At 45.7% G+C, this 71,059-nt stretch overlaps 1 protein-coding gene, 2 long non-coding RNA genes and 1 other non-coding gene across 4 annotated transcripts; 2 read left to right on the top strand and 2 right to left on the bottom strand.

Annotated features, from left to right (window-relative positions):
- Positions 1-212: 212 nt before the first annotated feature.
- On the bottom strand, positions 213-315 carry LOC135373965 (U6 spliceosomal RNA). Its single transcript, XR_010416690.1, has one exon. It is a non-coding gene; the product is annotated as a U6 spliceosomal RNA (small nuclear RNA).
- A 15,393-nt stretch (positions 316-15,708) lies between these two features.
- LOC135373955 (uncharacterized) lies at positions 15,709-29,117 on the bottom strand. The gene is made up of 4 exons (XR_010416685.1): positions 29,002-29,117; positions 21,406-21,791; positions 19,892-19,992; positions 15,709-17,410 (listed from the first exon to the last, which is right to left on the bottom strand). It is a non-coding gene; the product is annotated as an uncharacterized LOC135373955 (long non-coding RNA).
- Positions 29,118-34,167: 5,050 nt separating this feature from the next.
- On the top strand, positions 34,168-34,927 carry LOC135373942 (uncharacterized). Its single transcript, XR_010416677.1, has 2 exons — positions 34,168-34,407; positions 34,752-34,927. It is a non-coding gene; the product is annotated as an uncharacterized LOC135373942 (long non-coding RNA).
- Positions 34,928-52,731: 17,804 nt separating this feature from the next.
- LOC135373935 (uncharacterized) lies at positions 52,732-56,841 on the top strand. The gene has a single exon (XM_064606977.1). The coding sequence runs from the start codon at positions 52,732-52,734 to the stop codon at positions 56,839-56,841; it is 4,110 nt and encodes a 1,369-aa protein (XP_064463047.1).
- The last annotated feature ends 14,218 nt before the right edge of the window (positions 56,842-71,059 follow it).

The following is a 71,059-nucleotide window of genomic DNA, read 5'->3' as shown; positions in this document are numbered from 1 at the left end:
TAAACCCCGGAGAAGGAGTACAAACAAATTCTCCTTACACAGCGACAAATTTAGCTAACGGCAACCATATTACCCAAAAACCTCCGGAAGCAAATACACGCTTACATATATACACAAGAAAATAATTAAAAACTACAGCAAAAAAACGGGATTTTTCCTTCCGGGGTCCGGGAAAGACGTCTGGCAATTGGCTTCGGCAGACGATTTAGAAAGAAAATGTGGAACGCTTCACGATTTTGCGTGTCATCTTTGCGCAGGGGCCATGCTAATCTTCTCTGTATCGTTCCAATTTTAGCATACTTACATGCTACATAGTACATGCAGTGTACTTTGGAACTAAGTCTTACATGCACCCCGTGCTATTATTTATCAGGGCTCGGAACCGTTATTTTTTGGGGTTCGGTTCAAGTTTCGGTTCAAGTTTATCGGTTCGGTTCGGGTTCGGGTTCGGGTTCAGCGCAGCCAAAATAAAGGTTTGAACCGATATTTACCGGTTCGAACCGGTTTACGCCTGTTGTACTAATCAGCAGAGTTCGAGGTAAATCGCTACTGTAACTAAGTTCCTTTTGTTAGTAACTTGTACTAGAGTTCCGGGTTGTTGAACTTATCCGAAAAAATCCGAAAAATATATAGCCCGGTGAAATTTTAAGCAATTCGGATTCATCCGAAAAACTCCTATGGACATATGTTCTTTTTTCGGATAACTGGGTTATCGTTCTTGGCCACATTTTGTGTCCTGGGTTTCTTCTGAGATCGGATACCGGCCCCGCCGGAGCATGATAATAATCTCCGCGACCTAACTTTGACCGCGACCGACCACTTTGAGGATTCACAGCCCGTGTTTTTCCCCAGTCTGTTTCCCTATTTTCTTGTCCTACATTGACATCAGCATTAAAATGAGCATCGAACCGAGGTCATACGAAGTGATCTTTTTGGAAGGGCAACTAGTTGCAGGGCTGACGAGAGTAGTATGGGATCAGCTCAACTTGCCCACAACTCACACAGTGGCCTGGACGCCATTAATGAGCAATTAGAGCAATTTGGGACCCCCACAGTAATTAGGATAATTCAGGGAGTCATTACACTAATTGGGGAGCATCTAGGACGTGTCCAGACCACTCTGTGAGTTGTGGGCAAGTTGATCTGATAAAAAATAAAAAAATAGGTAGAAAATAAAATAAAAAGATAGAGATAGAGTGGAGAGAAGGAGTTTAGTTGTAGACAGATGACGCCATCTTGAAGAAAGCGGTCCGGAACGGCCGCTGACCGTCGCTGGGCGACGAAGCACAGAGGCAGGTTGAAAAGCATCGCAGCCATGACCACCAGTTCCGGACATCCTGTGACGTCCGCTGTGACGTCATCGTGGCATGTCTGGGCAAGTTAGGAGAGCTCTGGACATGCAAGGAGAAAAACACTTGTAATACAGAGGCTGGGAAAGCAAGAGTAAATATGCAAACCATCAATAGCTAACAAGAAAATAGAACTAGTTACACAACAAATGATCCCACCACAACAGGAGCGCAGAACGATGCGACTGCTCTATACGAGAGAGCACGCAGAGAACTGACTCGTAATGGTTTTTTCTCCTGTATAAAGCCCCACAGCTGCACCCCCTAGCGGTTACTTTCTCAACTAATCCCACAACAAAATTATTAAGAATCACGCCAGCGCTACTCCCGTTCCCAAGGCAGAAAAAGATAGAAAATGGCGGGGATGCCCGGACAACAGCAACCAGCACCTGACGTGCACTGGCACGAAAATCGCAAGCAAAGCGGGAAGAAAGTTGGCGAAAGCATTAGTTACACAACAAATCAGCTCACCACAGCAGGAGCGCAGACCGATGCGACTGCTCTCTGCGACAGCCTGCGAGAAACTGACTGGGACGCCGCTCCGCTGCCGCTCCGCATGCGCGCTCCTAGCGCCCTCTGTTGCGACCACCTCCGACAGGCTAAGAGACAAGAGCATTCCTGCGCCCCCTGCTGGCCGTTCTCATTGGTCGTGACGTCATCCTATTGTCTCAGGGCTACACTGTTTTTTTTTTCACTAATGCTCCTTTGGACAAGGTCAATCTACAATGAAGCCATGGCATGACGTCATCATGCACCTGCGTGGCTCAAGGACGCGTGCGCTCTAGACAGGGGACCTATTATTTATTGAATCACTATCCCAAGATTATTTCCTTTATTCTTCTATAACGATTGAATAGGAAACTATTGCAGAAGAGCACCATGCATGAAAGCTGATCGTAGGAATTCCAAAGTCTTACTAAATGAGACTTGCAAAAGAACAAAATATCCTAACACGTAACTCCATCAACGGCTAATAAGAGGACTAGGCACTCAACAAATCAACACAGAGTACAGGTAACAAGGAGCGCAGAACGATGCGTCTACTCCGTCCGACAGCCAGGCACGGAACTGAATCGTAATGCTTTTTCTCCTCTATAAAGTCATGCATCTATCCCTCTTCTGGTTGATTTCTGAACTAATTTAATCGCGAAATTATTAAGAATAGCACTATTCCCATTCAGGGCAGCACTATCGTCAAGACAACAATGTTCCTTGTCAAAAAAGAAAAAATGCAAAGGGTCAACAAAGGAAAGCATGCATATGGGGGCATGTCAGAACACGTCAGGACAAATCGCACGACTGCTGGGCAACAGAGGAAAACAAAGAGACACTTGAACAGAGTGAAAAAGACACTCACCATCATTTTTCACGTTCACAGCATTCCCTCATTGTAAATCCGCTCATCACAAAATCCACCTGCATGGTCGAACACCATTCACCAGTGACGAACCACACATCCGCACCCTATCAGAGGCAGAGAGAACCCCAGCGAAACTAAGCTCTTCCACTGACGGCCAACGCAATTGCCAGGGGCAGAATTAGCGTGCCCACTCCCGTCAGTGTCCAAGAGAGAAGTGAATCCTTGCGCCCCCTGCAGGCCGTTGTCATTGGTCATGACGTCACCCTATTATCTCACGGCTACACTGTTTTTTTCCACTAATCCTCCTCCAGACAAGGTCAACCTGAAACAATAGTGTTGCGGTATGACGTCATCATGCAGGTCCGTGGCTCAAGGACGCTTACGCTCTAGACAGGGGACCTGTTATTTATTGAATCACTATCCCTAGATTATTTCCTTTATTCTACTATAATGATTGCATAGGGAACTATTACAGAAAAACACCATAGATAAGAGGAGATTGTAGCATTTCATTCCCAAAGTCTTACTGTACAGGGAAAAAGTAATGGTTCAGCAAGACATGTCCATCCCAGCCGAGAGCCATGCAGCTAAGTGAATAATGACGCTTTGTTCCTCCTGAATAAAGTCACACACCTGTCCCCCTCGCGGTTACTCTCTGAACTAAATGAATCACAAAATTATTAAGGATAGCTCTACTCCCATTCAAGGCAGCACTATCCTCACCGTCAAGAATATTCCTTGTACAAAAAGAAAAAACTACATGTAGAGGGAAAGCATGTTCGAACAGGCCCAGGCGTGTCAGTGCATGTTTGTCAGACAACAAGGGGGAAAAGCGAAAAGAAACAAAGAAGAAAACCAGCATCAAACTATTTCTAAGAACACGCACTCCTCTTAATCAAAAACAGTGCTCATCATAAATCCGTCCAGGACAATACACACCATTTTTCTATTGCTACACTTTTTTCCAGTAACGGTCAATGCATTGCTACAGACTGTGTCACGTCATCACATCCTGTCTGAAGAAGAAGACAGCGGCAAAGACTCCTATTATTCATTGAATCGCAAGATTATTTCCTTTGTCCTACTCTAAATGACATTTATTCTCTCTCTAACATTCAACAAAAAAGCACCCTGCATATTAACGATTTGCACCCCAAAGGCTCATCATGGTCATTAGAATTACAGTAAACTACCACTGCTCTTAAAAAAAATAAGTGAGTCCACTCCACATCACCTCCAGGCTTATGTAATACATCACCCTTTCTATGCTCATACGTTCGTTGTCTGAGGCTACACCTGCGAGCAAAAAGGCGCGGAAGCCGGGGGGCAAAGTTCCATTCGCGCATTGCGAGCAAAAAGGCGGGTAAGCCGGGGAGCAAAGTTCCATTCACGCACGCCAAAGCACAAGACAGAACGCCTTTACTTGAACATGATGGCATTCCTACCATATTAATGATTTTCTACCTTGCATTGTAGTTTAGAAAAACTACTACAAAACTATAATTTCGGAGCTCATTAAAATTCTACTTTCTATGGAAACTATAATTGCCCTATTACTTGGATCGCTATTAATGAAGCGCTCCAATTTTTCTCTCTTCCCATTTCAGCCTTGTCATGCAGTGAAGCAGACTCACATCCACAATAATTAATTTACACTGAGGGTGCCGTGCTTCAGGAATTCCTACCTGCGCTCAGATGCAAGCATTTCTTCACGGGTACCTTTAACAGCTGACTTCCTCAACATACCGAGCTCCTAACAACATCTAACAAACAATCAGAGAAACCCTCTTCTCAGCTGCACCATGCGTCTTTCTTCTGCGTAAAATCGGTGATTTGAGGAAGAGAGCAGCGAAAAATTGTGCACACTTGTGCTTGACTTAAAAAACCTGAAGCATATGCTAATAAACTAAGAGAAAGACACTCATGTCTGGTATCTGATAGTGCCACATACTCAGACGCATTGCCCTTGTGCAAAGAAAGCACAGGACAGGGATACACAACTTTCCTTAGGTGAGCAGGGAAAAGGCTTAAGACCTCAGGTCACCGCACATCGCCACGCGGCTAGCACAACATGACACCAACAAGATACTAGCAGCGGGAAGAACTGCAACCCTGCTAAACAAGACCAGACATGCCATGATGACGGCACAAATCAGGAAAAAAGCACACGCACGGACGCACAGAGGACAACGCATTAAACACACGGAGCGCTCAGGAATAATCGTTTTGCAACACTTTGCAACACTTTGCAAATTGCAACACTACCGAACAAGTCCAGTCATGCGACATCCCATACAAAACACTGCTCATCGAGGAAAAGGCATAAGCCTGCGGCGGATCATCATAGAGCATACACAACTTCATTTTTTCTATTTTGCGTAAACTAAACGTGGTCTGCTTGGAAAACGACGTAAAAATTTTTTTAGGGAGCACAGAAATATAGAACTTTCTATTCCGTGCTCAGATACCAGCATTTCTGCTCAAAAACTTGCAAAATTAAGCACTGCTTACTTCGTCAAGATATCGAACACCCAACAAAATGAAACAAACAACCCCACTTCCACCGTTAGAACAAATTTGTACGTCGTTTTCCAAGCATACCGCGTTTAGTTTACGCAAAATAAAAAAAATGAAGTTGTGTATGCTCTATGATGATCCGCCGCAGAATTAGGCTTTTTCCCCGATGAGCAGTGTTTTGTATGCGATCGCATGACTGGACTTGTTCGGTAGTGTTGCAATTTTTACCCTTCGCTAATATCTTGTTGCTGTCGTCTTGTGTTAGACGTTGAGCTTCGTAGCGATGTGCAGTAACGCCACGATTATTCCCGAGCGCTCCGTGTGTTTAATGCGTTGTCCTCTGTGCGTGCGTGCGTGTGCTTTTTTCCTGATTTGTGACGTCATCATGGCATATATGGTCTTGTTTAGCAGTGTTGCAGTTCTTCCCGCTGCTAGTATCTTGTTGGTGTCATGTTGTGCTAGCCGCGTGGCGATGTGTGGTGACCTGAGGTCTTAAGCCTTTTCCCTGCTCACCTAAGGAAATTTGTGTATCCCTGTCCTGTGCTTTCTTTGCGCAAGGGCAATGCATCTGTGTATGTGGCACTATCAGATACCAGACATGAGTGTCTTTCTCTTAGTTTATTAGCATATGCTTCAGGTTTTTTAAGTCAAGCACAAGTGCACGCAATTTTTCGCTGCTCTCTTCCTCAAATCACCGATTTTACGCAGAAGAAAGTCGCATGGTGCAGCTGAGAAGAGGGTTTCTCTGATTGTTTGTTAGATGTTGTTAGGAGCTCGGTATGTTGAGGAAGTCAGCTGTTAAAGGTATCCGTGAAGAAATGGTTGCATCTGAGCGCAGGTAGGAATTCCTGAAGTACGGCACCCTCAATGTAAATTAATTATTGTGGATGTGAGTCTGCTTCACTGCATGACGAGGCTGAAATGGTTAGAGAGAAAAAATTGGAGCGCTTCATTAATAGCGATCCAAGTAATAGGGCAATTATAGTTTCCATAGAAAGTAGAATTTTAATGAGCTCCTAAAATTATAGTTTTGTAGTAGTTTTTCTAAACTACAATGCAAGGTAGTAAATCATTAATATGGTAGGAATGCCATCATATTCAAGTAAAGGCGTTCTGTCTTGTGCTTTGGCGTGGGTGAATGGAACTTTGCTCCCCGGCTTCCGCGCCTTTTTGCTCGCAGGTGTAGCCTCAGACAACGAATGTATGAGCATAGAAAGGGTCATGTATTACATAAGCCTGGAGGTGATGTGGAGTGGACTCACTTATTATTTTAAAGAGCAGTGGTAGTTTACTGTAATTCTAATGGCCATGATGAGCCTTTGGGGTGAAAATCGTTAATATGCAGGGTGCTTTTTTGTTGAATTTTGATGAGAGAATGAATGTCATTAAGACTAGGACAAAGGAAATAATCTTGCGATTCAATGAATAATAGGAGTCTTTGCCGCTGTGTTCTTCTTCAGACAGGATGTGATCACGTCACGTAGTCTGTAGCAATGCATTGACCGTTACTGGAAAAAAGTCTAGCAATAGAAAAATGGTGTGTATTGTCCTGAACGGATTTATGATGAGCACTGTTTTTGTATGAGAGGAGTGCGTGTGCTTAGAAATAGTTTGATGCTGGTTTTCTTCTTTGTTTCTTTTCGCTTTTTCCCCCCTTGTTGTCTGACAAACATGCGCTGACATGCTTGGGCCAGTTATGACATGCTTTCCCTCTACATGTAGTTTTTTTCTTTTTGTACAAGGAATATTCTTGACAATGAGGATAGTGCTGCCTTGAATGGGAGTAGAGCTATTCTTTATAATTTTGCAATTGATTTAGTTCAGAGAGTAACCGTGAGGGGGACAGGTGTGTGGCTTTATTGAGGAGGAACAAAGCGTCATTATTCACTTAGCTGCATGGCTCTCGGCTGGGATGGACATGTCTTGCTGAACCATTATTTTTTCCCTGTACAGTAAGACTTTGGGAATGAAATGCTACAATCTCCTCTTATCTATGGTGTTTTTCTGCAATAGTTTCCTATGCAATCATTATAGTAGAATAAAGTAAATAATCTAGGGATAGTGATTTAATAAATAACAGGTCCCCTGTCTAGAGCGTAAGCGTCCTTGAGCCACGCACCTGCTTGATGACGTCATACCGCAACACTATTGTTTCAGGTTGACCTTGTCTAGAGGAGCATTAGTGGAAAAAAACAGTGTAGCTGTGAGATAATAGAGTGATGTCACGACCAATGACAACGGCCTGCAGGGGGCGCAAGGATTCACTTCTCTCTTGGATGCTGACGGGTGTGGGCACGCTAATTCTGCTCCTGGCAATTGTGTTGGCCGTCAGTGGAAGAGCTTAGTTTCGCTGGGGTTCTGTCTGCCCCTGATGGGGTGCGGATGTGTGGTTTGTGACTGGTGAATGGTGTTCGACCATGCAGGTGGATTTTGTGATGAGCAGATTTACAATGAGGGAATGCTGTGAACGTGAAAAATGATGGTGAGTGTCTTTTTCACTCTGTTCAAGTGTCTCTTTGTTTTCCTCTGTTGCAGCAGTCGTGCGATTTGTCCTGACGTGTTCTGACATGCCCCGATATGCATGCTTTCCTTTGTTGACGCTTTGCATTTTTTCTTTTTTGACAAGGAACATTGTTGTCTTGACGATAGTGCTGCCCTGAATGGGAATAGTGCTATTCTTAATAATTTCACGATTAAATTAGTTCAGAAATCAGCCGCAAGAGGGATAGATGCATGACTTTATAGAGGAGAAAAAGCATTACGACTCAGTTCTGTGCCTGGCTGTCACGGAGTAGACGCATCGTTCTGCGCTCCTTGTTACCCGTACTCTGTGTTGATTTGTGGAGTGTCTAGTCCGCTTATTAGCCGTTGATGGAGTTACGTGTTAGGATATTTTGTTCTTTTGCAACTCTCATTTAGTAAGACTTTGGAATTCCTACGATCAGCTTTCATGCATGGTGCTCTTCTGCAATAGTTTCCTATTCAATCGTTATAGAAGAATAAAGGAAATAATCTTGGGATAGTTATTCAATAAATAATAGGTCCCCTGTCTAGAGCGCACGCGTCCTTGAGCCACGCAGGTGCATGATGACTTAATGCCATGGCTTCATTGTAGATTGACCTTGTCCAAAGGAGCATTAGTGAAAAAAAAAACAGTGTAGCCCTGAGACAATAGGATGACGTCACGACCAATGAGAACGGCCAGCAGGGAGCGCAGGGATGCTCTTGTCTCTTAGCCTGTCGGAGGTTGTCGCAACAGAGGGCGCTAGGAGCGCGCATGCGTAGCGGCCGCGGAGCGGCGTCCCAGTCAGTTTCTCACTGGCTGTCGCGGAGAGCAGTCGCATCGGTCTGCGCTCCTGCTGTGGTGAACTGATTTGTTGTGTAACTAATGCTTTCGCCAACTTTCTTCCCGCTTTGTTTGCGATTTTCGTGCCAGTGCACGTCGGGTGCTGGTTGCTGTTGTCCGGGCATCGCCGCCATTTTCTATCTTCTGCCTTGGGAATGGGAGTAGCGCTGGCGTGATTCTTAATAATTTTGTTGCGAAATTAGTTGAGAAAGTAACTGCTAGGGGGTGCAGCTGTGGGGCTTTATACAGGAGAAAAAACCATTACGAGTCAGTTCTCTGCCTGCCTCTCGGATAGAGCAGTCGCATCGTTCTGCGCTCCTGTTGTGGTGGGATCATTTGTTGTGTAACTAGTTCTATTTTCTTGTTAGCTATTGATGGTTTGCATATTTACTCTTGCTTTCCCAGCCTCTGTGTTACGAGTGTTTTTCTCCTTGCATGTCCAGAGCTTGTCCTAACTTGCCCATGCCACGATGACATCACAGCTGACGTCACAGGATGTCCGGAACTGGTGGTCATAGCTGCGATGCTTTTCAACCTGCCTCTGTGCTCCGTCGCCCAGCGACGGTCAGCGGCCGTTCCGGACCGCTTTCTTCAAGATGGCGTCATCTGTCTTCAACTAAGCTCCTTCTCTCCACTCTATCTCTACCTTTTTATTTTGTTTTCTACCTATTTTTTAATTTTTTTTCAGCTCAACTTGCCTACAACTCACACAGTGGTCTGGACACGTCCTAGATGCTCCCCAATTAGTGTAATGACTCCCTGAATTATCCTAATTACTGTGGGGGGTCCCAAATTGCTCTAATTGCTCATTAATGGCGTCCAGGCCACTGTGTGAGTTGTGGGCAAGTTGAGCTGCTCCCATACTACTGACGAGAAGATGGGACGTAACAGAAAGCTGCACTGAGACAACGTCAAGGAGCACTGTGATTTCGAGGTGTTCACATTATCCCGGGATATCAATGTAGAGGTTGTCGTATGTAAGCACTGCTATAACAGTGACCACAGTACACGAAAAAGGTGCATTTCGAATTCATTCATTCATTCATCCATTTTGGAGAACACTTCAGTGTGCGTCGCACGAAATGTATTTTTAAGCTTGTGGCCTTTGTGTTGCCTTTTCGTTGCACAACCGTACGTGCGCGGTTAAGTTTTCTCTAAATTCCGGATATTAACTGAGTTGTAAATCATACACTGCGAAAAACTTATGTTCTTCTTCGAAAAACTGTTATTCGAAAAAGCAATGACATCCGAAAAATATACTCCTGTAAATGCCAGAAATAAAACCAGTAACACTAAATGTAACTTAATAACTCGATACTTTTACGCCGTGGTAACTTTCAGGGGGACTCGTTTCTTTTTTAGGTAACTTTGTCAAGGTAACTTAAACTAAGTTACAATTTTAATTCTTTTTTCACTCACGTACACTCATTTTCTTGCTTTCTCTCGAGTTCTTTCAAGGAATTCTATGCCATAAAACGTGATTTTCAATCAAATACGGTATTCTATTTAGGAAGTAAGCACCGCTGCCGTTGAAATGAAGCAAAGCGTTCGAATTGTTAAAAATAAACGAAAATGATCTAAGCGTGTTGCACTCCTCCGCAGGCAGCTGAACGTTGAACTCAACAGCTCACAGGCCCAGCAGCTCTGTACTGCTATTTTGTGTCCGAAGTAACTTGGAAGTAACTCGTTCTTGTTTCTAAGGAACTGCAAGTTACATTTCAGGCTGAAGAACTCGGATATTACCTTAGTTGCGTTTTTCATACGGTAACTTAACTCGCAACCAGTCCTTTTTTACGGGTAACTTCTCTATCTATGCTAATTAGTATATCACATGTGAAAGGTAATATCTGGTTCCGGCGACGTCTTGCTCCTCGTTCCTACATCTTCCCAGACAACCATCAACGTCGACAGGACATCCCAGTTTGGTCATAACGTCCTGGTCCATGATGGATGTCCACTGGATATCCCCTGGATGTCCCAAAATATCCATAAATATCCTGGATTTATCCAGTGCTGACGTTGCGAGCTGGACGTCCCTTGGACGTCCTGTGGGTGTATAATATCAGACGTGTTGTGATACAGCCAATTAGGCTAACAGCTTTCATAACAACGAAGGTGTGGTGCACTCTGGTCGCAACCAATAACTACATGCGTAAAATAACATAGCGCAAGATTTTGATGCGGGATCTTAGCAGCTATATTTTGATTGGCATCCTGCGAGTAATATTACACCAGTTTCATTTACTCAATAGCTGCATAAAATAACGTGGATAGAACTACGACAGTACCAACCGTATGCGAGCTAGATTCCCTGGGATCAAAATCAAAGAAACGTCCCCCGCCGTTCACTGCTGAGCGTCGTCTGCTGCATTAACTTGCACCGCCGCGCAAAAGCAGAAAGCGCCATGAGCATCGACAATAACGCACGTCATCATCATCATCATCCGCTCGCCACTGCAAACGTTCACATTCCGTTGTGCAGTTTTAAGTTTCAAGATGAGCCTATAATATGTGCAGTGACGCCGAAAGTTAAGGGTAAAAATATGTGTGCATGAAGGACCGTCGGGCTGCAGAAAAAACTCTACGATTTCGGCTAACGCTCTGAGTACGCAACGCGATCAACACGAGTGTCGTGCGCTGTCGTGCGTCTTGATCCCGGAATCAAGATGAGGTCTTTATAGTAAACATGCTGAGTGGAAGTGATGATAATTGTGAGTCCTCAGTAGTTCTCCAATCATCCGTCGCAGGGGAGGTTGTGGAAACTTATTGTTCAACGTCAGAGAGTGCTGAACAGTTTGAAACAAAAAGTACTCAACGTGATTTCCAACACAGAAGAGAACCGAGCACGGTTGTACATGGTTCGTTCATGAGCGATGTAATGAAGTAAGTAATGATGTAAGTGATGTAAAGCATACTCCTACCAATGCCGGCATCTCGAATGACATCGTTCACGCCCGTGCGATGTTGAACAAGGGAGGCGTACGCCTTTTTTGTACCACTTATGAATTTCATAATGGGTACAAAAAAGGCAGCGCCTCCGGTTTTCAACAAATCAGGGGCGAGAACTTTGTCATTCGGGATTGTGGTTGTCTAGGAGCGGGCTATCAGGTAAAGACCGTTTTTAAGAAAAAAAAACTTTGTCAAAAGCTGCACAAGTGTGCCTAGGAGGAAATAAGACTACCAAGATGTACCAAACACAAAATGAATAAGAGTGTCAGCCCTGTGCTCCTTTCTACTGTGTTTTTTGTGAAATTTTTGATTTGGTGTATTGTTACGTATGTGACATCTTCTGAACTTGCGAACTTCTGTCACATTTACAGGGTGTAGCTCTTTTAGCTTAACTTATGCATACTATTTGCTGTGTTCTACAGTTCACGACAAAAGTTAACGGAACACGTGAGCTGCATACTTTTTCTCTCGTGCGGCACCCAAGCGGTCTTCGGGAGCGGTAGAGTTCTTTGCTGAGAGAGGCGTGGATGAGTGTGCTGCGAGGAATTCGCTACAGTAATTTCGGTATTGCTTCTCTTGAACGTGCCCACGACGCCCGTTGGATTTCACTGCAGTGCTCTCCATCAACATGTGACTGAAATACTGTGTATGTAAGCTGTCATCTGGTCACGTCAGATATTTAATATGATCACAGCTATGTTCCCTAACGATTAATGTGTTTAGAACATATGTAATGCTTCTTCGCTTTTTAATTTGGGAAACACACTATCGTCTTTTCACTATGACGTATTTTTATGTCCCCAGTAATACCTGGGAGCTCCCAGTCTTCACAAACTTTCAGTGACGTGGTGTTGCAGAACACTGCAGTGGTTTCGAACTCACTTCGCAGGCACTATAGTGAGAAGCAATACCGAAACTACCGCAGTATGTAGCTTGCAGCCCGCTCATCTACGCCTCTCAAACAATGACCGCGCTCAAACTCACCTGCTTCCGTCTGCCTCTCGGGTGTCTTGAAGGAGAAAAAAATGCGCAGCTCGCATATTTCGTACACTTCTGTCAGGACCTGTACGATTTTCGGAAAAATGTAATGCTGTTGGTTAGCACGTACATACTTTGTTTCTAGCATTCGATATGCAACGGCGAAGACAGCTATGCAAGGTGTGCCGGGGACATTCTTTCACATGAAGTGTTGGCAGTGTGTAACTGTGATATACCTGTACCCTATTTCTTTGAGTCTAGGCATACAACTCCCTCCTCAGTTATAAGAAAGTAGCTGCAATTATTGTTTTGCTAAAAGCACCAAGAGTGGCTGTGATAAATTATGTGTCGATATGAATAGTTCAAGTACGGTATGTGTACAGAGGATGTTGCACGAGAGAGTGACCATCAATTGTTGCAAGAAAACAACGAGAGATAAAAATTGAAAACATTCTGCATTACACTTGTGAAGGTTTTTGCTCCCAAACAGTGGTTTTCTATGGGTGTCCCTCGTTAATTAATGTGATTAGCGCAATGGAACTAAAAAAATTTGCCAAGAAAAGGTAACCTTTTTGCATTAGGTAGAAGACCCATAGCCACAACACACCATTTCAGTCACAAATACAGGTAATACAGGTAATACAGGAAATACAAATACAGGAAATGTTTCGCAAACGTTTCTACAAAAATTTGGCACCCAAAAACACCCAACAACCGCCTGAAAAACCTTTCCGTGACAAAATATTGAGTTCAAGAAAATTACTCTAATTATTGAGGTACACTGATGCAAACCTCCTGTTTGGGCGGCAAAAAGCTTCATAAGTGTTGTGCAATAGGTTTTCAATTTTTATCTCACGTAAATTTTTTAAAAATAATGAAGGGTGACTCTCTCGTGCAACATCCTATATATATGACGACAAACGTTTCATAAATGTTGCTCCACTGTGATTTGCTGCGTACCTTGCAAACTCCTCAATAAATTGTTTTTCAATATATATTTAAACTCTCTTTCGATTTCTATTGTTACACATGCAAGCACCAGAAACAGTCAGGGAACAGATTAACGCGTGTCATTATTTCCTTGTACGTTGCAGTAGATTATAGCAGTTTGGGATGCTGCCTCTGCACGCATAGGTGCAGGAGCATTAATGAAATACACGAAATATAGGTCCCATATAGCGTAGGTAGCAACATCCTGGTTCAGTCTTACAAATGTCATATATGACGTCTTGTGGACAAACAGGGGACGTCCATGGATGCACCTTTGACCGTCCAGCAGACGTCTACAGGACGTCCTGAGGAGTTTTGTGGATGTCCTCAGGACATCCATATGTCCAGAGATGGATGTCCAGAGGATGTCCTAAAGACATATATGGTTGTCTGGGTTACTCCCTCGACAGAGAACCATGCAGTTTGCAGCAGATCATCCTTTACTGTACTGAAAAAGTGCTGGGAAATGACGCACGGTGTACCATTGAACTTCATTGCAAAACGCTATCGCCAATTTCTCAGGAAAAAAGGAAGAAAGCGGTCACGTGGTAGATAGGAGTATCTCAGAGTCCCATTCGCAGGCCAGCATGCTCCCCGTTGAAAAGAGGGCTGGAGGCCGCTCCTGTGTTCCCTTCCTCCATGCTCTGGACCACACGCCAGCCTCTTTCCCTTTGTCGCTAGAGGTCTGCGTTGCTTGTGGATGTCACTGTGAACAATTAAAATTTACGCCGCCTTCACACAGCGGTGCTGAATGAAAGGAAGACGCCGAGGCAATAATACAAAATGTAGCTGTCGTGTAGGACATCTTTTTTTACACCTCCAGTTACAAAAATGTACAGGGATGTCGTGAACCTTTTGGAGGTGAAGCTGTAGGAGGTGCATGGACTTAACAGTTCTTAGTTTATTAATTTGTCTGTTCTATAAATTCGGCGATGCCGAGCGATGCAGGGAGCTTATGCGCGGCAGCCGCGAGGGAAGGTATGCGCGTTTTTACAGTCTCGCGAACCGGTTACCGCATCATGTTTTTTCGGTTGACTTCCGGTTCGTTCAAGGAGAAAGAAAAAAATGTTTACGGTTCGGTTCGGGTTCGGTTCGGCAAAAAATAACGTTTTTTTCGCGGTTTTCAGTTACGGTTCGGTTCCGACCCCTGGTAGTCACTGGAGTACTCACAGAAACTGCACCGGTGCCTCTTTGTAGCTTTGCCAAGCACGGGGCTGTGCTCAGAGCGGTTCACACCTGCGACAATAAGAATGAATATAATGTGGCGACCAACACCCACATATTATGCCAACATTGTACATTGCACAGTGACGACGAATACAAGTAAGGGAAACAAGACAGGGGCAACGCCATCTAGGCAGTGCAAGCCTGCCTACTCGTCGACGTGACGTAACGACTAGGAGTCATCCAATAAGGATCGTGTTCTCAACGGCCGCAGCCAACCACGAATATGCTTTCAGCGGTCGTTGCCATGGAGACGAGCCGCCGTCTGCCGCATGGGCAGCCACTGTCGTCTGCGACTAATGAACGTCCCCGCGTACTAAACGGGAAAAGAAAATAAAGCCCAAAACGGTCCGTTATTTTTTTCTCCAGCCTAACTTTCTGGAAAGAGTGTTGCACTTGTCGACAGGTTCAAATTGGCGGAAGTTGGCTGAATGAGTTTCGAAGTTGGCTGCAATCATTTGCAAGTTATTGAATTCGCAGAATGACAAAGTGCAGTAGCAGAAGAATTCTGACAATACGTGTCTACGCAGCGAATGAGAGACAGCAGGCATTAATCAGGCCTGTGTCTGGGTGGCGTTGGCAGGGGCAACAATGACGAACTATGCGGCTACACATTGCGCAATCTCTGCTCCACATTCCCCTTCCTGTTCCAGGGGACAGAAGAAGCAGGTACCGAGCTACAGCAAACATCACTCAAGTAACCGTAACGTCAGACAAAGGGTATTTTCCCAAGAGAAACCACAAACACATAAGTGTGTCCCTTTTCTTCGGAGAGGAGAAAGCAGAAGTGCAGAAATTGTTACGTTCACACTTGCGAATATGTCCATAGGGATCTCGGTTTTCGTGTTTAACCCGATGTTTCACGATGGTTCGCTCCTGAAGCAATTTTCAAGAATTGAAGTAGAACCCAATATCTACCCCGAAATCTTTGCAGTCCTTCAACTCGTCATTCTCGGTAAACTGTCAGAAAAGCGAATCATAATATCAGCCAAGAGAGCTATTTGTGGCAACCTATTTGTCCTCCTTTTATTATTCTCTGCTGCAGGAGAAAAAAGGACAGACTTTTGTGGAGCTCGCACAAGCGTTTCAATACCGCAGTCATTCACTGCCCCAATTTCGAGCAGAAATGTGAAGATTATTGTTTATCCTCCCAGTGTCACAGCAGCGGCTTGCCTTCCTGTGCACTTCGTTTCATTCGAAGATTCCCCGACGACGTATCAAACAGAGATCATAGCGCCGATTTCTTCCCGAATTCTCGTGCGCAAATAGCACCCAAGTCTACCCCTAACGAATTTTTAAAAAAATCATCAAACTCGAGATGAATGCATTGTATCTTGCCTACGTCCGTTTCCCGTGAAACCCATTATTTGAATTCAATTTCAAGCTGAGTGTATGAGCTTTTGCTCATACATAGCTTTAGCAATTGCTGGGCTTTTGGGGCCTTTTTTGGCAGGTGCCTTTCTTGGGGATGGAAGAAAGACTAACTGAGGCACCTTCCTCGCTGAAATGCCACATTAACTTCGACGCATTAAGAGGGCAGGTATACTAAAAAAAATTGTCTTGAATGTGCAGGGATCAGGATTATACGCGGAATTATCAACCCCGAGACCACATACCCTCGCGCACTCAAGCAACATTTCCATATAGTGGATAACAGTTATACCATTCCCCACTTATTTTTGCTACAATGTATGCTATTGCAACTATGCAGTTGCATGCTTTTTTTTTCTTGTTCCTTTTTTGTGTATTTCTTTGTGTATTTTTGTGTTTTAATTTTTCGTATATGTCTAAATTTACTCACACTCGTTAGTTTTTGCTTCATCTCATGCTATGCGCGCAGCTCCAGATATTTTTTTATAATTTAGATGCAAATATATGGCATTGAATTTGAATGCAATATCTTTAATTCAGTATTTTACTGTCCGGTTCACTAGAGGCTTAGTGTACCCGGACGTACCCGGAAGTACCTGGAGGTAAACTTGAGATGCTGACACAATATTGTGCGCACAAAGCAGGGATGAGATCGAGTGAGCGCACGTGACAAGCAGTAATGTAAAAACGGTGACACAAAATATATATGGAATATCGTGCTGACGTGTTCCGTGAACCACTGTTCAATGTTCTAATCAGAAAAGGTGACACGGGTACTCTTCAATAACCATGCAACAGATGCCCATACGAAAGGTGTACTAGGAACAGGAAGCTTAATCAGAAAAGTTCTTCCAATGACGTCAGCAGCAGAAGACATCTCGATGCAGAGGAGAGGCCTCAGTGCCCTCGCACGGACTTAATCCGCTCCACCTCATTTAAGGTGTGCCCTCTGGTGACGTCGTAGTTGGTCCTTCCGGTGGAACGGCCACCCGCAGATGGAGCATGTGAAGTTCCTCTGGTCCTCGTGCACCTCTTTGGAATGTCTGTCCAGGGTGTCCTTGGAGGAAAAGGCGCTCCCACAGACGGAGCATGCGAAGTTCCTCTGGCCCTTGTGGATCGCTACCAGATGTTTGTCCAGGGAGACCTTTTGCGAAAATCTTTTCGAGCACACTGGCCTTCTCCTGGGTTTCTCCCCGGTGTGTGTTCTCTCGTGGACTCTAGTGCGAGCCTTGTAGGGACTGGAGTAATCGCAGAAGCTGCACCTGTGCCTCCCTGGAGGCTCCTGGGCGGCAGGCGCTGGAGGCGTGCGTGCGCGGCGGTTCAAACCTGCAGGAGGAAGGACAGACACGACTAAGTATGCCGACCAATGTCATTTATGCCGAAAAATACAACAGGGGGGCAACGATGCAGCGGCGACAGTGATGTGGTTACATAATTGCGCAATGTTCGCTCTGCATTCCTGTTCCTTACCTGCAACGCACACACAGACACGTAAAAGAAGAAAGAAGTAAATAAACCAGGGTCCGCTAAGTCGCATCACGTGAGCCAGCTGAAAAACATCTGACACCCACATGACACGATTTAGCATATGCACTGCCCCCGCTGGTGATGAAACTCCCCCAGCCCAATCTTCATCATCAAATAAAGTAAACGTAGCTTTAAATAGGTTGGTCCGTTCCGTACGTTGTAGTCCAGCGATTCCACTCACAAAGTTCAGCATTAATGTTTTGAACGCTTATTTTTCTAACCGTTGGGCTTTCAAAACTGATTGTTTTTTTTTTTTTTTTTTTCAAACAGCCGTCAAAGGCGACACCAAAAGGCACGGACGAAGGCAGGCAAAGATCCAAGTCTTGGACCACACGCCGTATACACCATCTAAGGCCATTTGAAGCCCTGCGTGGCCGGGGATTTTGTGCAGAATTCCTTGTCAAAAATGGAGGAAGGGGGTTCAATTGATGGGCTTCAATGCTTTTTTGTGGACTCTCTAGCACATGCTTTTTTTTATGTGTGGTGAGTGTAGGAGACAGTTGGTCGTGCAAAGCGGTTGGAAGCGGTGCTGGAAAAGTTGCGGTACATGATCGGGGCAAAAGAGCTTTTCTACATCCCTACTGTCCAGCCTTCACTATGCAGTAGCCTATCTTGAAGCGATAACAGTGCACTCGTTTTGCAAGTTGACATCTTATGCTGCATTTCCATACTATGTGTGGTTCTTGAAGCAGCCGAGCTGGAGGAACAAGAATTCATTGCACCATGGCTAGAGATGCCCCCCCCCCCCAAAGAAAAAAAAAACAAAGAAAGACGGAACTTTTCGGAAAAAAAGTTTTTTTTCTCGTCTCCGGAAAAACTGCCCAGAATTTCCAGGAGACAAAATTCAAAAATGTAAATTTTAGTGCCTTCGATGCGTTCCAACCCGGCAACAGTGCCTTAGGTGCCTGTAATCCGTCAGCAACCACCAACTTAGAGCTCCGTCTGGCTTCTCCAAGCGATCGCCATCGCGTTCACACAATGTCGGAGTTCTCGTCGGAGAGGACGGGTTGTTCCATTTATCTATCACTGGGTAGACAGTAGTCTCATGGGATGCTCTGCTCTGAATTTATGCCTAGAGGGTGAACACTATTAAAGTTCCTAGCTCATTGTATACTGCGGCTTGGCCGGCAATGCTTCGACTCAGCAGTAAGTGTGTTTGTATCCATTTTTTCCAATTTTTCGGAAAAAAAAGAACTCTTTTTCCGAGTAATTCAAAATTTTCGGAAATTTTGGATCTCTAACCGCGACATCAACACACATCAAACGAACAGTGAAAGCAGCAACCAAAGGCCAACGATAAACTTCACAAACAGAGAACTATCACAACTATGACGCTAAGGGTCACCTAAATAGTAAGTCAGAGATTGGAAATAACTGCCTTACATACTCTTATTCATCCAATGCATGCACACGTTTTTCAGAAAGCAACTTTGAGAAATACATCGGTAACATCATTCACATCTCAACATTGTACAGATTTGCAGGGCTAAAAGGGACTGGTATGATGCATTGGTACCGAATGAGTAAAAAAAAGTTCATGTTCTTGATCAAAACGGTACCAGTACGAGAGCAAAAGGACAAAAAAAAAAGGGTGTCACATAATGTTACACACTGTAAAAATGGAGGCACGTGTATTTCACGCCGAACATTATACAAAGACAAAAAAGGTGCCCTTGAAGATAAGGGCAGCATATCAAATCTTGAGGCAAACAGAAACAAGAAAATATATATATATATATATATATATATATATATATTTCTTGTGATGTATGAAGGTGATGTTAAAATGACGAAAAAGAAAGGTTACAAACTGCATATCAAACACGTGCATGCTGATTTTCTACTTAGTACACTTGCTATGTAAATCAAAGCACGCACATTTAACAATACATCCTTGCCATGAACAGGCATGTGCATAATCACCAGCAACCTTGACCACGTAAGCTTGTTCACATCCAATATGCAGGAATATGGACGTTTGTGTGTCAAAGCGTTTGCGAGAAGCAACCTCTTCAATGTGTGCAATGAATAAAAAAGTAAATCTCAGTAATCAAAAAGTAATCTAAAAGTAATCTTACTAAGCAAATCACGCATTATTAACATAATTAACATTTAAGATACATCCTTGCCACGAAAAAGACATGTGTACACTCATGAGCGAATCTGACCCGGTGACGTCACCAACACTATATATGCAGGAATATGGATGTTTGTGCGTTAAATCATTTGTGAGCAATCCTTTCAATATGAGTGTCCTTTTCAGCGAAGTCTCGCACATACTTGTAGAACGCATTCGTCATTGGGTCTGCATCTGCTTGTAGAGCACTTATCTTCCTTCTCCTCGCTGGTGATGCTTTTAACTCATTATGGACATATGGTTCCTGTATGAAGAGAGCCATCATGTAATTGAACATTCCTTTTGGTTAGCATCGGAACAGTTGCCAAACGAGCACTGCTGCCTTCCTCACTCGTGGATTTTTTTTTTTGATTGCGTGTTAACGCCGCGAAGCAACTGTGGCTATGAGCGGCGTACAGACGTGGACAGACGGAGAGAGGACAGCAGGAACAGGGGGATTAGTATGCGTCCTGGGCCGACTTCAAGGGGAACTGTGCCGACATTCGTCTGGAAAGCCTTCGGGAAGCCCAGGGAAAACCTCAGACAGAACAGCCGGTGGTAGGATTCGAACTCACCACCTCCCAGTCTACAGCACGACCTTGGTTACCACCAACGAGCGGACGCCTTAGCCCACTCGGCCATGCCGCTGGTCCTCATTCGTGGAATAGCTCTGTCTCGTGAACCTTTGCCAGGTACACTTAGGATGCAAACACAATGTTAAATGGAAGATACACGAAGCAGACTTTCTTTTAAAAACCCGAAAGAAAAAGAAAATCACAGCCTTGTCAACTGGAGCAACAACCCAAGAGAACATGTTGATGCTTCATGCCTCAAATATGCAATGAAAAAAGAGTTGCTCCAGGGATACCAGTGCAAGAAGACACGTTAATGTCTCCCAAATTTAAACACAAAAGTTTCTCCAAGGTTAACAATGCAAAGGACATATTCATACAGACAACAGTCTGAACGCCTGAGAAATAGTGAAAAAGCTTTCCCTCAGGACAAGAACAAACTATATTGATGCAGACGACAGCCTCAACAGCTCGCCACACCTTCTACTCATTTATTCACCTCGTGCGACCTACGCATGGGAGTCGTGTCGAACGAAAACTGTAACACGCGATCGATTCCAGTGTCCCGCATCGAGGAGAGGGTAATCGGGAGTCAACTCTTGAGCACGTTCAGCGCTTACTCTTAAGCACCTCGAGTCAAGGAAATAAACCCACCCACCAGGGTGTCTACCAAACTACAGACTTCAAATTCCCTGACTGTTCCAGGTTTTCCTTGACTATTTCGAGCGAATTCCCTGACGAAAAATAAAAGGAAACTTGGTACATGCTCCTATGTTCTGATACAGATCCCTCAGTCCATCTATATTAAGTATTAGCGAGGCCTTCCCACTTTTCTGCCATGGTCGTATACTGGCGAACTGCTACTCGCGGTAACACTGCCGCGGTATCGCCTCTCAAGCACCGGTTGACGCTCATGATCCGCCGCACATCATCTCGGCACTTGCCCGCGATTTTCCCCGATTTTAGCCAGTTTTTGGCCAAATTTCTCTGACAATACCCCCGACTTTTCCGGTCGCGTCAAAATTCCCGGGCAATTCCCTGTTTCCCAGGTCTTCCAGGTTGGTGGTCACCCTGAACCACAGACTTCAACCCCAACGGCGGTATACCTCATCCGAATGGTACTGTGTCTGATCCTCCCGTACGAGTGCTCTCCCGCAGACTGAGTAGGTTGTTCTCTTCGCTCTGTCCCGTTCCCAGTACCAGTTCGCCATGCAAGGTCAACACCAACACGCCCGGCTTTTCACTCCGAGTAGGTGCGACTCCTCTGAGATTGACGAATGCCCGTACAAGTTGCTCTGTTCCGAAAATCCCCTGAAGCACAGTTGACACACGTAGTGCCTCTCCTCGGTGTGAATTTTCTCGTGCTTTTTAACGTTGGGCGTGTGATAGCTCGAGTAACTTCTGAAGCGACAGCGGTGAGTCTCCTTCCTCCGTCGCTTTCCTGGAGGCTCCTCAGGGCCGAATGCGTGTTCGCAATGGGAGCCTGTGACGCCTGTAAGACGGAGAAACGATTTCCAGTTAGTAGTAGGTACGGGCAGGGCAAGGAAAAGAAGAAGGTGCAACAGACATTAGACAAGTTCCTGTAGACAAGGAGCAAGGTAAATATAAATGGTAGCGAAGCTTGCATTGGCCACCACGTCTTCAAGGGCGGTCATGACTGTCAGCGCACACATGAGACCAGGTGGGGGTTGCTTTCTTTTATCACAAGTAAATTCGCCATGCCGTTGTAAACAGTATAAATACCAACATGAGACAATTGATGTTCTGAGGCTTGAACGCAGTGACTTTTCAGTGACTTCCATCTTTCATCATAAATACCCATGACAGAATAATGCGCAAAATAACCAGTATGACAGTCCATGTACTGAATAAGCACGAACGGATAATGTACAAATTCCTGCAAACACAGGTGGGGCCCAGCACCTTAATGTCCAATGCATGCTGCTATAGCTGTCCCCACGCACATCCGAAACTTTCCACATATACCTCGTACAAAGAGGGTGGAAGTGAACATATTTGGCACGTGAAGATCGCATTATGTGATATTTGCATACTGTGTGGTGCTATGTCTGCCCACAGTTTTTGGCATTGTAACCAATGCTATGCATTGGAATATCAGCCTACAGAAATCACAACGTTGTTCAGTGTGTACACACCCTGCTGATGACTACTTCTACTTTGACCACAACAGCATTTTTGTATTAAAGGCATGTCAAAGCATCGACAGTGTTCTGTGCTTCTGCTATTTTGTGCACATTTTGCCATGTGGTGTAGATTTTCAAGCTGCAAAAGGTACATAGCCCTGCACATAAGTGCCCCTACATACTGGCGGTTGTACAGACAACTGCTGAACTCAGCGCAGGATTCAAAATATAAAATTACGTGCTAAGGATCTATGTACACAGGTGTACACACACTAAACATAATAGGCACAGACTACTGAACTCTGCATGGCTGTCAAGTTACACATAACACAAGAGCTATGTGCAAAAGTGAACTTTGGCAAATCGTGTGCTACACAGGAATGAAAGAATTACGAGAGATCATGTGTGATCTAGGTTACAACTGAAAGCATTGGATAGACAACAGAACCATGCATATCCTTTTGCATGAAAAAAACTTCTGGTTACATCACTGCAACGTGCAGAGATTACGAACTTAGTCTCGCTGCCTGCTGCAGTGCCTTCTGACATAACGTATTACTTCGTACTTCCTAATTCCTTTGTCGTGCAAACCACAACAGTCACCTCAGAAAAAAGTGAAATAGGTCATCATACACCGATGGAGAACACAAACTCAATGTGTTTGGCACAAGTGTGTCCAACACTTCACGCAGCTTGGACCTGACCCCTTAGGACGTGAGGAATGTCTTGACGTTGGCTTTGAAGGCTTCCTCACACCCACCCACAAACGTCGCAAAGGCAGGAAGAGGAACCGACAGCTCCAAAGTCAGTACTGTCCACATTCTTGACACTCAAATAAAGCAATAGCTGGCTACTGTCCTGCATTCCTCCGAAGAATGTCCCATGTTGGACTTGGTGGTTTGGAATTCAAAAGACTACGATGGCGAAGAAAACGGCTATGAACAGACACAAAGTGCGTAGTCAACGTACGGCAAACTCATAGCTAACAACATGGAGAGGGACAGGAACCGGAATCGTACTCGGCTTTGTCTATAATCTTACGTATTACTGGCAGACCGCGCGAGTTGCTATATTAAAAACATGCATATTGCAGTAGTACACGTATTATTCGCGCCTACGATTAAATTATTTTTGTTTACCTTCGTAGTTTGCCCCTCAACAACTACGCTCGCATGTGTATCATGAAGGGAGCAGGGTTGCTAACACATATTTCGTATCATTCCAGCCTTCGCTACCATTTATATTTACCTTGCAAGGGGTAGTTAGCCAAGATGAGCCAAACAAGCAGACAATACGAAGGGAAGGGTCTGAAGACCACAGCCACTGATATTTCGAACGGAGACCGTTCACTGTCACAGAGAGTCGAACTGAATCCGAACTTGAACCAAAACCGGAACTGAACCGAACCAAAAGAGCCGACGCCATCTTGGAGCTGAACCGGAACTAAACCGGTAAAAAATACCAGTTATCGGTTCAAATAACGGTTCACAGGAAATTAAGTGCAAAACTTGGCGTGTTGTGCATGAACATAAAAACTATTTTTCGTATTTTTTTCTTTATTTACTATCTTTTTAGACTTCCTCTTGCATGCCGAAAAAGTCGTGCCCTGAAACAATTACTGGATTTTCTCGAGTTACGAAATAGCAACAGAGAGTAAAGTTCTGCAAACTGTTAGGAGTGCTAATGTCTATGACTTATACATGAATACATATAAGAATTAGGCGAATCTGCGACAGTATTGGGCAGTAGTCCATAAGTGACATATACCATAATATATACTAATCAGACTCAGCTATACACAGGGTGTCCACCCTAGCAATAATCGAAATAAAAATAATCGCTGGCACATAGCCACCGTCAAAGCCAAACTGCCACTCTCCCACGACGTTTGTGTCACAAACGGGCGCTGTATTGTAAGACCAGTTCGTTTGCAACACAAACATGTCAGTTTTTGTGTGTATTTTGTTGTTTTTATTGACAGGGCTAGTGTGTTTTATATCATCTCCACAGTTATCGCAGGCACCCTGTACATACATACAAATGCCGTCGGCTGTGCGACCTCAGGTCTTTCAAATGTTCTCTTCTTTGTTTGCCTTTTCTCTTGTTTCGTCTTCTTCTGTGTGCAGTGCTGTGAGAAAGCAAACTACCTGAACCCAGATACAGCATCTGTCCGTGTGTACGACGCTGCCGTGTCACGTCGAGACTGGGAGGTACCCGGGTTCGAATTCCGGTGCCGGTTGTGCTGTCTGGGGTTTTTCCTGGGTTTTCCTCAGACGCTCTCAGACAAATGTCGGCACAGTTCCCTTAGACGTCGGCCCAGGACGCACTTTACCCCCAGGGCGTCAGTCGTGGCTTTGCCCACGTACGTGAGACCGACAACGGGAAGCCCTTTCACCATGACCAGCAGCACCACCGTGAACGACGCTACAGGATAAGTCCGAACATGCGCATGTGAACTTACAGAATCCCCTTACACAGTAAAGAGCCAGGCGTCTTCATGTGGGTCAGCATGAAAAGAACATACCTGTATGGCTTTCTTTGTGCATTTGAAATAAAAGAGGCAAAAACAAGCCTGCTGAAACCGCATTTAGGAAGCGCCAATAGATCGAAAATTGGTCGAACTTTCTATTTGCACTTGCCCTTGCCCAGTCTGTGTTCCACCCACACTTCACTACGGCTGTAGAGGACGATGGTCTTCCTTTACATGAGTCCCGACCGGCGATGATGGTATGCCACGGAGAGGCGATGACGGTGGCCTATTTCCATGGCCGCGCCGGTGGAACGGAGGCAGGTGTTCCAGGCGCGTGGCCATCTTCGTCAGTTTGTAGTTACTGAAGTCCTAAAGAGAAAGAGACTGGTGGAAACACCAGGTACCAGGTTAGGGCGGTTTAATCTGCGCGGCACAGAACTGAACTGCCGATGTGCATGCGAGCTGTGCACGAGAAAACAAACGGGTCGATTCGTCGTCGTCGAAGACTACCGGCATGCAATGAGTGGCGCTACAGTTGCCCCCCTCCCAGAAGACCGGAGGGGTCTAGCCCAGGTCACATGACGTGTCGAGGGGGGTGGCTGAGGCGCTGCGGGGTTGTAGCTGGAAGCGGTAGTAGTTGCGTCTGGCGGTGGATCGTCTTGGAGGTAGGCGGGCTTGAGCCTATCGATGTCGAGTGTTTGGTCTTTACCGTTGACTAGGATACGGAAAGACTTATCACCGCGGACGATGACGCGGCAGGGGCCGGTGTAAGGGGCTTCCAAGGATCGCTGTACGGGGGGGGGGGAGGGCGAACGTAGGAAAACGTGGGTGGCGGAGGCGAGTTCTCGGGGTACATAGAATGGTCGTCCGACGGATTTTGGGGACCGGGAGAGGCCGAAGTTGGGAGAGGGTGGACTGGAGTCGGGCGAGGAAGTCCAGGGGCGAGTCCAAGTGGTCTCGAGGGGCAAGAAGCAGCTGCCCCGGAATTCGGAGGCTCGATACGTAGACCATGTACGCGGGGCAGCAGTGTCAGTCCGCCGTGACGGCACAGCGAATACCGAGGAGTATCAAGGGGAGGTGATTATGCCAGTGGGTGCGATGCTCATATGCCATGATGGCGGATTTCAGATGACGATGTCGACGAGCCCGTTGGCCGCGGGATGATAGGCGGTTGTGCGGTACCTGGTTGTTCCCAACATTTTGAGCATGCAGCGAAATAGGGAGGATTCAAATTGTGCTCCTCGGTCAGTTATGAGTTCGGCTGGGGTCCCGAAACGTGCGACCCAGGTGTGCAGAAAGGTGGAGCATACAGTTTCGGCGGTGGCGTCCACTATAGGAGCGGCCTCAGAGCACCGAGTGTACCTGTCTATGCAGGTGAGTAGGTAGCGGTAACCGTTGGATGAACGAAGCGGGCCGACGATGTCCACGTGAATGTTGTGAAACCTGTGATCCGGGGGCAGGAAGGCGCCAAGGGGGGAGGCCGTGTGACGCTGCACTTTCGCACGCTGGCATGGGACGCAAGACTGGGTCCATTTGCGGATATGATTCCGCATGCCAGGCCAGATGATCATGATGAGATGAGGTGGTGGGTGGCACGGACGCCTCCATGGGCAAGGGAGTGAAGAGTGTCGAAGACCCTGCGCTGAAGTGTGGCCGGTACGAAGGGGCGCGGCGTACCGGTGGAAACGTCACGCTAGACGTGTTTTTAATTCAAAAAATTACGTTCGCTGAGTGACCCCTGGTTTGCCAACGATGCCAATTCCGAACGATGCCCGGCTACCCAGAGCTGACGAGCCGCAAACACGGCGAAAGACGTGTCCTCTGGTGCTGTCGCATCGTTCCATGAGTATCTGTTTCTCTGCGTGCAGCCATAGAAGCCATCTTAATCCGTAATTTTGAATAAAAACACGTCTAGCATCATTTACTTGTTTATTTAATGGCTTTTTGCCCTCATTATAAATCACTGGCTTGCACTGTGGCATTAAGGAGTGCTCGGTCACCCTCCCAGGTGTGTATCGCTCGCTGGGTGACCCCTGGTTTGCCAATTCCGAACAATGCGCAGCCACCCAGAGCTGACGAGCAGCGGACACGGCGAAACACGTGTCCCCTGGTGCTATCGCATCGTTCCATGAGTATATATATATATATATATATATATATATCCGTTGCTCCTAGAGAATAGTAGCAGCTAGCGGATAGTAGCAATAGTAGCTGCTATCCGCTATATACTAGATAAACAATAGCCGGAGCTCTTTGGCTGCTGTTTAAGATAAGTTGGGCCTCATCAGCAGTACGCAGGCAGGCAACGTTTGAGCGGATGGCGTCAGAAGGTCACGTAACCCGTGTTGCCTCCCGTCAGGGTGAGCTAAGTCACCACTGAAAGCCCAGTGCGAAGCCAGTGAAGTATACTAAAGAAGAAAATAGCCGGAGCTCTCTGGCTGCACTGATAGCATATGTTTGTAAGTCAAACGTCGCCATGACAGTACTGGACAGCTCTTTCGGCCTTCTTGGGCCTCATCAGCATACGCGGACAGGCAAAGTTTGAGAGGATGGAGTCAGAAGGTCACGTAATACGTGATTTGTGCAGTCAGGGTGAGCTTACTCACTACTGAAAACCCAGTGGAAAGCCAGTGAAGTCTACTAGGGAAGATTCGCAGCTCTGTATGCAAGCTCAGGCCTTTTTTTTACAGGGACAAAAATAGCAGGAGTTTGACTTACATACATATGCTATACGTGCAGCCAAAGAGCTAGAAGTCTCATTCATTGCTGATCATTACAAACACGAATAATACAGCTTACATCAAGATGTCGCCGCCTCCTGCTGTTCACACTGCTCATAGCCACAGTTGTTAGAGGGAAATAAAAAAAAGAAGAAATAACTGTCCAGGGTAAGGTGCACATATCTCAGAACACGCTCTATCCACCCACACGAGTAAAGATGGTTTTACCTGGTTGCATGCGTGCGTAAGGTGAAGCCCACCCCTGTGATGAAGCTTAGGATCGTGCTTTATAGTGCAGTACGTGCTTTGAGCTTCAACATAAAAATTGACTTCAATGGTTATCAAGCAGAATGACAAATAGAATCCACAAATGATGCTATGGAGTGAAGCGCGTTCGTTCGCAAGAACTAATTTTGCCACAGATAGTACAAGAAAAAGAAAAAAAAACATTCAATGTGCATTAAACAGAGGGCAAGAAACTGATCGTGAACCTATATATTGAAGCTCGCACGCGTTCGAAATAAAAATAAAAAAAGGCTGAGCAGGAAGATCCATGTGATCGAGAAAACATCGATAGTTGATGCTGTGCAGAGAAGCTGGTTTGAGAGAAAAACAATTTGAATGACCAAGAAACCCTATAGAGCTGTGAAGCTTGGGCTCGTTTTTGTTTTAGACAGCGTGCGTTGCACTTGAACCTACGAAATTATCTAAATCAAGCAGAATGACAAAGCATGGTGGTGCTCTGCGCTCTAGCTCAAGATTATTTACCGCACTGGCGCGCAAACGCTTATTAAACAAATTGGTTGATGCCATACAGTGAAGCTTCGCACGTACTCAATCTCAAAAAGGAGACTGAACCTAAGCTAACTATGGAGAAACACAATACACATCGCCTAGAGAGCTCTCCCAGAACATTCTGGGGAAAACATAGCCAGCTTATATTTCACGCAATACACCTCGCGTTCCTTCGACACAGAGCACAACTGGAAGCACCATTACAAATATCACTTCAGGGTGATCACACAACGTCGTATTATGAACAACTTCATCTCGTAAAAATTAGCTTACCTTAAGAGCATCACAGTTACAAACATCATGCACATAGATTCACGAACCCGTCACGCGACGCTGTACAGCAGGGCAGGGAAAGATTGATTTCCGCCGCGTTGACAGGTCTCACGGTTTTAGCCTGCCCGCGCACATCTCATACGCCGTAGCTACGCATACACAACACAAGTTTGAATGCATATTCCGCGGGTGATTGCGACACTCATGCGCCGTTACAGACGTATCAAAATATCGCGCATCTTCCAGGATTACAAACCTAGCCCCAAGTCTACAAAGAATAGAAGAATGTCTACAACTTACCGTTATGCCGTTATACCGTGCCATCCGCACTGAAACTAGATAGCCAGAACACACTCACGTAATATACCCCTCCCGGTGCGTTCCCCCAACATGTTCAGTGAGGCCATCTGTTTTATGTCAATGCTGGCTCGTTCCCGCGTGGTTGTAAATCACGTTTTCCGAGAAAGTGGGTCACCTTGCGAATGAGCCGACTGCCTGCCACAGTGTGTTCCAGCCATCTGTTTTATATCAAAGCTTCCGCAATTTGGGCTCGTGGAGTCATACAACGTGGAGCGGCGTTTGGTGATGTTGCAGGAGGGTGGCTTCATTTATAATTCAATGATGTCCGCCGGTCACATTTTTCATTTCTCTCGAACAGAATATATGTTAGCTCACCCACAAAGAGCTGCATAAGGTGCCTGACCGCGGGTCTCTGCGATATTTTGTTCTCCGTCCACGGCGCTTCCAAGCAACCGGCGCGATTTCGCGGCTTCAATTTTTTCCAACTTTGTGGCCTTGTATCTCTTAAACGAGATGTCCCATTTGAACGAAAGTTTTTTTGTTTTTTTTTTTTGCTGATAGAGTGGATGGTGCGCGTTCCACCATTGGTTATTAAATTTATATGGTCACGAGAAACGTATACGAAAAAAAAAAAAACATCCCAAAACGCAACAGAGAGCCTTTTTACCGCACGTTTGGAAGGTCATGGCCGAGGCCGTGGATCTCCAACTGTGATGCTCTTTGCGTGCGCTGAAAGATCTTTTTTTTTTTGCTATTTCATTTGATGTTAAATACATTGTTTTATCTTCTGCCATTACCCCGTAACAATGCTGTAAACACGGAAGTGTAGGGGGAAATTCTCATTTTCGCTACAGTTGTTACACAAAAAGGACATCTGCAAAATGTTCGATATTTTGTTCTGACATAGCTGAGACATATTTCTTTCAGGATATGGAATAAAATTTTTGCTTATTTTGGTCCCACAGGGCGCGCAATTTTCTTTCCGCACAACAATGGGGCAGCGCTAGCAGGGGTCAGACATGCGTACAAAGTGTGGACTTCTACACCACCCCCTGTCTTTTTCATATTTATTTTTTGCTTTCGGTGAGGGTGCCGTCATGCCGAAGGCCGACTACAGTAATATGCACAGATCACTGTGATGTCCGCAAACAAGCAAAACTTCGTTTTTTAGGCTTTCCCACTCGGTTAATCCCTTCAAGGTTATGTGCTTGAAGGAAATCGGACATGGGAACATGGTATTTGTAAATACTTCGGCTTTGCCGAAACGAAGCGCGAGAGGTCTATTCTCTCGTAATTTTGATTTGTTATTTGCTGGTTTCTTGCAGTTGTGAACAAAGACAGAATTTCGAACACTCAGGTGATCTGCCACGATGACGACAGATTGCCCAAGGACTGGTCGCCTGGTCTTCCTGGGAATGATAGGACATGTCCGGTCCCTTATTTCTTCAAGGTGAACTCCTTTTAAAAATGTTATTTGAAGGAGTTAGCCTTTCAATGGGTGAGAAACTCGGGGCGCTGCGTGGGAAACGACGGTCTTGAGGCGTCTGTGGGGTTCCCGCCGCTGTCCACATTGACAAGGGCCTTGCTTTCCTCGATGCTACGTATCGATTTCGTTTTGTTGTCGGCGTAGCGTGTACTTCTACGCTGCTCATGGCCAGCCGTAGCCACACCAGAAGTCGACTATACTGCCCGGACTACATTCAACGACACAAGAAAAAAATACCCTGGAACAAGAACTTCTGGCCGGTATAGTTGATAGTAACAGGGCTTTTGAACACCATCTTGAGCGTCTTGGAGGCAGTCACAACACCGACGAAATATGTGTGAACTGCTACAACACGTTTCGACTTTAGGTTGCTGAGGCAGGGCCTTCAAGTGAACAAGCTCTCCCGGCTTCAAGCCCTGATGATGCTGACTTCAGTGACCCCACCGAAATTGAGCAGACTGTGAACAGGAGCATATCAGACTGGACGGAGAAGAAAATATCGCAGAAATCTGCGGTCAGGCACTTTTTGCATCTCTCTGTGGGTGGGACAACGTTTTTTTTTTTTTTTCAAAGGAAATAAAAAATGTGACCGGCGGGCATCATTGGATTATAAATGAAGCTACCCAGTAGTTTCATGTTTGTCAAGCTAATCGAGCGTCTTATCTGGTGAACTAGCCCTGTTGATATAATTCACCCGGGATATGCACCGCACATTCGTTGCTTTATATTATGTATAATCGCTGACATCAGTGGCGTATCTAGGGTGTGGCAGGTGTGGACAGGTGCCATGGGCGCCATTATGTGGTCGGGTGTGAATGTGCCAGGTCGGGCACTCAACCCTGGCACATTCGTAAATGGTCTAGAGCAACCGCCATTAGAGAGGTTGTAGTGTGAAACCTAGTGCAGACAACACGAAAACGCATCCCCAAGGACATCATGTTAACCATGTTGCCATGGGCGCAGGTAGCTCTAGATAAGCCACTAGCTGACAGCATTGCAGGCTAGGCTTGGCAGCCTTATCCGATATCTTTTTCTTAAAGATAAATTAATATAAATAAAACAATCCTGTACCGGAAATGATCCAGGGCTTTAATCGTTATTTCTTGGGATGGAACAACCGAAACCACGAATCTTCAAATCCTAGTCAGGAATTCGAGATTGGGGAACCCGCATCAGAGTGCCCAAAATTCCGAATAGAATATTTGGAATCCACCATCCACGTTTGTTGGCTGCTTTCTCTATAAAATTTGCACCTGTGGAGACCGCCGAAAGCCTGACTGGCTGGCGGGTGTTTTCTTGTTTGTTTCTGTATTTACTTTGCTCTCGACTGGAAGAGTTGAGCAGCAACCCTTAACTTACCAGTTTAAAACTACCACCTTTTTTTTTGTTTCTCGTTTTGATTGATTCTTTGTCTTATTTTATGTATGTGTGACTTCATGTATTTCCTGTAGTCAGATGAGGAACGCCTTAAATATATTACATTTTAGAAGTATATGGGTATGTTTTCTCCTGAAAGTGAACTAAATCCCGACGCGTGCCAAATAAGCTTGATCACAAGATATTCCAACGCACTTCCAAACATCGAAGCCATTCTACAGAAGCACGAGTCCCTCCTCCAAAGCAGTGACCGACTTAGCAACATATTCACAAATCCTATACAGGTAACATACGGACGCGCAAGAAACCTGGCAGACTCCTTGGTCAATGCCAAAATCAGCAAAACGAGCACCCCGTACACGGGAACACGACCCTGCAACCTCCCGCGCTGCAAAACATGCAAGCACGTTCAACACGCTAACTCCATCAAAAGCACTGCGAGCAATTACACCCACCCCGTTAACCATGCATTCACATGCACAAGCTCCAATGTCATATACTGCATGGAATGTGGCGACTGCTCTATGCAAAACATTGGTGAAACCGGCCAACAAATGAACAACCGCCTTACCGGACACAGAACCGACACGTCCAACAAACTCCCCAAAGCAGTCGCCGAACACTTTAACGTTCCTGGTCACAATTTTGACAACATTAAACTATATATTCTAGAAACCGGGTTTAGACCCACACGTGACAGACGTGATAAGGAGTCTTATCTCATGTCATCTTATCTCAAGTTCAACGCTCTTCAACCCGTCCGGTATCAACAAATCACAAGGCACCCTAGAAACACTTCACAAATAAAATATGCTTTTCCCTTCTACCTCCATTATCATCTGTTATGTTCTGCACGGCCACTGCTTTCTGCTCTCTTTATTGCATGCCACAACTTTGTATTACAAATATATATATTAAAAAAAAAACTTTGCTCGTTCTGGAATTTTCCCTACGTTACCACTAACCTCCCTATCTTTCGCTATGCTTGCCAATTGTTCCCTGTTGTCCCGTTTCGTCCACGTGTTCGTGAACCTTCCATTTTTCTCTAACCGGTCTCTAACCCCACTCCGGCCGTAGAAGCCCGTACGGACCCTTTCTTCCCTCCGGGCTGTTGACCCACAATTCGCATGAACCTTTAAACACGTCACACCTAACCCTTTAAATACCATGCCAATGATGAGGACCGTGCCCAGAAGAAGAACAGTCTCTGTTCGAAATATCGGCGGCTTCTGTCCTGAGGCAACTCCCTTTCTATGATTTAGTTTGTTTCTCATTAAACAAACGTCGCAGTCAACACACATTGTTGGTAGAATGCAGAATTAACGTTGAATATGGCTGAACAATGCAGAACGCAAATTGCGAACATTGGTTCGGCGCTGATTTTACGTAGTAAATTCAGCATGTGAAATGTTTTACGTGAATATAACGGGATTTGTTGCACGCAACTTAACCGTAGATTGTCATACGTAAAAACACCGTCGAAAACTGTAATGAAAAGTCACAGAAGGACAGACGTCGAATATACAACTTTGCTTTTGCGAAAATTTTGCCTGATACCTTGCCTGCAAAAAGGCTCAAACAATGTGGGTCAGGTGCGCAAGCCGTTCAACAGCGCTTTACCAAGGGAGCTTTTGCGTGATTTTGCTACTGTTAACATTGCAAGAGATTCTACAAAGAAAATATTAATATGGTAGTAGTTCAATACATGAGAAACCTATAGCCGACGGGAAGCCAGTAACTGCTCTCCGAGTAATCCATGCACGGTTATTTTATAAAATTCAGAGCATCTTGAAAACCCTACCTATAATCAAATTCCCTTGATTTCAAGAAAAAATAAACGTTTTTGCGTTCGAGCCCCCTTTTCTCACCATCCGCCTTCACCCCATATTCTTAACTCTACCCCCTTCCGTCTGAGACCCTTCACACCACCATACCACCGCAATCCTGGCGCCAGACCAGCCGGTCACAGGCGAAATCTGCGCAGAAGGCGTATTTTTTCGTCAGGCGCAGAAGAGAGAATCACGTGATGCCCTAGCCCGTTGCCAGCCGCCGGCTCTAAAGCGAAACGCACCGCCTCGAAAATATTGTCGCCACCAGCGTGCCAGCTCGGAAGATCTCTCATTGGCTGCGCATTATATGTATAAATATTTGGATGTTCATTGGTCTAAAAAACTGGCGTCAGTTTCCTTCGCGCTGATTGGGCGAGAGTCATTTGACTGAGGAGCGAGCATCCGAACGCGCGAACCGCTCAACGGAAGCAGTCGAACGGAGGAGAAAGAACGACGTCGCGTCTTTCCGGCCACGCGTGTTCTCTTGGACTGCAACCGTTGTGCACGCAAACGCTACGGGGTAGTTTGAGGGTTTTGAATGCTTTAGATTTAGATTGTTGTGGCGAACTGCTAATGTGAGAACGGAATGGCACATCCACCTCATCATCGCAACAGCGGGAAGACGAACATGACATGGAATCCCTGCACTTCCAAAGGACGCAGAAATCGTCAGAGAGGAAGTCTGCACTCTTTCCGACGTACTGCAGGTGAACGGTAAGACAAGTTTGATTAGTTTTTTGTGACTGAAGGAAGTAATGCAGGTTTATCACGTTAAGTGTATTACGTACAACATTTACGAGTCACTCGGTATGTTAGCGGCGTTTCATTGTGCAGTGCATTGCCATAACTTGTACGTTTCTGATATGCCGTTAATCAAATTATGTGTGGTTATGATAGTTGCCCCTCATGCGCGTCGCAGCCGTTCATTTACTGTGATCTAAGAACATTCGTGACAAATGCCTCGGTGTTCAAATACGAAATCAAGATAGATTGCCTATCATAGCAGTGATTTTCGTGCAGAGTTACGGATCATCAATATATTTTTTGTTTTGTTTTAGTTCTCCCGCAGCCACCGGCAACAACGACGCACATAGCTCAGCATTGGCTTTTGAACGGCCCTTGGATGTCGAAGCACCTAAAGCTCCAGTGAAGCCTGTTACAAGACGTAAAAAGATATGTACTGTAGCTTTTTCGAGGCAGTTCTCGAGGACAAATAAAGTGGATTTGTCATACACTATCGCTTTTTGATTGTCTGCTTCGGGACAGCATGATCGTTGCTCTACAGCAAGACAGCAAACGCTGAACGGCCCTTGGATGTCGAAGCACCTAAAGCTCCAGTGAAGCCTGTTACAAGACGTAAAAAGATATGTACTGTAGCTTTTTCGAGGCAGTTCTCGAGGACAAATAAAGTGGATTTGTCATACACTATCGCTTTTTGATTGTCTGCTTCGGGACAGCATGATCGTTGCTCTACAGCAAGACAGCAAACGCCGAAGACAAACCAACTGACGAGTCGGGTGGGGGCAGGGGGGGACGAGAGGAGAGACGAAAAACCCGAACAGAGAAGGGGAAGGAGGTTGGGAAAGGACGTCGGTCTGCGCATGCGCACTGGGCCTCAGCTTTTTTCACGCGCAGCAGCTCGGGGACGCTGTGAGTGGCTCTTCGAGATCACGTGGTTTGGGCGCCCGCCATTTTCCCTGGACCATTGCGTAAACGGCAGCTTCCGGCGGATGCCGTTGCGCCGTTGCAGCGGTTAATTTCGAACTGTTCCAGACGCCGCTGGAGGATGGGGTTGAGGAACATGACGGCGTCTCGATGTCTTGGAGGAGTGCTGTAATTTCCAGCGCGAACAGCTCCAGCACTGGTTAAAGTTCGTGATGCTTTAAGTGATTATCCCTCGTAGGTAACGGATGCACCACATGCCGCCACAGTCTATACAGGTAAACGACCGTGGTGTATTTGTTTATTAGCGTTTGTTTGAGACTCTATTGTTCTTCCAGTCGATTGAGTCCACCGAGTTGAAATGAAAATGAAAACGATCGTGGCTATGCTTGTAGGCACATTAGTGTGCGTGTGCTACTTTTAATTTGTGGTCGATTCACTCTACTTTTCATCTTACGTGTTCTTTTAGGACTCGGAAAGTGCGTCTTTGAGCAAGCTTGGAATCATTTACCGTCTAATGCGCTACAGGCAAGAATGCTACGTAAATAGTAAAATTATCTAACGTTGACATGCCTGTATCATGTCTGTGTCGTTTTTCTAAGCGTGCTTCGACGGCGGAACTTCTACTTGGCCGGTGAGTTCCAGGGATAGTAAACTACGAAGGAACAATGAAACCGGTAGCCGTTCATAAGGCGACAAGTAGCCAGAGGCTACAGTGGCGTCGCTAGCAGGAAGGACACGAGCTAATTATGCAGGTGAGTAACATCGATGATCCTCGTGTGCATAAGGCGGCGATATTGTAATCGTGATCTGTATAAACGGACGCTGTGTGGTTTGCAAACATAAATAACCACTAAGTGGTCTTGACACAGGTATGAGCAGCTGATCAGTTGGCACTTTACGATTTTTTTACAGATGCAACGCCGAAGTGCATACGTGTACAGATGAGCAGGGGACCCAGCACAACCACAAGCCAATAATACAGAGGATGAACACAAGTGCTATAGGACATTCAAGTCAACACCTTTGTCATATGTGCGTTGGGTAATAAAGTGATTCTCTTCCCCACCTTCCTGCGAAATTATTTCTATACCAGACTTGGGATGTCTAAAGGGACATTTAAAGTGTTAAGGGGGTATACTAAAATAGATGCAAAATTGCATTGAGCCTGTAATTTTTATCGTCATGAGAGCGTTGGAAAAACGTTGTAAAGCGCTGTTTATTTTATGCTCTCATGTCGTACAATCTGGTAAGTTGTATTCACATATAAACATAATTTCATATAGGTTAAATTTACGTTGATCGGCACTTGTTAAATTAACGTGTTTTCGTGCGGATATTTGGCATCATGATTTCACGTTCGCTTTCATCGTCGATCCAACATTCATTTTGTTGATATCCAACGTTTTTTCTATGTCGATCTATGATCTATGTCGGATTTACAATAGCGTGTTGACTGGGTATTACATTCTACTTCAACAGACTTTTCTGCAGAGATTTTCCCCCTGGCTTTTTAATATAATTTTTTTTTAAAAGAAAGTTTCCAAAGATTCGGCATTCGTAAGACTCGTGAATTCGGCCCCGGCAAATTCTAGATCCGTCCTATCCATAGTAATTTTTCGCTCTCGCTTGTTATTTATCCTCGAGTCCTTCCATGCTCTTTTAGAAGTAACTTGCTCACTGCCAAGCGCGTGTGAAATGTGACACTCAGACGAAGGATAACTCTCGCGCTTTGTTTGGATCGCGTCATACACAACTAGAGAGATATATGTTAATTGCAACTAAGCAACGGAAGCGGTAGCGTTGCTGCTTACAGTCTACCTATGAGCACCGTATAGAAGGGAAATTCTGGAACACGAGAAAGGACGGCACGAAAATGCAAGAAATAAATCATTTATTTTAGAATACTGCTGGTTCCTGAAGGGACCGTGGAAGAAGTAGGGAAGGTAGATTAATTAGAACATGCACATATAGCACACCCATATTGTGACGTCAATTCGAAAGGTACTTGGAAAAGGGTCGCGGTAGAGGGGTCCCAAGTTTCATTTTGGTGACGATTGGTAACGCGAGTGTTCTCTATACCGGTAGACTCAGCTAAAGAGTAGCATAGTGCACTGTTGTTCTAAGATAGAAGAGTTTTTCCCTTGAGTGTAATGCCTATTAAGCGCACGTGAAAATTGCATCTAAAATTAGAGGGATGGTGACCCCGAGATATTTGTACTGGTGCATCTCCTGTACTAAGCTCCCTTGCAAGTGAAAAAAAACTAATTTCTTTTGAAGACGAGGAATGGGGAGTTCCATTGCCAGGGAGGATGCTCTTCCTCATTGCACATGGTGATAAAATAATGAGACCTTCGCAATAAGGACCCAAGTCCTATGGTATCCAGAAAGGCCTTGAGAGCTTTGAGAGCAGAACGTATGTGGACCTGATGTGGTCTGGGAACAAACAGTATTGTGAGGGAGATGGCGGAGGGAGAGTCCAGCTCATTATGGGATTCCGAGAGTACTGGTCGGAAGGTTGGTGGTGTAGGCAGTGGTGAAGAATGTGCTCTAGATCTAATACAGCTCACCAGAGGAGTGTCAACTGGTCGAAAGCGTCAACTCCACTGCGCTGTAAAAGCGAAATCCAGGCGCATTCGGTGAACCGATGCGGTATCTTGACGAGAGGTTCTGCGAGGCATGCGGAGAGCCAGCTGATCACAGCCCCATCTTAAGTGAGAAAAGTGTTGAATTATAGGAAGCCGTCGCTGCACTTTTTTCCTTTTTTTTTCGATGTGCTTAATGTGGCGAGCGAAGCGCAGGTCTCCATCCAGGACCACACGAAGGAAGCGCTGGAAACCTACAGGCTCGAGCTTCTTTGCAGCAACCCAAAAAGGGAAATTTTCTCATAGCCTTGTGAGTGAAAGGGAGCTCGACGCACTTTTCGAGCGAAAGGTCCAACGCAAGTCTCGTGAGGTACAGATGGACAGCTAACGACGCTGAAGAGCTGGTCGTAAATTTGCCTGCTGTGCAAAGGGCGACCTCATCGGCATACAGAGGGAATGCTACTTTGCGAGGAATTATCGATTTCAAGCCCGCCATTACCCCATTAAACAGCGGATAACTGAGAATGCTTCCCTGGGGTACACCTTGCTGGACAAGATGTTTAGGACTTTGGCAGGGGGAGTAGGGACAGAGATTGTTGGGTCCCAAGGGAAATCTTGAACCCAGCTGAAGAGTGCACTAGATACACAACAAAAAAAAAGTGCGAGAGACGGTATGATAGGCGCGTTTGATGTCTAAGAAAATTGATCCAACGACCCTCCCGCGCACACGAGCATGTTTGCGTGTAGAAACTAGGTCGAGGTGTAAGCGCGGAAACTCTACAATATTTCAATTGTCTCTTCCCCCCCCCCCCCCAAAAAAATCGGTACAGCAAAAATCGGTACAGCAGGAATTGACACGCATTAAGGTCGGCACGAACATAGTGTCACCGCGAGACATCATGTTCCACTGTGGCAGCAGCATGCAAAGCCAGCGAGTACAATACAAAGCGTGCCAAAGTCCCAGTTGTGGACGGCCGTTTCATGCCTGTTGACTCTTGTCGACATAGCGTAGGGATGTGACACGCTTTGACAATCTTTGCATTTACGCTCAGTGGTCATACACGTTGCAGGTCTGTCGTGCGCGTGCTGCGAATTTCAAATAAAGGAGGCCGTTGGGCTAGTTGGTATTCCATGGCAAAGTGCAAAACGCGCTGCAAAGTGTTGGCAGTTGGCAAGTGTTGCAAACAATTGGATGCGCTTCGACAGTCCGAGGGCGCTTGTTCCGGTTTGTCTCCAACTGTCCGTTTTCTTGTTGTCTCTTTGTGTCCCCTGTACCGGGGTTTTATCGCTTTTAGATGTCCGTTTTGTCACGCGTTGCAGCGTCTTTTGCACTTTGCCCGTTTATATCTGATACACACCATCTATGGCGTCATGGCTGAACGGTTAGAAATAATTGATTGTTCTGTGTACCATCTTTTCCAGAATGTTGATTTACGGCGACCATTGCATACCCTTAGGACTCAGAGAAAAAGGATGCGATTATCTCGTTCTTCTACATGTTACAGCACTGTGGAGCAAGCAAATAGAGGAATGTAAAACACCGGACTTGAACTGTGAGTATACAACAGTAGTGAGACTGATGGACGCATGCTTCGTCCTCCATGGTGTCTTCGTGACATTGATGACGAAGGTATCCACATTTTAGAATCTGTGTTTACATGACTACTGCCATTTCACATCATCATCACTCTACTTCACGGGAGAAAAAGGATGGACTGTTAAGGCACGCAAAAGAGAACGCAAAAACCTAACACGGTAGATCCTGATGAAAGATGGAAGTCAGTGAAAAAGTTAGCCAGCTGTAGGACTCGAACCCACATCTTTTGGATTACCATTCCCGTACCGAACCCAGTACCGAACATCAATTGTCTCACGGCAGATCCTGTGTGGCGAACGAACTTGTATTTAAGCAGAGAGAGAGAGAAAAAGAGACATTACCTGTGCGACAGCTGAAAGTAGTGACCTTTTAGTGAAATGTCAGACTCAGTTTTGAAGTGAGGTGAAATGCGCCTTAGGCCGGGAACAGTACTGAATTATTGTGTACGCGGAGAAATTGTGCGGCGATGCAATCCGTAGGTTGCACTAAAATGCCGCTAAAAACTAGCTGGCGCGTTTTCATGTAGTGTAAGCAATGCGTCCAGAGTAACGATAAGGCGAGGGTGCGGCATTTTTGTTAGCTTCGCTGGCTTTCCCTTGAGGCCAGAAGAAAGATGCATGACGCCTACCTTTCTAAAAAAAGAGAAAAAAACTTATGCCAAGTGCTCCCAATAGGCTTTTGGAATTTTTCCCATCCACATATCCTCCAATTATTTCGTCTGATTAATTAGGCATAATGAAAAATAGCCGAGACTAGGCGTAATACTGATACCGATATCTACTTTCTTTCGTGCAAAGCTCGAGATCAATTTTCCTTTCCGGCGATGTTCCAGTTGCATCCAAGCGCAACAAGGAAACAGTGTCCACCGCAGACACTGAATGCGACACAAAATACAGGCAGGGACACAGTCTTGCAACACCAAAGGCTGATGAAAAGCCAGGACAAGCAGATGTGAGCCCCGAGATGAAGGAACAACAGTGCTGGTAAGTGCTTTTCCTCATGAGCGAATGACCGATCCACACCCGTGTTAAGGAACGCAAACCAAACTTGCAAGCACCATACCGATATTGGACGGGTATTGGACTGATTTTGGAAACCGATATAGTCGATAACGGGCCGATACTGGGTACAGATATCAAGCCAGCCAGTTTTCAAATGCCCTGCCGAGGTACCTTATATTCTAACTCTACTGGCAACATACTTCCCTCAGCCTAGCGTTTTCATCTTTAGCAGAGGAGGGTGGTCCACCAGCTCTGATGGAAATTTGTAGTAAATAACCTACGTAATAGGGGGACGTGCGGTCCAGGAGCTTTTCCCTGTCATTGGTATGATACGCGAATCAGCTTGGTATATATGGAGTACCTTGCATTAGACGACACCCGCCTTGTGTTCGGGGAGATGAGTTACTGGCAAAGACATAGAAAGAATATGAACTTCTAACCCTTCACTTGAGCCACTGGAACACACGAGCAGCCATGCCAATGTGGTACTGATGTGTGGTACATGATATGTAGCACTAACGAAATGTCCGTTGACAGTAGAGCCTCAAGACTGATAGAAACGGACATAGTGTTGTCCTCGTTTTCGTTATCTCCATAGTCTCGGGCATATATGCTACCATGTATTCTAGCCTGGTTTGATACGAGGGTCCTGGCACTTCAGTCATTTACTTTACACCTGTTAATTCTATCCTGTCTCGTAAAAAGCTCCATGCGCTTCTTCACGTCCGGAAAGAAATCAGAGGCTGCAGTCACGCTTTAATTCAACGGCTTTTTGTATGCCTTTGAATGTAATCTTTTCCAGTTCCATGGAGTACAGTAAGGACTGCGTACCGAAAGTACTACAAAACAAAGGATGTGGCGATGAGATTGCAGCGGCTTTTGTTGCACAGAAGAAGAAGTCAATGGTGGTAACGTGTGGAACGTCGATCCGGAACTGTGAATTCAACAAGAGCAAGAGCACTGGGCACACAATATATCCCATGTGGACATTGACAACGTTCCTCTTTGTGAAGACCGGCTGGGCTTGGTCTCTAGTAGATTAACTACTTCGCATTCTAATAATTATTGTCAGTCGTATTTTTAATTTTCAATTATTTAGCGCGATTGACCACAATAAAGAAGATATTCTCATATTCATCATCAATGCGTAACTCGAAGGAATACATTTTGCATGTGGCTCAGCAAGATTATCTATCTGATAATCGCTCTTGGGGAACAAATCAGTCTCTTTATAATACCACCATCCTTCCTTATTCTTAGAATGTCACCAGTACGGCTGACCGTCTCCGTCTCCCCTGAGGGAATATCCGCACAGAAAAAGTGGGCGGGTACATCATGCCAGAGCCGTATATTAAAAGGGAGTCTGGCCATTGGGAGGAGTCACAAAAAGGGGCTCGACCTGTCAATCACAGTTTCGCTCCTCTGATTGGTTTGCTTTTTACCAAGGGGGTCGTCATGACACCATACTACCACCCAAAATGGCGACCAAAACAAACACAGCGAAGAGGGGATTTCGTGACAAAACGTTTTCACAGATTACCCTGATTTTACGCTGCAAATGTACATCCTAATATAAGTTTCTCGGAAATCAGTTTCATCTTATGCTCATCCATCGATATCTAACTGAAAATAATACGTTTTTTCGACGTGTTAGGCCTAGTGAACACGGCGATCACAACAAAACCATAACAAAAACGGCGCTGTGCCGTACAATCTTATTTATTCTATATTTAATTGCTCGATTTCATGGATATAGACACTCTTGCCTTTTATATTCAAACTATTCATGTAGATTTGTTTAAAAAAACATACCGACGACAGAGTCTGTCTCAGCAGGTGGTTCTGCCGGCAGTGATACAACGACGGAAGCAGACGTTCCGTCGCAGTTCCCGATGTGTCTTACGCTCCCTAGGTAGCGCACATCAAATTTGCACCAAAAATCCACTAGTTTTGCAGATGGCGTGAATATACATTTCAATCCCATCCAATCCACTTGCCACCCAAAATGGCGCTGCCCATGTTAGATACGGGGACAAATAGTGAGGATAGGTTAATTGATGGCGCCCCATATTTCAGAACTCTATTGGTCCGAAAGCTGAAAAAGTGGGTGGAGCTTCAGGTATTGGCATGATCCATTAATGGCCAGACTCCCTTTTAATATACGGCTCTGCATCGTGCATGGTCGTGACGTGCCCTTCCGACAGTGCATCCGACAATCCTACGATTCGCGGTAAGCGTGCAAAGCCGGACAAGGCACTGCCAGAGTTGGCCACCTAGTGTGAGAGCGTCAGCTATCCCTGTACGAGTACTCAAAACGGCGAACTTGCTCGCTATACGCGGGTCCATCCTCCATAGGGATTATATATATTTCAATGGGAAAGTAAGAACGATCATTCTACGGGGTATATTGTTGGGCAGATGACCGTTGTGTGCAGCACAGACAGAGGATGCAACTTTGCTATCTCTGTATTTTATTCACTTTCATTGTAGCGCTTATAATATGAGATGTTCGATGTGTGATATTAGCGTTCAAAATAAATGCTAACGTGATCTTGGGTAAGGAAGCCATCACTGTTAACGACCCAGCACGCAAATATCGTAGTCGTTTTGTCTTCGCTACCACATGGAAAGGAAAAAGAACTAGGACAGCACTGTCACGAATGTGTTTGCATCCTGGCAAATGACGCAACTTCCATATCAACTGAATCTGCATTAAATGTTCTGAGAAATATTTTCATGATGCATTAGAGGTCGAGGCACAAAACACGTAGGCAGCTGCTCCACGATAAGTGCTGAAAAAAAAAAGGCTTTATTCTTTACATGCTCTCGTGCAGCACAGTGGTTCGCAACAACTTGGGGAGGGAAGTTTCGTCGCCATGTGCGGTAGTCTACCCCGTTGCTAGTTATGTTTTTCTGTGTTGTGCTGACGTGCGTCATTTTAGTGACGAGAGTTCATGAAACACTCACTGCAATGCGTCCGTTCCAGGAACGAACACATCGGCCAATGCGTAGTTCGGGGTTCACAAGTACGAACTTTGGTTTGCTGGGAGTAAAGACCTGTAGATGCCAACGAGATGCAAATGTTGTAATTAGGCTCCCCCACGGTAATAGGGCCATCGTCGGGGAGTAATCAGAGTCATAGCACTAATTGGCCCTCAAGAGTGCACTGTCATCCCAGGGACATCCGAAGAGCGTCATGCATGGACACAGATAACATCCCCAGGAGCGACAAACCAGATTGGTTTTGCTTATTAGTTGCTTACTGCTTATAATTGATAATTGCTTATTACGCGTCCTTCCATAAATTCGATTGTCCTGTATGCCTGCGACACAAAAGGAAGGGTGACCTGTCAATGTTTCTTTTCATTATGCGAAGAAAAAGAAAAACAGGGTTGAGACATTGTGGTAAGATCGAAGAAAAGATGCTCCCGGGAACAGCACCGGAAGCGGTACTGCCCCGACGACCTTCCCAAGCATCACGCCAATATTGGTCCAATATTAGACCCATATGGGTTGCCAAGATTGCCAATATTGGCCCAATGTGGGCTGCCAATATTGGATCAATATGGGGACTGCAACCAGGCTCCATATTGGACCAATATGGGCTGCCCATATTGGCAAGCCCATTTTGCGCCAATATTGCCAATATTTCTGTGATCACACCAACGGGGAGTCCGTGCACTAATAAAGCATTATCCTGTATAATATTCACCAGTGATAATACTTTTCTCAGATTTTTGCTTTTTTATTTGTGCGGATCTAATTGATCCACGTTGCACATGATTGCGAAGAAAAAACACGGCATCGCCCAAAAAGAACGGAAAAACTACGGCCACAAGCAGTCCCACGGAACTGCCAATGCCAAAGATCCCCCAGAAGCCATCTCAGCCATCAAGCCTCAGAGATCGCAATATTCTGTGAACTACAAATTTCCAACCCGCTCCGAGACTACAAAGGAGCGAAACACTTTCGTGACGTTGACGGACATACGCCACAGCAATTCACACTGCCTGGCAGACCTATAATATCAGGCATTCACACACCAACAGAAAAGATTTCCCTTCTGATAGACGATTGTATAAAACATGTACCTCCGCTACTTCCTTCATACGTCAAAGACACAAATGATTTTCTCCTTAAAATTAATTCTATCAACAACCAGTTCTCAGACCTGACCAATATGACACTGGTAACCATGGACGTAAAATCATTGTATACCAACATCCCCCACGATGAGGGCCTGAACGCAGTGGAATCCTTTCCCCTTTCTTTTCCCTCCGACATCCTCCGCACTTCTGCGGTGATCCCACTGCTTGAATTGGTCCTAAAGTATAAGAACTTTGAGTTTAATGGCAGACATTTTGTCCAAGTACATGGCGCAGCGATGGGATCCCGCGTGTCACCTAACTATGCAAACCTCTTCATGGGTCAATTTGAAAAGAGGGCCCTTGAATCCTTCCCCGTACAGCCGCTCATTTTCCTTAGATACATCGACGACATTTTTGTTGTGTGGCCAGGTGACAACTCTTCCGTGTTGTTTTTCTTTGAACACTTCAACTCCTTGCATAGCAGTATCCAATTCACCTGCAACTATTCCAATGTTTCAATCAATTTTCTTGATGTCACTGTCTCCATTCGGTCTGGAAAACTAGTCACCGACCTTTATAAGAAACCAACCGATAGACGCCAGTATCTTCATTTTAATAGTTATCACCCCAATGTCAAGAAAAGAAATATTCCTTTTGGGCAATTCACACGATTCAAGCGCATATGTTCCAATACCGACGATTTCCACAGACGCGCTCACGAAATGTCTGCTGATTTCAGGAAGCGTAACTATCCCAGCAATCTAATTGAAAATGCTTCCACCAAATCATGCTCGCTGGACAGAGATTCACTTCTTTTCAGTCAACCTAACGAGGAACACAGAAATATTACCTTCGTGACCACCTACAACAAAGCCCTTCGTAACACGAAAACAAACTATTTTTCAGCGCCATCTTAACATTCTACACAGTGACGAAAAATTGAAAGAACTATTTCCTACTGCCCCCATTGTCACATTCCGCAGGTCAAGGAATATCCGGAATATCCTTACTTCTTCGCGTTTGCGCCGTACTACAACACCTGGTTCGGGTCCCTGCAATGGCACACGCTGCCAAATTTGTAATCTTATTTCTACCTGCACCTCGGTCTCCACTACCATAAACAACTACACCTTTCAAATTAAACAATCTTTGCACTGTAACTCCTTTAACATTTGTTATCTAATAACATGTATGAAATGCAATGTTCAGTACATTGGTGAAACCTCCAACACCATGCGTCAGAGGTTTTACGGTCATAAATCCAACATTGTGAATAATCGCCCCACTCCCCGTTGCTATACATTTTAATCTTCCCGGGCACGACATGGATACACACCTGTCTATTGCAATTCTGGAATCTGGCTACACCACCGATTGCAAACGCCAAAATCGCGAGTCCTTCTTCATTTCTAAATTTTCTTCTTTAAAACCACGGGGACTAAACCTTCATGGCGGTCCTCTGCTGTTGTTCAACCCATCATCCAGCTAAGCTACTTCATTCACCTTCTGTTCTTAGCATTCTTAGCTCCATTTTCCCTTCAGCCCATAAGGTCACCCGGACCTTCCCACGCAGTTCAACAAAAGCTGTGTTCTCCTCGTACGCGGCTAGACATCCACCTGTGCCCCCGTTTTGTCACCACCAAATCTTTTGAACCCCAATTCTCCGAATGTCTCATTTACCCGTACACTTTCTCTTTCCTGATTCTTATGTGACGGTTGCTCACGTGATGCATTGTATTACTGTCTGGTTGTTTACTTAGTTCTGGAAACCTGTTTTATTGTATCTGTTCTCCTGGTATATATACTTGTGTCGCACTTAGTTGTGTAACCTGAAGAAGTGCAGTCTCTTGCACGAAAGTTCTTGTTCAAATAAATCTTAGTTGCTCCTAACCGTTTTTCATGTAACGTGTGTGATTCCCTCTTCGTGGGCTCCTTGACAGTGTTTCTCTTTCTTTTTCCTTTTTTTGCCCTTTTCGACGTATGTTGCAGCAACTTGAAATCACCCAATTTTACAGAAGAGCCATCCCTTCCTATCAAACATTGTGTTTTTTACTTGACCTGCCGCAATTCCGTTATCATTACAGCAACCAGCGACATTTTAGCCCTATAAAACGTTCGTTCGAGCTGTCGCGCATGCGCATTAGCTGTAGGACGCGTGATTTCGCTCAAACAACCCGCTCGATCTCAGTCGGCGCGACCGATTGGCATTGGCATCGCGAAGGAAGGTGGCGGCTATTTCCAGGACGTGGAATGTTGAGTTGTCGAATTCTAGCGAACCTTACATTCGGATGGCCAAGTACGTTGACTGTTTCGAACAATGTGTACCATCTGCGGGAAGTTGCTGGATGAAACGATGTCCTGAATTGGGTATTTCACACTGTTCAACGTTCAATCTTGCCGTGCTGCTTGGGCATTTGTGCAACACGGGTACGTACCATTTTCTGTGTTTTAGGCAATGGGGTGTACGCGGGCAATATGAGGCCCATATAGCCAGGATTTTCCCAATATTGGCTCAAAGTGGGCAATATTGGGGCCCATGGGGCAAAGTGGGGCCCATATTGCCCATTTTCAGCCAATATGGGGAAAATCTTGGCCATACGGGTCCCATATTGGACCGGTATCGCCAATGACCAGCCAATATGGGCCCAATACTGTGTGCAGCTTGGGTTGTTACCGGTTCAGGTAACACAAGTCAAAAGCAGTGCGACAGAGTCCATGATTCATCCTTTCCACGATAAATGCTCCATGTGTCATAGGCAGTCCTCCTTTTTGGAGGCAGAGAGTTTTACTCTGGAGCGTCCCGTTATTTCAGAACAAAATGTCAATCATGTCCTAGGAGCTGTCCGAAAAACATACGGTGAAATTAACGGTGAAGGTGGAAGCCACTGAAAGAGTTCGCCAGCTGTAGGACTCCTCAACTTGGCACTTTCTCAGGCACTTGGGGCTTTGTATGTGTTTGTCCTTTCTATGTGTTGCGGCCTCAGAACATCACTTATCCGATGTTCAACAGTGGCCGCTTGCGTGGATCCCGTCGTATGACAGTGTGTAGAGTGAGAAAAATATAAGAGTGAAAGGGGGATCAGTGAGAGAGGATGATTGATTTGTCCCTTCAGATGACGCGCCCTTGGTAGTCGCTACGGAGATGTGTTAGCTTTGCTCAATTGGCAGAGCCCTGGAAGATGTGGGTTCGAATCCTACATCTGGCAAACTTCTTCAATGACTTCCATCTTTCATCTTTAAAACAAATATGTTTAGGGATTCTGCCTGGGCAGCTAAACTAAACAAAGTAATATTTTTCGTCCCGCTACCTGCACACACGTGAATGACTATCTACCTGAATGACTGAAAAACATGTCATCCAGGGAACGTTTACAAGCGACAGCGACTTCCCAGTCATCGTCCTTGCTTTCACTTCTCCATTCTCCATTTCTCCATTCAGACTAAACATCAGTCACGGGGGAGATGCACTGCGAAGGGACCATTTAAGCGCAGGAGACACAGGGGATGGGAAGTGCTAGCGACAAGTGATACGTCACGGATAGCTCCAGTTGAATCTGCCTGTTTTGGCGGAGTAGTCTGGGTTGCTACTTGCAGCGACTTTGGCTGGAGGCCGCTCCAAAGCTCAGATTGGAAGATTTCAGCACTGTTCTTAATCTGGCAATACGACACGCTTGCTCTCGGCGGCCCAGCAGAAACTTGCTCAGGACTTGCAGATAGTTGATTGGTGAATTTTAGGCAACTATTCATCGTGTTGTTACATACTCTCTTCGAAAGGATGACAGCATGGGCGTATAACTCAAATGCAGAAACGATATCTGCGTTGTTCTTATAGCGTTTAGGAAAAAAAATGTTGTAACTCATCCAATAGGCATCCTCCATAACTAAACGGGACTTACTTACTTACTAAATGGGTTTTTCTTGATATTTTTTTGGATTCCCAACGTAAACGGCATTGCAAAAGGAGACAACCACTCGCTTGTATGCCTTTGGATAAATTTAATACTTGCCCCTGTTTCAGCAACGCACAGATATCATTATATTAACTTTACACTGCGGGAACTAGAATGATCCTTTTCTCTGTGGGGTACACATTGTCCCAGCCTGAACAACGCGCTCAAAGCGGCGGAAAATTGAGCGTCCCATTTAGTTGTGCATTACGGCGCTTAAACGGAATTCATACAAGTTTATGTTTACTTGCAGGTTCCTCGTCTACTCAAAGATGCCTTTAAGCTTCTCGAGTCAGGTCAAGTCCTGCAGTCAAGCCCTGCAGTCAAGTCCTGCAGTCATTCGAGCATTCTCTCGAACTATTACTTGCATCCAGCCTGATGTATCCGTTACGGACCCACGTCTTTGACAGCCAAGCGTCAAGCATGTAACCCGGCAATTGGAGTGGACTTGTGTTGTTGTTTTCTGTTTTCGACATTGCGCTACGACTCTGTACAACGATAGAACCAAAAGGAAGATTTACTCCGTTCTGGCATTTGCAATTACATTTTGCCATGCGTCTGCCACTTGTAAAAATATCTTTTTTTTTTCTTTCCCGCTTAATAGATAATTTACTTGGACGTCAGGAACCATGAATGACGTACGGGATTTTCCACGTAGAAGGGTGTAATGAACAGTCCATCTTCTAATAATTCCCACGAAAATAAAGGTCAGAGAAAACTAACGTTCTGATTGCTGCGTGACTTCGTGCATAACGACAGGAGAAGTCCCACGAAATATGAAACTCATTGTTCGCTACATAGAAGCTTACCAGCGGAATAGTAGATACGAAAGCAGAAAAATAGGCGATGTCAAGTTGCCGGTTTTGAGTAACTCAAAGAGTGATATTAAACGGTAGGAGGAACTTGTTTATTTACACATGGTAACGATACTTTCGTGCACAAGACAGCACTTCTTCAGGTTACAAAAATATGAACATGGTACATGGTGATGGAAAGGATGCAAATATAGGTAGAAATGAAAAGAACATAATAGAAACCCAGGGGTCATGTTGCGCTATGATACCTATTATGTTATTTTGATTATTACCTGTATTTGCATCCTTTCCATCACCCTGTTACCGTCTCATGCCAAAACTCCCCCGTCAACTGTATATCTGTTCCTGTATCTTGTTCATATTTTTGTAACACGAAGAAGTGCGGTCTCGTGCCCAAAATTCCTGTTACCATGTGTAAGCAAAGAAGTTGCTCCTACCGTTTCATATCACTCAGCTGAATATGGTGAGAACGTAAGCGACCTTGTGTCATGATGAGAGACGCCGGTTCAGGAGAGCATTGGAAGAACGCTCGCAATCATGTCTCGAAGTGATTAAACCGAGATTGAAGACATTCTTGGAATTGGCAAATACCACTGATTATATCAAATTTAAGAAAAAAGTAAACGACACTAGACGTGTTTGCAATTCAAAATACAGATTGAGATGGCTTCTATGGATGGACGCAGAGAAACAGATACTCATGGAACGATGCGACAGCACCAGAGAACACGCGTTTCGCCGTGTCTGCGGCTCGTCAGCTCTGGGTAGCTGCGCATCGTTCGGAATTGGCAAACCAGGGGTCGCTCAGCGAGCGATGTGCACCTGGTAGGGTGACTGGCACGCAAAGAATCAGATACTCATGGAATGATGCGACAGCACCATAAGGCACGTGTTTCACGTCACCCTCCCAGGTGTATATCCCAGTGAAGCCATCCAGTCATTGGAGGCGGGGAGACAAGACTATCTTCAAGAGGAAAATGAGTGGCTCTGCGCTTTGCTGTCCATAACTGTTGTGTAGGTAAGTACGTAGCCGACCTAAACAACGAGAATCGACCGAGTCAGACCACAATGATGGACAACACAAATACGTGAGCCTCAGCGTCCAGGAATTCACGAACGCCCTTCCTCTTTTCCCGTAGTTGTCGGAATAAGTGTGTAGAGTTTGCTTTGCGAAAGACAGCGAACGGCTCACTCTTGGGAGAGAGATTCAGTTCGTTTTATGCAGTTATATGGTCTCAAACAGCCCCACATTTTCGCACTAGCACGTTCCCTGCATGGCGTACGAACTTCCGGCGGCGCAATACGGCGCATTTATGCTGTACAAATCGACCAAAAAATGGCGATAACCAAACGGTGCGCAATAAAATTGTAAGCAACGTGAACGTCGCTCCGTGTATTTCCAGTGGGACACGGCAGTGGAGCGCCGTTGAGTCGCCCTACTGCTAGGGGTGCCACCTGCACAGAAACAAAACGAGACCTGGCACGCCTAGCGCTGGCGAGACGCAACTGAGCCGTGACCGCCATATTTAATACCGCTAACAACTATTTCAATTGAGTGCTAGCAGTTGTGTTGCCGCTGTGTCTTCCTGTCCGTGTCTGGGTTTATTTCACTATGGCCTTGTTTGTTATTGCAAAAAAAGAAAGACCATAGAAAAACATGAAAAGAGTGACCTGGGAAGCCGCCTGTTCTAGTGCTCACATGGAGGCGATGCCATGAGGTAACATGTTCCATTCATGAACTGTACATAGTAGTACAAGTCACAATGGCAACCAATTATTCAGATTTTTCTAGAACTATGTTGTCTTTTGGAACTTTGATTGTGCAGCCTATTATTGGATCCTTATGTGATTCCCCACTTGAGATATTTTTAGTTTGCTGATCCTGTACAGTTCATTGTACTGCTGTTGTTGCTGCAGATTGCTGATTGTATTGCTGTACTGTGCTAAGGTACAAAAAGAATTGTCATATCTGCATTTGAATATACAAGGTGTCCCAGAAAACGTGTCATTGAATTATAATAAAAAAACTATGCCACCTAGAGTCATGCGGTCAATGGCATTTGTTCTTACTGAGTTTTTGCCACCTCCTTATGTGAATGTCGTGTAACGTAAGTTTAATTATGTAAATTTGTGCGAGCTTAAGTCAGAAATTTGCCTAGTAAAGGTCACTTTTTTACCCCACCAATGTGAAGAGCGTGTCTAATTTAGTCAAATTAATGACAATTGACAGGGATATTCAGGAGCTATCCCATCGGAAGAGATAGCCGAATATCATGCTTCACGGAGGTCGCACAGAATAGCACACGATGAATTTTTCAGCGCAGTCTTTGTCAGTCCGACGAAAGGAGGTTGGAAACCCAGCCCTCCCCAACGTCGCAGAAAGAGATAAAACAGGCATGGCTTATCACGTCCGACTTTCGCTGGGATAATGCTTTCCTTCTCCCAATTTTAGGAACTGTTACTTTTTCTACTCTCACTCTGTGGGCTGGCTTCGGAACCTCCTTTCGTCGCACTGAGAGCGATTGCGCTCAAAAAGTCATCGCGCGCTATGGTCCGGTGCTCCGAAAAGCAGGATATTCGGCTATTTTTTCCGATGGGATAGCTCGTGAATATCACTGCGAATTATCATGAATTTGAGAGAATTCGGCACGCTCTTCATATTGGTGGGGTAAAAAAGTGACATTTACTTGGCAAATTTCCAAATTCAGTTCGCAAATATTTACATAATTAAACTTGGAGTACATGACATTCACATTAGGAGGTGGCAAAAACCAAATAAGAACAAATGCTGTTGACCGTATGATTCTAGGTGGCGTAGTTTTTTATTATAATTCAATGACACGTTTTCTGGGACACCCTGTATAGGAATAGTTTGTGAATACATTCCTTGTTGACATTTATATTTGCACCAGATCCCAACATTGCTGACTGATCAAAAATGTAAAAAAAAAAGACATGTATTTGCTCTATATAAGTGTAGTCTCTTCTAGTGAGGTTGTTAGAACATTTTTTGCGTGTAACATTTTTGGGCTGAAGTTGTAAACGTGTTACAAAGGGAAGAAGACAACGATCGTGCGGGGAGCACGTGAACTGTTTTTTTGGTGTTTACTTTTGGCATTCTTGGTTCGGGTACCGTGAGACATGGTCGCAAATAAATGATGCTGCGATGGAATGCTTGAGTCCCTGTCTTTGAGCGAAGCTCCCCAACGAACGATTTCACATAACTTTTGGTGCCGAAACCCGGGATCTTCGAGGACTCAAGGTATTGAAGGACTCTGATCGACGAACACTGCTGAAACGGTAACGACGCAGCGAATCAACGGAATCGAACACGGCGGACGCCATGTCTCATCTACCGAAGAAACGTCAGGTGCTCCGGTCCCAAGTGACCCGAATCATCACCGAAGCCAACAGTCTACTGAGCGGGACTGGAGAAGCCACATTGGACGCTCTCGATGTGTTGATCGAACGGCTTCAAGCGTGTCACCAGCAACTTAACGACGTAGACGCTGAAATCGAACACAGCGAGATCGAACAGAGCGAAGAGGATTTTACGCGCACATATGAATACAACGACCGTGTGATTACCTGCATCGCCAGACTGAAATGCAAGAAGAATGGATCTGTACAAACTGGAATACAGACCACTTCTACGACGAGATCGACGGCAGTCAAGGTGAAACTCCCTAAATTGGAGTTATTGAAGTTCGACGGCAAGCAGCGAAATTGGCAGGCCTTTTGGGAACAATTTCAACGGCTGATCCATCAGAACGAAGATCTGACCCAGAGTGACAAGTTCAGTTACCTAAAGTCGGTATTAGTCGGCGAGGCAGCAGCTGCTATAGCAGGTCTGCACTTGTCAGCCGAGTGCTACAACGACGCAGTAGAGTTGTTGCAGCAACGTTATGGGACGGAAACTGCCATCATTCAGGATCACATGGAAGCACTTTTGAATATTCGTCCCGTACGATTGTCCGAAGACGTACGCGAGCTTCGTAAGCTCTATGACAGACTCCAAGCCCACATTCGCGGACTGAATGTCCTAGGTGTGAGTGAAGACTCTTACTGTTCACTGCTGTACCCTGTACTGCTACGCTCGTTACCGAGAGACATTGTGCTGCAATATCACAGAAAATCGGCAATGGCATCCATCCCGGTGGGAGTTCCATCTGATATTCAAGCTGGAGACAGCGCCGGAACGGCAAGAATTTCTGACCCTGCTGTGAGGCAATACCGGAAGAAGGTGTCAGACCTACTTCAACTGGTTAGAATTGAAGTAGAAAGCCGGGAGCAGGCAACATCTACCCAAAAAACCGACGACAAGGGACTGTACAAGACTTCTCACGACCGCAAACGCCAGCCAACAGCTTCAGTAGCCGCACTGCAGCACTTGGCTGGGAAGACACGCTGCACATTCTGTTCGTCACAACAGCATGAGACGGAGAATTGTGATTCTGACATTCCGTTAACGAAGAAAAAGGAGATTCTCAGAGCTGAGCGGAGGTGCTACCGATGCACTAAACTTAATCATCAATCCAGGGAGTGCAAGAGCAGGTTGCGTTGCAGGAAATGCACAGGCCGACATGCAGCTTCAATGTGCGATCCAAGCTACGCGTCGAAAAAAGGATCGAAAGAAATTGACGGGGATCAGGACTCTGTCGCAACGCCAACGACGTCCGTTAGCCTACATTCAGCTGCTGACAATTCAAGGAGGGCTACAGTTCTCCTTCAGACTGCGACGGCTATGCTGGCTGGAGAAATATCCACGACACTTGCCAGAATCATGTTTGATGGCGGGAGCCAGCGGTCCTTCATATCAAGGAGGATGGCGAAGAAACTGGGGTGCAAGTATTTGGAGACCGAGGAGCTTACGGTTGCAGTGTTTGGAGGCCACCTCACAGAACGGAGCTTCAGGAGAGTACGATTGTCAATGAGCAGTCGTAATGGAGAAAAGAGCTTCGAGATTGAAGCATTGGAAACCGACAGCATTTGCGAGCAGATTCTTCCGATGATTGACAAAGATATACAAAGCAAGCTGAACGACAAGAATCTGGAGCCAGCTGATGTTATTCAGACCGATTCCAAAGAGATCGCAGTGCTCATAGGATCCGACTATTATTGGGAAGTCGTCAGCGGGAAGGTGGAAGACCTCGGCAAGGGACTGAGGGCCATCGAAACGTCCTTCGGCTGGTGTGTTCAGGGTCCCATCCCGACAGGCGGAAATGTTGTACACTGTAACAAGACGGTAGTGCTGCGGACGGTGACGCAAGAGCGGCCACTGGAAGAGCTCGTGACAAAGTTGTGGGATTTGGACAGCCTGGGAATACGTGAGACAGAAAACGATGATACGAGGGATAACGACGTTGTAACGTCGTTCATGGAGACTGTGGTGAAGGTCGAAGATGGCTATCAAGTATGCCTACCGTGGAAAACGGAAGTGGATCTGGAGAGCAACGAGGCCGTCGCCCGAAAGCGACTTCATCAACTCCTGAGGAAGCTTACACGTGACCCACAGCTCATGAGCGAGTATGACAACGTCATACGGCAGCAGCTACGCAGCGGTATTGCGGAGGTGGCAAGCCCACATCAATCATCGCAGGGCAGGACGTACTACATGCCCCATCAGGCGGTAATCAGAGAAGGCGCCAGCACGACAAAGCTGCGGGTCGTATTTGATGCCTCGTCACACGATGCCAAGGCGAAGTCACTGAACGACAATTTGGAAAGTGGCCCCAACTTGAACTGTGACCTAGTGGCATTACTGCTGAACTTCAGGAAATATCGGGTGGCTATGGTCGCTGACATCGAGAAGGCCTTCTTACAGATTGGCGTCACCGACGCTGACAGAGATGCACTACGTTTTCTGTGGCTGAAGGAAGCTCCGACACACGATCAACCTTTGCCAGACATCGAAACGTACAGAATGACCAGGGTCCCTTTTGGAACCACGTCGAGCCCCTTTCTACTGGCAGCTACATTACAACACCACCTGCGGAGCCTGAAAGACGAATACCCCGTCACGTGTACGTTGCTCAGCGAGTCACTGTACGTTGACGACCTTCTGGTTGGAGCAGCAGATGAAGGAAGTGCCGAGAAACTTTACCGTGAGGCGAAGAGCATATTCCAAACTGCTTCTATGAAGTTGCGCAAATGGGCGTCCAATAGTCCGACCATGAGGAACTTGTTTGAGGAGGAAGCAACAGCAGCGATGCCACAGGGTCAAGTGGCGGGTGTACTGAAAGTTCTTGGATTATCTTGGAATCCCGCGACGGACAACCTGACATTCGCAGTGGACAGTGTCAGGCAGATCTCCGAGCAACGTAAAGATACGAAGCGTTTCGTACTACAGACAGCAGCAAGGCTGTATGATCCAATGGGATTGATTTCGCCATTTCTCGTAACCGCTAAACTCTGTTTTCAACGCACTTGGCGACTTAAACTTGGATGGGATGAAATTCTACCAGATGACATCGGACACCAATGGGCTGACTGGTGCGACGACCTAAGACATTTATCGCGGATACAAGTACCGCGATTTTACGAGTATGGCTTAAGTGACGTCGCCGACAGCAGAGTGCTGCACGTCTTTGCGGATGCAAGCACCGCAGCCTACGGCGCGGTAGTGTACCTGTGCGTAAGGGACTTAACAGGAAGGACGACGACGACACTGGTTCTGGCGAAGTCAAGAATCGCTCCACTAAAACAACTGACGCTGCCCCGTCTAGAGTTGATGGCGAGCCTCGTGGCATCACGCCTATTTCAGTACATCGGCGGAAACCTCAAGCTTGACGTTAGCGGCGTGCATTTCTGGACCGACAGTATGATCACACTCCATTGGATCCAGGGCGATGCAGCAAGATGGAAACCATTCGTAAGGAACCGAGTGACCGAAATTCAAAAGAACAGCGATTCGCATCCTTGGCACTACTGTCCGAGCAAAGAGAATCCCGCTGACTTAATGACAAGAGGAATATCAGCTCAACGACTGATCGAGAGTCAGTTGTGGTGGAAGGGACCACCGTGGATCGTCAGCGACGAGAGCTCGTGGCCAGGAAGGCCCCCAACGACACGGTTTGCGTCCGAAGAACTTGAAGAAATGAAATCCCAGGTGTTAACCACAGTTACCTCAACGAAACTATCATTAGACGAAATTTGGACAAGTCGACAAAGGGGTCTTGCCCACTTTTGGAAAAGATGGCACAAGGAATACTTGGCCGAACTGCAGTCATCTCGTTCGTCGAGAGTTTTCAAGTCATCAGCGCTCAAACCTGGCGACATAGTCATCTTGCACGATGAGAAACAACCACGGCCGCTCTGGAAGTTGTGCAGGATTGTGGACGTATTCTGCGGCAGGGATGGGAAAGTCAGGGCTTGCACCGTACGCCTACCTGATGGGACTTTGCGAAGAAGACCGGTGCAACTGCTGTATCCGCTAGAACTGGCCAACGGTTAAAAATGCGCGCTAGCCCATTTTGGGGGGGAGTGTGTTAAAACATTTTTTGCGTGTAACATTTTTGGGCTGAAGTTGTAAACGTGTTACAAAGGGAAGAAGACAACGATCGTGCGGGGAGCACGTGAACTGTTTTTTTGGTGTTTACTTTTGGCATTCTTGGTTCGGGTACCGTGAGACATGGTCGCAAATAAATGATGCTGCGATGGAATGCTTGAGTCCCTGTCTTTGAGCGAAGCTCCCCAACGAACGATTTCACAGAGGTATTCTCTTTTCACAACACATAAGTTGCGAGACAAGGGGTTGTGGTATAGTCTAGCTTTGTTTTTGCCACTTCACGTACATTCACTCATATTCGTCCGCACACTACGAAGGTACAGCATGTGCATAAAGAATTGTTTCGCATGCAGCCTCATATATGACTCAGAAGAATACATCGCTACACATTAGACGTCCAAGCATATATAATTGTACCTCATGTGCGACGGTTATTCTAAAGCATGACTTCCAAGAAGACTCTAGTTACACAGGCCCTATAAGACTGGTCTTTGCGAATCGCTTGGTAACGTGTCTCTAACTGGAAAGGTAAGAGGCAGTCGTGAACGCTGCAGACATGGTTGCACCTTACAAATTGCTTATCATGTCTGCAAGATAAATATTAAATACGAAGTGATTTGTGCAGTAACTCCTGAGTACGGAGTTAATTCAGAGGCTGACCAGTGATGTCACCCATGACGACAGTCACATCAATTGATTCGAACACTTTTACACACCATGGGCTGAGTTGAGTTCAAATAGCACTCTACAGAAGGATAAGGTGGACCCACTGATTTGATTTCTAGGACCTATGCTATGTCTTAACTCTTCAGATCCTTGAAGTAACATTTCTATGTGGCAATATCTGATCTGGTATTTCTGTTACGTCTGGATGTTGTGCAACCACATGGCTTCTGGAGCTTTCATGTGCATGTTTTGTGCTCCGTTCATTAAAAATGCAGCAGCATGACGCAGCATGAAACGGGAGTGTGTGATTCAAGAAAGCTTCTGGAAAGTGCACAGAATCCCACAAGAAGTTCAAAACGTGATTGGTATTTTGCTTACGTCGCTCGTCGCTCCATGACATCTTCGATGGTGTTACACATTGATAAATCGTACGTAAAACTTGTCAGACAGCATTATGAGGTTTCTGAAATACATAGCGTGCTCGTTTCCTGCAAAAGTAAAACGTTGTCGGCACATTCTTGCTAAAACGGCTGTCGAAACGTCAGTCTGTTTCCTAAAATAATTGACCCTACACTGTGCAACAGCTGTAAAGGGGCTAACGCAGACGCAACTTGATACAGATTGTTTGAGCTCACAAAACACAAACAACGAGTTCCAATCACAACACCGCACAGGGATTCGTTCACGAAGGAGTTCGCAGCTGCTGCAATGTCATGTGCAGTGTTTTCTCATCCGCCATCTTCAAGCACAGATACGTGAAACTGTAGTGTACAGAAGGACCTGCAGACAAGGATGAATGCGACGTGTTTAATGTGGCAGCATTAGGCGAGCTGTCGAATCTCCCTTAGGGAATACCATCTGCTGGCAGAGTGGAAAGCGTAGGTACAGAGCTTGTGATGGTCGGTTAGGATGGAGAAATCGCGACCTTCCAGGAAGAAACGGAAATGCCTGACCGCGAGGTATGCGGCCAGCGACTCTCGGCCAAAAGTACTGTAGCGCTTCTCGGTAGGTTTGTGGGCTTTGGAGAAGAAGGCTATGGGGGGCCATGCTGTGCCAATCTGCTGCTGGAACACGGCGCCGACGGCTATACCAGAGGCGTCAACCATGAGTGTCGTCGGCGCGCCGTGCCAGGGATGGCAAAGCAGAGAGCAAGCGGCGAGACCGGCCTTGATCTTGAGGAAACTTGATTCGGCATAGGAATTCCGCAGCAACTTCTGTGCAGCTCGGCTCGACTGGGTGAGAAGGGCTTCAAGGGGGGCGGAGGGTTTCCGCGCAGTCCGGAATGCAGCGCCGGTAGAAATTGATGAGGCCGAGGAAGCGCCGAAGTTGCCGAATAGATGCCGGCGTCGACTGGGGTAGCGGGACGCCGAGCGCGGACGATCACGTCGGCGACGCCTGGGTGAAATGAAAACGCGGTGACAGGACAGACGCTACCATGGCGGAGAGGCGTCCATAATCTTCGCGCAGTTGGGCTATGGAATCGCCGGTCGGAAAAGTTAGCCGGACTTGGGCGGAAGGTGAAGACGCCGTGTGGGAAACAGCTGAAGGCAAGGGCGGTGCGGCGGGCATGGCTGAGATGGACTGATGGGAAACTTCCATGATCTTGTCGACAAGATCCGCAAGCTCTTGCAATGGCAGAGTTGACGCAGACGCTAGGATCATGTGCACGGTTGTTGGTATGCGCTGCAGGAACAGTTGTTTGAGGAGGCTGGCATCGAAGGACAGGGCTCGCTCGCCAAGCAGCCCCTGCATGTGTCGCAATAGTTCAGATAGACAGCAGTCGCCAAGATCTTCGGAAGACAGGAGCTCTTGGAAGCGCTTGCGTTCCGAACCCGTGGTTCGCCCGAGGACAGCGGTCTTGAGCGCGTCGTACTGGTTGGCTGCGAGTGGAGCGGAAAGGATGTCGACCACTTGGGTGGCAACGTCTTGCGGCAGTACGCTCACCACATTGCGAAATTTGGTCAGCTGTGATGTTATGCCACCGATAGCGAACTGTCATTCCACCTGTAGGAACCACACGCCCGGACTGTGGCTCCAGAACGGCGGCAGCCGCATGGCATAGTGCTGGATTGACGACGACACTGAGGCATCGTCGGAGCCGGAGGAAGTGTTAGGGGCAGGTGGCTGTGCCATGTAGCTGCAGCGTCCGGGTCACCAAACTGTAGGGTACAGAAGGACCAGCAGACAAGGCTAAATGCGACGTGTTTAATGTGGCAGCCATGCCACAACTGAAAGAACCGATGATACGCGCGCTCGATAGACAATCATGCACGAGATACGCGTCGTGACGAAATCGAACACTACGTAGGATAACATAACCAAGGTAATAACAAAATAATCCAACAAGAAATCACAACCTAACACAACCTAGCATAACCTAAGGACTACAAGAACATTGTGGTTTTAGATTACATCATCAACAAACACCAAAAGAAACGAACGGACTGAATGTAACATAACATGACCTAACCCAACCTAACCTAACCTAACGTAACCCAACCCAATGTAACCTAACCCAATCTAGCACGACCCGACCGAAACCGACCTCGCTTAACCCAAACGACCCTACCACACTCCACTCCAACTCACCCTATCCTGTACTACCATACCCTGCACCTGTCTAGCCTAGCCCAGCCTACCCTAACCTAACCTATCCTGACCTGACCTGACCTGACCTGACCTACCCTACCCTACCCTACATTAACCTATCCTCACTCACTTAGTCACTCACTCACTTACAGGGTGTCGAACCGAAACGTTTTTCGTTCCGTTTCTGTCATAACGGTCCGGTCCGCTTCTGCTCCGGAGCAACAAAATAGAGGTCCATACCAGTTTCGAACCGGTTCCGCTTCTGGTGGGCATATTCGTTCGCAGAAAAAAATATAAATATTAAAAAATATTAATAGGCAGCTGTGAAATTGGTTGCTCCTAGCTGGTTCCTGTAGGTGACTGTGTGTTCAAATAGGCTTTCCCCTTTCTTGAAGCCCATAATACAGACGGACTTGTTTGTCGTAGTGTCATACATAAAGTACTTTCTTGCTGGATTGGTGCGATCGCGTCCCATCCGAATGTCTGTTGCTGCTTCCTAGCCAGCAAGCACCACCGCACGAGTACGACGCAAATCAAGGAACACCTCCACTCACAAACGCGCTCGACGGCTCCGTTTTCTTTCTTCGTGTCCTGTCCACAAAGGAAGCGCCACTTCGTACGCGCTTGCCCTCGCGGATACGTAAATGTATTCAACCTCGCTGCTCCAGGGACGCGTTGCGCGACATTTCCGATAGAGAAGCCGTTACGTCTCCCCATTGGGTCGTATTTAGTTGAGGAGGGTTTGGGCGGATGAAGTTAAAACGAACACTACGGCACATTGGTCGAGAGTCACAACCGGTCAAATGTACCTCTAAGTCTATGTGCGCGAACGATAAAACATTACAAAGGGGCCATAGTCTACCGACATACATTCCACCGTAACCGTAACCCTCGTAAAGTATCCGTGACGCGACTTCAGAACACAGGACGTCAGTTTCATTCGCTCATTCGTAGTCCAAACCGGCAAAGCTTTTTCTTGGACCGAAAACCGTTAAATAAATTTTTCGGTTTTTTTCCTGAGCCAAAAAAACGTATACGGTTTCGATTCCGCTCCGGTTCGCACCAAAATAGCGTTTTTTTTTTGGTTTTCGGTTCGCTCCAACACCCTGGTCACTTAACCTATCCTACCCTACCCTGCCGTACCCTGTGCCTAGCCTAGCCTAGCCTTGTCTAGACTAGCCTAGCCTAGCCTAGCCTAACGTAACCTAACCCAACCCAACATAACCTAACCCAAGCTAGTGTGACCCGACCGAATCCGACATCACTTAACCCACGCACCCCACCGCACTCCACTCCAACCTACCTACTCTACCCTAACCTAACCTCACTCACTTAACCTACCCTGCCCTACCGCACCCTGAGCCTAGACTAGCCCAGCCTAACCTAACATAACCTAGCCTACCATAACCTTCCCTAACCAAACGTAACCTAACCGAACCTAACCCAAACTAGTGCGACCCGACCAAACCCAACCTCACGTAACATAACCCACCCCACTGCACTCAACTCCACCTTACCCTGCCGTACCCTACCCTACCCACGCTACCCTTCCCTAGCCTATCCTCACTCACTTAACCTACCCTCCCATACCCTGCACCTAGCCTAGCCAAGCCTAGTCTAGCCCAACCTAACCTAACCAAACCCAATGTAACCTAACCTAAGCTAGCGCGACCCGACCGAACCCAACCTTACTTAACCCAAGCCACCTCACCGCACTCCAACCTACCCTACCTCAACCTAACCTCACTCACTTAACCTGCCTACATAACCTACCCTACCCTAACCTCACTCACTTAACCTACCTTACATACCCTACCCTACTCTAATCTCAGTCACTTAGCCTTCTCTACCTACCTTACCGTACCCTGCGCCTAGCCGAGCCCTAACGTAACCTAACCCAAACTAGCACGATACGACAGAACCCTTAGTCGCTTAATCCAACCGACCCCATCGCACTCCACTCCAACCTACCCTAACCTACCCTACCCAACCTCACTCACTTAACCTTCCCTACCCTACCCGACCCGACCCAACCCACCCAAACCAACCTAACCTGACGTAGGACAACAAATTTTTCTGGCTTCTTGTGAATTCTCTTGCACATTTTGGTCCTGACACCATGACATTTAATCTTCATCCTCGTATTATTTTAAATCCTCATTTCACATTGTTTAATCCACTGGTCAAGCAATTGAATCCGGATGACTATTTGTGGATTACAACTTTTTGGTTTGTTGCCTTTCACTTGTTTGGTTTGCCTTTCACTAAACATCAGGTTTCTGCACTGTAATCGGATACTGCCAATCTGGATTATGATATTGTCTAACTCTTCCCATGTGTATGGATATTACCCATGTTTTCATTTAAAATGTGGGTTTCCGTACTGTAATAGGATAATGTGTGACTGTGAATGTGGCTTACGATATTGTGGGACTATTCCCATGTAAAACAAGGATTAGAGGTGGTGGAAAAGGGACTAAATTACAACAGCATAAGGACCAAATACGATGGGAAAACTTATAGAAGAACATGACAGTTAAGACTTCCTTGATATAGACGGTTTGCAATTCATCCGAAGAAACTGCTTTTGTTGACCTCTGTTTAACATTCAATCTTCGACAGATTATTGTTAAACCTACACGTGTCACTGCCACAACCGCTAGTGTCTTTGATCTGATACTCACCACATCGCCTTGTACGTTTGGGCAGCTATCACATATTGACGGCTTGAGTGACCACTGCTCCATTCATACTGAATTAACCGCGGTCATTCCCAAAATTAACCCAAGACGAAAGGTGATTAGGAACTATACAGCAGGCAGTTATGATGCCATGGTTCAAGAACTCACCTCTTTTTACTGTACGCTTGAGTCTGAATTTTCACTTAGTTCAGTTGAGTGCAATTGGACCTTATTCAAAACAAAGCTTAACAGCCTCACAGAAAAGTACGTCCCCACAGCTATCAGCAAAAGCAGTAAAGGGAATCAAGGGAATAAAGTAAAGGGAATGTGGTTCAACCACAGTCTCCTTCGTCTTGGGACGAAAAATAAACTGTTGTATCGGAAAGCCAGGTTATCTAGCGCTCCTAGAACTTGGGAAGCCTATCGGACTGCCGCTAAGATATACTCCAGGGCTCTGACCAGGTCCAAGTGTTTCTTTTTTAGAACCGCATTACCTGCATTACTCTCGAGCAATCCTCGTCAATTCTGGAAAGTCATCAACCCGAAGGAGGGGCCTGACAGCCATATACGTGCCACTTCTGGTGATTTACTCCCTGACGAATCATGTGCATGAGCATTCACCTCCTTCTTTCTGTCGGTTTTCACAAGGAATTCCTGGTCACGTCCACCAAGCATACCCGTATGTAACATTCCTCCCATGGGAAATATCACTGTCCACCTTCGCGGCATTGAAAAGTTGATCGATGACTTGAAAACATCCTCATCTTCAGGATTAGACAATATCAACTCAAAAATACAAAAACAATAAGTAGTTCTTTTCTCACACAAATCTTTACGCAGTCGCTCGCAACGGGAGATATCCCCCACGACTGGCACCTGAACAAAGTAATCCCCATCTTTAAAAGTGGAGAAAGGTCATGAGTTGAAAACTACTCACCTGTGTCGCTAACATGTATCCCATGTAAGTTACTAGAACATATAATTTTCTCAAACTTAATGGCATACTCGGAATCTGACGCATTTTTCTCCTCGTCTCAGCACGGCTTCAGGAAACAGCACTCTTGTGAAACACACCTTGTCCTCTTTTCTTACGACAATTTTATAATAGTGACTCTGGTTTCCAGACAGACGCTATCTTCTTAGACTTTTCGAAAGCCTTCGATAAGATTTCTCACTCTCTTTTATTAAAAAAGCTATCAGCACTAAACATCTACCCACCGGTGCTCGACTGGATTCGGAACTTTCTAAGTGATCGTCAGCAGTGCGTTTTTTTTAACAACGTCCTGCTTGAGCTCTCTACTGTCTTATCCGGTGTCCCCCAAGGCTCTGTCCTTGGTCGTCTTCTGTTTGTAGTTTATATTAATGATCTTCCTTCTACCTTAACCTCTAACGTAAGACTATTTGCAGACCACTGCGTAATATATCGTAGAATTTCTTCGGGGGACGACCATGTAGCATTGCAGAACGACCTTAACAAAATAAACACCTACACTTACATGGCACCTACATACACCTACATGGCAAATACAAAGTAGTGAATTTCTCCTGTAACCCTGACATCATCACTTTAGCTTACACGTTACATAACATTCCACTATTGCATGTGCCTACCTACAAGTATATAGGAATTCATTTCTTGTCCGACCTCTCATGAACGTGTCATGTAAACCACACCATTTCCACTGCCAATCAAGCTCTTGGATAGTTACGTCGTAGTTTTAAACACGCTTTAGACCATTGCTTCAAACTAAATCGCCCTCTCTGTCGAACATTAATATACGACACATCCTTTGCTCCCCGCACCATAAGGGAGTGGAACTTCATTCCCCAATCCATTGTCTCACAAACTTCCATGACACACTTCAAACAGTCATTGACTTCCTATCTTTCGTTACAATACAATGCTCGCTAATCTGTGCATCAGCAATATTTTTTTATCGTGTTGTGTTTTCTTGTCGGGAAGTTGTGTGTGTCGTTGCCACATTTACACATGTATTTTGTAAATACTCACTCCGTTCTGTAATGTCCACAAGTGAGCATAATAAACAAAACAAAACGGAGTCGTAATGCAGGTTGAAGATATTACTACCATCTGCATATAACCGGCATGATTCTGCAAGAAAGCTTGGCAGGTCACTTATATGAGTGAGGAACGGCAGTTGTCCTACAGTGGAACCCTGAGGTACGCAGGTATTGATGTTAAAAGGAGACGATTCGAAAAAAAAAAAGATAGGTGAGAACCGTATCGATTACGGACAGCTTCCTCGATACCCTATACAACATTCGCATTCATTTTGTGCCAGTAATTAATTCGTAAATGATGACAATACCAAACCGAAACCAACATGCAAAGTGGACAGCGGTTCGCCAGGAGGAAACTACTGTGACGTGACCCCGCATTGTCGTCTGCTACGAGGCTTGCATTCTTCTATGCAGGATGACGTCGGTAGTGTTGCTTTCAGCGCCATCTTGCTTCACTAAGGTGAAGCGCTCACTTCGTAATAATTCGTTCGAATAAAATCGGTGCCCTTTGGGAATGCGATATTTCGTACGTATGTTCCTGACACCGCAAGGGTTGCTGTTATCTCACAATCGTTTTGGTGATTTTGTTGTGGAGCCCCATTTTAAGGCAACTGGACTCACGCTATTGTGACATGCTGCTTCCTCTTCTCGAGATAACCATGTAAGTAGATTTAAGGGTAGCCCTCTTATCAACATTAGCCAGTTGATCTATGAAGATTCCCATAGTAATCTTTTTTTTTTGCTTTTTATCGTATCAGCTGCCTTGACTAGTGCAAGTGTGCATGGTTGACCTCCCCTTCTCGAATCCAAACAGAGATGCACTAATCAGGTGCACCTTGCTTGTATAGTCGTACCAAATAGACGTTTCTCAAAACTTTTGCTGGACAATGGTAGAATTGATATCCGGTGGTAACTATAAATATTGGAGCTATTTCCCTTAATAAAAGTAGGGATTACTTTGGCTGTTCGGTCCCTCAAGAAATACACTATCAAGGAACATTTCATTGACAAGATACGTAAGGCTTACCACAAAGTACTGAAAGTCGAGTGCAATAGGTATGGATGGTATATGCCTTCTCAATGCTCTTTAGTTTGCCGAGCCCGTCCAAGGCCTTCCACATACCCGTCCACCCCTAATGCTCTCGTCTTTCAGTACACTGTCCTCCAATTTCTCAGAGCTTTTATCACGGAGATCGCTTCTACCCCGCAGGTGGGGGGGGGGGGGATAAAACCTGCTGTGATTTTCTGTAGGCATTGACGGTGGCTGGTTGTTATCGGGTATATCAACGTCGGTAGCATTTTTCACAAAATTAGCGAAAAAATCACTAAACATTCTACAAACTTTTGTGGGATCAGTTATTGTACCATTAACTGTATATTTTAAAGAAATGACGTTCACTACCATTGCGCACCTTTCTACTTAAAGCGTAATTAAATGTATTCGACAGCCTTTTCGGGTGATTTCTAGAATCAGCTATCCTAAGTAAAAAATAGCTTAATTAGCCTTTTCTCCACAAGTTGCTGAGCATATTATTATATTTCACAGTTTATGTTGATCGTGTTATGTTGTTCGTGGTTATTTCCTTACGTCTGCACTATTCGCTTAATAAGAAATTGATTAATTAAAAGTTGCATCATGTTGGAACAAAGCATATGCAACTTACAGATTCCATGTTATGCTTGAAAGTTCCCGCTGTGATAATGAGAAAATTGTTAGTGTCGCAATAATGGTGATCACTTCTCAGGCTTGTGATAACGAAACTTGTAAGTTTGACTGTAATCGTATTCGATTTGCGGTGGCCTTTGTTCTGGATTTGATATCCTCTTCTGTTTGCGTCGTCTTTCTGTGTTCCCCTGGTCCTTCAGGGTCTCTGCTGTACACAATTAATTACATCTATCAGCACTTGTAATTTTAATTGGAATTAAACTACTATCCCACTATTAACTACCCCACTATTAATAGTGACACAATGAGGTTGCTCACGTATAGGAATCATAGACTTTTTAAATAATAAAACTTGGAATTTCGATTGTTATCATATGTTATGTTATCATTGTTATCATATGTTATCAAATATCAAGAATATGTTCTTTGATTAAATGTGCTACCACATTTTAATTCTGATTCGATGAAAACTTGTGTGTATGATAAATATTAATAAAAATACTGTGTTTGGTTCTTTCTTTCTTTCTGTGTGATACCTCTTCAATGCTATTGCATCATACCTGTAATGAGTACGTGTATTCTTTACTACGTGAATTGTATTGCCTTGTGTTTCCTCTGTTTCAAATTGTGAAGGGTTTTCGGCTGGGGTTTCCCCTTCACAGTTGGCATTACAATTTCCAGCACCACTGGGTTTAATAAATGTATTTCCAGTTGTACTTTTGTGTATGACTGTCTGGAAAAATCGCGAAAGAAGTCGGCCCAGTCGGAAAAATGTGTGACGGTAAGCGCTCGGGCAGCCCTCCGCCCACGCGCCACCCACTGCGCGCTGGAAAAAAATCGTGAGTGGAGTCTGCTCAGGGGTCAATAAACGCTCCTACCACGATGCGCTTTTCCCAGGGCCTTTATTTATACTACTGGCATCGCAATCCAAGAAATCCTTGAAGTCGCCGATAAACTGACTAATTAGAGTTACCTTGACGCGCTTTATGACTTGACCGGTTTGACGGCCACGGAATAGAAACCGAAACCTAAGTAGGCTAGAGTTACAGAGCTATGTGAGTTTACAATAATACATCGAAGCTATAAAACATACAAGATATGACCCAGTATTATTTTAATCGCTTTTTAGCACGTTTCACATGTCTTTCTTTGGAACACTCACTGAAAAAAACGCCAAACATGAAGTAAAGACATCGTTCAGATTTCTTCCGCTAAAACCAGCTGTGGTCTCTGAGAGCGGTTTTCACTTTTCCTCTTAGCTTCTCTCTCCTCTTTTGTGGTAAACTGTCAACCGAATAACACTATGCATCTTTATGTTCCTTCCTATGTAGTATCCCGTTAAAAATAACATTGTTCGCATTATAAAAACACAATAAATTTCATTTTATTTGTCTATGTGTGATTGTTTATTCGTGATTTCCCATTGTTCTATTAATAGAATATTACTAATAATTCCACGTGCCGTATACGTATGGAGCACAAGATGTCGTTCTAACTGTGAAGACGGTAACAGAGTGTTCTCTCCTACTCTGTTGACTCTAGAAATGCTCGTTTCATAAGCAAAATGTCATATTATACCTGCAGCAATGACACTTACGCTCTAAAAGCCCTACCATACGCTCTCAAGCCCATACGTGATTTTATGTTTCGGCAATAATTATCAATATTATATCATTATATTATCGGCTCGATGTTCGCTACTCTGCCTGTTTACACACTCGATGTTCCATTTTTTTTTTCACTTTAACAAGGGATATTTGATTAGCTCATTAACGAATGGCTCGTGATTCAATGGGATCCACGCATGAATGAGGCTGGCATTCAGCCTCATGCAGGCTACAGCAGCGTTGCACAAACTACTGCCATGTTTGCAAGAAAGAAAAGCGTCCACTTCGAGTAAGTAGCCGCTCTGGAGAATTCTTGCGTACCATTATTGACTTGTTGACTCCGAACAGATAAGAGGAGTGAAGAATACGCACTATCGTGTAAGGCGCATGGGTTGTCGTCGTAGACATGTGTTGTGTACAAAGCACTTCAACTCTAGGACTGTCTACTTAGCAGATGAAGAAGTGCCTTTTTAATTGCTAACACGTCTTGCAACGTACCTTTTGACTCGTATGTCGTCATGTTGATTCATTTTAGTTTCATTACAATGGCTGTGCTTGAACAGCGAAAGAGGCTGTAGTAAAGGTGAGTTACAAGAAGTTGGATTAGTACAGACCGGTGCGCAATATGTTCCTGCGTCTTCCAGAATTATTCCTCACTCAAGAACTTCCAAAGGTGGCAGGCTGCACGATGGCATTTGCACAGTGAAAATGTGACTCGGATTTCATATGGGACACACGAGGGATATATTGACGGATGTGTGTGCGCTAACTCGGTTTGTGGAGCCCTGGAAGCGCAAAAAGCGGTTGTCTGCGCAGCGTGCTGCCTGCTCTCGGCATCAGGGCTGGTGTAGACGTTCGTGCATGCATCCTCTACCTATGTATATATTTTAAACATGATCAAAACTACCTGAATACGATAAAGCAAAAATTGCGTATTTTACGGTGATCACGCTTCATTATGTAATGATCCTCGAACTCACATGATCTTCGTGTATCTGTCAGTGACCGGCATGCCATGTCGTGCCCCCCGTTCCCAGCACGGTGCGAAAGCCTCCTACGTACACTTTGAGTTAGACACTCTATTTGAAAAATACATTCGATTGATTGGGTTAGTTACCTTGGCACATTACAGATTGAATCCATTCATATGACTACAGTCAACATTTGTATTTCTGTTTTGGACACTCAAACGTCGTCATCACCGCATACCGCTAGATGCAAACACTTTTATTGTAAACGCGTCCGCCACACCGGCAAAATTAGAGAACTGGCACCAATGTTATGTAGCAGTTGCCGGACTCGAATTTCGCGTTTGCAGCTCATCGTCTCCGCCAATCGGCAATGCTGATTTCTTTTGACCAGAACAAAGCTTTTGGGGGCTGTCGGTTTTGATCTTGCGGCGGTATCTTGGATAAGAGCTCTCTATGCTGAGGCCTTTGCCTGCATTGGAGTCAATGGGGCAATATCTGGTACCTTTTCCACCAAATCGGGGGTGCGACAGGGTTGTCTGTTATCTCCTGGTTTGTATGCCATGGTCTTTAGCCCGCTCTTGGAAGCTCTGGCAACCTCGCTTTGTAGTCGTATGCTATAGCTGCCGGGTTACGTGGCTCTTCCGTTGTTTGCATATACAGATGACCTATCCTTAATCCTTAGATGTGACGGCCCGATAGGTCCAGTGTTATCCATCCTGGGTTCTCACGGTGGAGCATCGAACGCGCGGATAAACAGGGATAAGAATGCAGTGCTCTTCATAAATTCTGTTCGATCCCCCCCCCCCCCCCCCCCCTTGTGAGTCTCCATTCAGGATACCTGTTAAAACTGAATTACGCATACTGGGCTACTATTTAACTAGTCGCGGCGTATCATCGTGGACGCACATTCACCAGCGTAGCATTCCTGTTCTCCGTGAACTGAGGGTTCTGGTTCTTCCACTTACTTGTAACGCCCGGCTAGCGGCGTCGTGGTTCTTAAGCAAGTACTGGTACCATGGTACCATATCACTTCCACCACGTCAGGTCTGTCTTACTGGGACAGGTATTGCTTTTCAGTTCATATAAGGTAACTTATGTGAAATGGGTGTCACGCGCGCGTCTGTACCAGTCTGTACCAGGAGGCTGGTGGCTTGCGAATGCCACATGTACAAGTGAAGTGCTTTGCTTTAGGTATAAATACCATTTTTGATGCCCGGAGTGAGCCTAACTATCGCGCACACGACCTTTTGCACTACCTTCTTGGCCCGAAGATTCGTTTCTTTTGTTTCTTTCAGCAGAATAGGCCGCGCTCAGAGTTTACAGCTCCCTACTTAAAGGAGTACGTGTGAGTCAGTGCCAGTCCGTCGCCTCCGCGAGAGCCACGTGGACGCTGATCTTTCTACATGGTCAGTGAGGCCGTTCTATGTGCTCCTGCTAGGCTTAGTTCTGGCACTCACGGGCAGAGCTGGGCGAACTCACTCATGAGGGCCCTCATGAGTGCCCCTCACCCTCACATCACGCCTTTGAGGTGAGGGTGAGTGAGGGCAAGCCCGCGATCAGGCCATCCGTGAGTGCACTCATCATTCATCACAGCATCACAGGCGCTCACTGATCATGTGAGGTTCTTAACCCTCATGAGGTCTCCTGTGAGTGCACTCATGATGTCTTACCCTCACGAAGTCTCCTGTGAGTGCACTCATGAGGTTTTGCCCCTCGTGAGGCCTCCTGTGAGTGCACTCATGGGGTCTGAGGGGCGCCAGGTCTGTGTGAGTGAAGTCACTGGTGAGGCCTGAGGGGTGTGAGGTCAGTACGAGTGCATTCATAAATAGGATCAAATGACGCTTACGAGACGTGGGCGAATTATGAAGGCACTAGTGATATGGTTCCAGCGATCCAGCTAAAGGCTGAAGTTCCCGTTTTTTGCAATTTCGTCTACGTCGCGCTGGGAACACAGCCAAGCGT

Source organism: Ornithodoros turicata, unplaced genomic scaffold, assembly GCF_037126465.1.
Source record: "Ornithodoros turicata isolate Travis unplaced genomic scaffold, ASM3712646v1 Chromosome36, whole genome shotgun sequence".
In the NCBI taxonomy this organism is placed as follows: Eukaryota; Metazoa; Arthropoda; class Arachnida; order Ixodida; family Argasidae; genus Ornithodoros; species Ornithodoros turicata.
This window is presented reverse-complemented; position numbering and strand designations above follow the sequence as displayed.

Excerpts from the sequence above, each read along its gene's own strand:
- LOC135373935 (XM_064606977.1), top strand. The coding sequence starts at position 52,732 with ATGTCTCATCTACCGAAGAAACGTCAGGTGCTCCGGTCCCAAGTGACC.